The sequence below is a fragment of the Apodemus sylvaticus genome, chromosome 12 (genome assembly GCF_947179515.1).
Source record: "Apodemus sylvaticus chromosome 12, mApoSyl1.1, whole genome shotgun sequence".
NCBI classification, from domain to species: Eukaryota; Metazoa; Chordata; class Mammalia; order Rodentia; family Muridae; genus Apodemus; species Apodemus sylvaticus.
The window spans coordinates 21,873,992-21,946,080 of NC_067483.1; the positions used below are offsets into that span (position 1 = coordinate 21,873,992).

The following is a 72,089-nucleotide window of genomic DNA, read 5'->3' on the forward strand; positions in this document are numbered from 1 at the left end:
TCAGGTACAATGTTTCTCATGTAACAGATTCAAAGGATCAATTTACAGATGCCATCAAACTTCCTAATTATAATACAGAGTCACTTGTAGTTTACAGTAAACCTTCAAAGAGTTTGAAGTTTCTTATACCCCATGGGACTTAACAAGATTTAGTGTGGGGAGCAGGCATGGCGGCCAATCTAAAATGGTGCCTGTGTCGTCTCCCTTATTCGGCTGGATGGATTTGGTAGTGACAAGTGGCGGCCCGTACAGGGATCTCAGAACTCGTCGCAGTCAGGGCAGCTAGCTGGTAATTTCCCCGGTAAGTGGGACAAGTTGAAGTTCTCGGGTTAAGAGACAATAACGTTCCAGGTTTGGACTATAACTCATTATGGATAACATATCTTCTAATAGATCTTTGCTTGCAGCGCTTAAGAGCCTGTTAGAAACAAAAGGGTTAGAATTGAAAGAATCTACATTGCAGAAATTTCTTTGGGCTGTGGATGAAGTTGCTCCCTGGTTTGATGTCTCAGAACATTTGACTCTCCCTAGCTGGGATAAGTTGGGAAAGGATATAGATTTTGCTAGGGAGCAAGGAATTGTATATCCAGGTATGCAATTGATATGAAAGCTCGTTTGTTCTTGCCTTGTAGATCGAGAAGGGGAGTGTATAGCTGAGACTGAAAAAAAAAGTGCAGCTCTTGAGCGAGTCAAAGAGGAGTGTTCAGTAAAGTCAGAGAAGGGTGACAGCTCTGATAGTTCTGAGGATGATGAGCTGGAAAAGTTAGTGGAGGAAATGGAGTCCATGAAGCTGAAAGTCCAGCCCTCGGCCCCAGGATCACCTTGTCCTCCCCCGTATGCTCCTCAGCCACCTACAGCATCTGGAGGACGTAGTCTGTGCCCAGAAGTTTGGAAAGAGTTGAGCACCCAGGGTTGATTTCCTGTTTTCCAAGACTAGCAGGAAAACCGTCATCATGAGCCTTTAGATTGGAAGATCGATCATGCAGAGATTAGCAGAAGGGGTTCGTGCCTATGGCACTAGTGCTGCCTATGTTATTTCCATGCTTGAACATCTCCACCAATATTGCATGAACCCTCATGATTGGCAAAATTTGGCTTGTGCTTGCCTTTCCCCTGGGAAGAAGTCAAAATATCGCTATTTGCAGATGATATGATAGTATATTTAAGCATCCCAAAAAACTCCACCAAAGAACTCCTACAGGTGATAAAAACAACTTCAGCAAAGTGGCTGAATATAAAATTAACTCAAGAAAATCAGTAGCCTTCCTATACTCAAAGGCTACACAGGTTGAGAAAGAAATTAGGAAAATGACACCCTTCACAGTAGCCACAATTAATATAAAGTATCTTGGAGAGACTCTAACCAAACAAGTGAAAATCTGTATGACAGGAACTTCAAGTATCTAAGGAAAGAAATCAAAGACCTCAGAAAATGGAAAAATCTTCCATGCTCATGGATTGGCAGGATTAAAAATGGCCATTTTGCCAAAAAGCAATATACAGATTCAATGCAATCCCCATCAATATCCCAACTCAGTTCTGCATAGAGTTAGAAAGAGCAATTCTCAAATTCATCTGGAATAAAAAAACAAAACAAAACAAAACAAAACAAAACAGGATAGCTAAATCTATGTTCAACAGTAAAAGAACTTCTGTAGGCATCAGTATCTCATATCTCCAGGAGAACTACAGAGCAATAGTGTTAAAAACTGCATGGTATTGGTACGCTGAAAGGCAAGTAGATCAATGGAACTAAATTGAAGACACAAAAATTAACCCACACACCTATTGTCACTTGATCTTTGACAAAGGAGCTAAAACCATCCAATGGAAAAAAGATAGCCTTTTCAACAGATGGTGCTGGTTCAACTGGAGGTCAACATGCAGAAGTATGCAAATTGTTCCATTGTTTTCTCCATGTACTAAGCTCATGTCCAAGTTGATCAAGGACCTCCATTTAAAATCAGATACACTGAAACTAATAGATAACAAACGGGGAAAGAGCCTTGAGCACATGGGCACAGAGGAAAATTTTCTGAACAGAACAATGATAGCTTATGCTCTAAGATCAAGAATTGACAAATGGGACCTCATAAAATTACAAAGTTTCTGTAAGGCAAAGGACACTGTCAAAAAAAACCCAAAATGGCAACCAAGAAATTGGGAAAAGATCTTCACCAACCCTATATCTGACAGAGGGCTAATATCCAATATATACAAATAACTCAAGAAAGTAGACTCTAAAGAGCCAAATAACCCTATTAAAATGGGGTACAGAGATAAACAAAGAATTTTCTCCTGAAGGATTTTGAATGGCTGAGAAGCACCTTAAGAAATGTTCCACATCATTAATCATTAGGGAAATGCAAATCATAACAGCCCTGAGATTTCACCTCACACCAGTCAGAATAGCTAAGATTAAAAACTCAGGAGACAGTAGGTATTGGTGCAGATGTGGAGAAAGAGGAACACTCCTCCACTGCTGGTGGGATTTTAAGATGGTACAACCACTCTGGAAATATTACCAGAGGACCCAGCTATTTCAATCCTTGGCATATATGCAGAGGATTCCCCAGAATTTAATAAGGATACATGCTCCACTGTGTTCATAGCAGCCCTATTTATAATAGCCAGATGCTGAAAGGAACCCAGATGTCCCTCAGTGGAGGAATGGATACAGAAAGTGTGGTATAGTTACACAATTGAATACTAGTCAGCTATTAAAAACAATGAATTAATGAAATTATTAGGCAAATGGATAATGTCATCCTGAGTGAGATGACCCAATCACAAAAGAATACTCATGGTATGCATTCACTTATAAGCGGATATTAGCCCAGAAGCTCAGAATACCCAAGAAACAATTCACATCAAATGATGCCCAAGAAGAAGGAAGGAGATGCCCCTGATCATGGAAAGGCTTAGTGTAGCAGTATAGGGGAATACCAGGACAGGGAAATGAGAAGGAGTTGATTGGGGAACAGGAGGAGGGAAGAGGGCCTATGGAATTTTGGGGGAGGGGGAATTCAGGAAAGGAGAAATCATTTGAAATGTAAATAAAGAATATCAAATAAATAAAGAACCTTTAAAAATAAATAAAAAAAAGTTGGAATAAAACTCCCATGGTAGTAGATACAGAGACAAAGTGTGGAGTAGAGAGTGAAGGAAAGACCATCCATAGACGGCTCCATCTAGGGATTTATCCCATACACAGTCACCAAACCCAAACACTATTGTAGATGCCAACAAGTGCTTGCTGACAGGAGCCTGATATAGCTGTCTCCTGAGAGGCTTTTCCAATGCCTGACAAATACAGAGAGGGATTCTTTCAGCCATCCATTGCACTAAGCACTGCATGGAGAAACTAGAGAAAGGACTCAAGGGACTGAAGGGTTTTGCTGCCCCATAGGAGGAACAACAGTATGAACCAACCAGTACCCCCAGAGCTCCCAGGGACTAAACTACCATCCAAAGAGTCCATATAGAAGGTTCCATTGCTCCAGCCCTATATGTAGCAGTGGATAGCCTTGTTGGATATCAATGAGAGGAGAGGCCCTTGGTCCTGGGAAAGCTTGATGCCACTGTGTAGGGGAATTCCAGGACAGGGAAGCAGGAGTGGGTTGGTTGTTGAGCAGAGGTTTGGGGGGGGGGGAAGAATGTGTTCTGGGTATTTTGGAGGGGAAATGGAAAAAGGTGATAACATTTGAAATGTAAATAAAGAAAATATTTAATAAAAAGACAGAGTGAACTTTAGTAACTACACAAAAGAATTCACAACAGTTTTTTATTTTTTATTTTTTTTGAGACTTCCTATTATAAAGCAATGTGTATAAATCTCTCCATGTTAGCCTCAGGCAGACTCTTCAGACAAAGGCAAAAAGCAGGCATATTCATTGCCAAATTACCAGAAAAGCAGTCTCTAGGACATATACTGAAATTGGTCTCCATTGAAACCTCTTGGGCTAGGTCAGCAGAGTTCAAATCACCCAATGCAACAAAGTTTTCCATAAGGCCCACTTAATACATTCCAATACTTTTCAAATTCACAGTCCCAAAATCCACACTCTTCCAAACAAAAGCATAGTAAGACCTATCACAGAAATACCCTAGTGCCTGGTATCATCTTCTGTGTTAGTAATTAGGGTTTTCCTACAGTAAACAGGAAACATGACCAAGGCAACTCTTAGCAGTACAACATTTAATTGGATGGGGATGGCTTACATGTTCAGAGGTTCACTCCATTATCATCAAAGCATGAAGATGCCAACATCCAAGAAGGCATGGTACAGGAATGTTGAGTAAAATATTTTAAAAGGTAGACCCAGCATGTTCTCACTCTTGGAACTCTAAATCTCTGTCCTGGTGGCCAGGAAATGGAGATTCATGGATATTCACAGCCCTAGATTTTCTGTAACTTCTCCACACAGCTTGATAGATTCCAAGTGGCTAGTCACTACCATGCTAATCCCATGTTTCACATCCCCCCCCCCAGCCTTTGTGTAGCACCTCAGGCAAACACATGCTTGGCCGCCATACCGTTCTCTCTTGAACACAGATGAGCTGTGGCTTGAATTAAAAGGTAGTGCAAACTTAGTTCAGAAACAATGGTAACTCAATCTCTGGGCACAACAAATAAAACCAAATCTTGTAAGCCTTATTAAAATCTGATCCCTCCAGTGGCAGATCCTTGTGGATCCACCATGATACTAGGAAACTCTAGCAGTGATATCTTATTCCTCTACTGTCCTAGTTCCAATAGGAAGTAATCTTCTCCCATTTCCTCTCTTCCCCTGTCTATCCTAGAAGTCCCACTTACTTGCCCAGTGATTGGCTCCTTTATTCATTAGGGGACTGGTTCACAAGAACAGCACCAAGCCCATCCACAACACAGGAGGAGCTTGACAGTTCTACATCTTCATCTGAAGGCTCTTAACAGAATACTCGCTTATAGTCAGTTAGGATGAGGGTCTTATAGCCCACACCCATAGCACATCTACTTCAACAGGTCCACAGACTCTAATATTGCCAATTCCTAGGCTGAGCATATATCAACCATCATAGCTCTGTTTCCTTATTATAGTCCATTCCTCTACAATGATCTCTAAGCATTAGGAGGAGGCTCTGATATAGAGATCCTATTTAGGGACAAACACTCCCATACATCCTTGAGTCTTTGTGTTAATTACCATTTATTGAAAAAAAAGTAGAAGTTAAACAAAACAAAACAAAAAAAGGTCCTTCTTTAATGAGGTGTGGGAGATGCCCTAATATATAGATACAATTATCATTCTTTAGGAACCAAGTTAATACTTTTTAGAATCTTCAAAATAGTTGATCTTTGGCTTGTTGAAACACATGTTCTTTTCTCAGATAATCATGCCACATGTGAATTATATATCCTTGAGCAGACCTTAAAGGTAATCAGAAATTTATAATTATAGGCCACATTGTTCTAAACAGGGGGAATGGATATTTATTTGTTGGGTATTTTTTTCTCATGCTTTGTCTTAGTTTAGCTCCCAAAAGCCCTGCTTCCAAATGATGAGGGTCCCTGATCCCAGCTGTTGTTGATCAGTAATAAAGAATTGCCATACAACCAATCACTTGCCAGGGAGACTTTTAGAACAGACAGAAACACCATGGTGGGGAACCAGAAAGATCAGACTAAAAGGTCCACCAACATGTCAGAATCAGGGTAAGTAGCCACAGGATCCATTCCCCTGACTGTGTCTGTGGCATCAGAGATAAAATAGAGTTAGCAAATATTAATTCAAGAATACTGGAGAGAAGTGCATACTATCCATGGGGAGGTTGAGATGTGCCAAGCCATTGAGCTGGTTAGGCATATTAAAAATTAATCTGACACAAGTATGTCTTTTACTACCAAATATAGAGTGCCTGGGTCTGTGCAAAGGAGATGACCATGTCTTGCTGGAAGCCTATTAACTAATTCACCACTACAGTTACTTTCTTTCTCTGATTGTATGCATGGCATCTTTAAGCATTTTGAAAGGTAGACAGTAGAGAAGAAAGGTCAAGTCAGTATCATTGATTTCTCCATGTTTTAGTTCTCAAGAATGTATTGTCAGCATCAATAGGATCTTACCATCAATTTCTGCATAATAGTGAAAAGCAATGTGATATTTCTGGTTCAATGGAAATAATCAAGAACCTGAGTCTTAAGGAATTAATTACCTAAGTATTCTAAAAGGTATACCACTTTCCTGACAAATGGGATTTTATTTGCTAAACTTGTGATGTCTAATAGGAGCATTGTTACACAATTATTGTATAGCACCATTTAAGTACACACACACACACACACACACACACACACACACACACACGATTATATTTTGAGGAGTTTTTGCAATGGTAATTTTTCATAGGATGTTTTTCAGAATGATTTTAATGTTAGCTATTTCTCCTCATATTCCCCTCTCAGCCCTGACCTACCAACTAACCACCTATGCATTTAATCACATACTTAATTACATTTGTCTGTCTATACTTGTGTTTTCAACTACTGTTCCTGTTTATGTTCATGAACAAATGTAAAATGAATGTATAGATATTTCTAATTGACATTTTATTTTTCCATTATAACCTATAGGTACATGTCATTCTTTAATGGTTTAAAGGCATTTTTTCAATTGAACAATCATAAACCGATTTAAATTTGCATGTCTGTTCTAGAAATTTTCAATTATTTGAATATTTAATATATTCAACAATTCTATATTCTTTAACCACAATTCCCTCCCAATATATACACTCTCCTTTAATGTTAAGTGAGATAGAATTAAACTGCATACTCCTTCCTTATATTTCTTCAGATCCTTTTAGATGGCATCCCAAGAAGCCTTCCCGTACCTATCCACTTCCACTGTTTAACTTTTATTTTATTTGATACTAACATATGTGTATGTTGAATTTAAATTAATATATGTCTAGATTTATACACATACATATGTGCATCTGCTTTTGTTATATATATATATATATATTTAAGAGTAATTACTGTTACCTGATATTCTGTTTCTTAAATCTGATAACTCTTTCACAATGTTTTCTGAACCACAGAGACTGGAGCTGTGATATAGATGTATCTTTTGGGTCTGAGCTTGCCACGATCTCTTGATCTCTGCATTGTGTCCAGTTGTATGTTTGTTGTTGTTGTTATTTGCTTGTCTGTAGTGAATTTGTTTGTTTGTTTTTGATGTTCCTTATATGCAACAATGAGAAGCTTCACTAGTAAGGTGTGATACCTACTCTTATCTGTACAAGAATAAAATTTATACTGTATTAAGAAATTATGGTGATCTAACTAAGTCAATGATTAGACCATTTTCTAAGGACCATGTCTCCTGAAAACTCTCTTGGTTTTAGTATGAACCTTGATTTTCTTCATAATGAGTGGACCTAAAATCAAATTAGACAGCAGTTGGTTGTCACCAACATGTGGTTCAAGTTCTTCCATGTCTTACCCTACTGATCATTGTGGTTCAAAGGTGTCACTGAAGAAGAGTGATGCTAAAGATCTTCTGTCTCTTGGCAGCTTGCATATAGTTTCCAGAAAAATAGAACTATATACCACAGGAAAGAGGTTTTCAAGTCAGATGTATCTTGAATCTTCTGTGTTACAATTTTATTGTCTTTAGCAATTGTGGCTCAACTTCCATGCTTGAGAGAAAAAAAATTGTGACCAAGAGCTACATTAATAATCTATATTCTTTTGAGAGTTGCTTTGAATAACATGATGAATCTAACAAAAAGAGGTCTCCTTTGTTTGCTATTTTTTACATAGTTTATGGCTCTTGATGGATGCATTGTCAGACCAAGTATCTGAACATATAACTACATATGTATGTATTATGTATGTATGTATTTATGTGTTCATATTTCCTGAAGCTTTATCAAATAACGTTGGTGTTATTTGTCACTCCTTGCCCTTCTGTATTGTCCCCTCTCCATCCTTTCAATTGATGGCCTCTGATCTTTCTGGGTTCAATTTCATATCAACTGTGTCCTGCCAACCCAAAACCAATACTCCTCATCCCCTCATTGATATCATTAGGGTTCTCTGTTGTGATGGTATGATTGTGCATGGCCAAAAGTTTGACACTGCTAGGAGATATGGCCTTGTTGGAACAGGTGTTGAGTTGATGGAGGGAGTGTGTCATTGTGGATGTTGCTTTTAGTATCCTTTTTCTTGCTACTTGGAATCCAGTCTTCTAGAGGCCTTCAGATGAAGATGTACAACTCTCAGTTCCTCTTGCACCATACCTGTCTGGATGCTCCTATATTCCTGCCTTGATAAAAAGGGACTGAATATCTGAAACTGTAAGCGAGTCCCAATTAAATGATTTTCTTTTCAGAGTTGCCTTGGTCGTGATGTCTCTACACAGTAGTAAAACCCTAACTAAAACACCTGCTTTGTGTGGCTACTTTCTTATACACTTATATATAAATATTAGAGCTATGAGCCATAAATGAGAAAGCTCATATACACATATGCAAATATATATGTATACATATCTATGATCGATTTGTTTGTTGATGGACATTTAGATAATTTCTATTACTTAGCTACAACAAATAGGGTACTTTTAAAAATTACTGAGCAAGATCTATCTGGGTGATTGTATACCTCATATTTTAGATGCCACCAAGTGGAATATCTTAGTCATATAGCAAAATTAATTTTAGTTTTTGAAAGATTCTCCTTAGTGACTTCCAAAGTGGCTACATCACTTTGTGTCTTGTTCAAACTATTGCAAATATTGTTATTTCTAGCTTTTCTTTTGAAGATTTGATTGAATTTCTAATACCAATTATTGTTGTTTTTAGTACATTTTAGTGTCTCTTGTGATTTCATTATGTTTGCAATTTCTTTCACTCTACTTAAATGATTTTTCACTTTTAAAATTATAATTTTGTCTTTCCTTTTACTTTTTAAATATTCTTCTCATTAGTATCATGACATTTATTCAATAAAGATATAGATTTATATTAATAAATGTAATTTTCCTACATTGTTTATCCTAGAAAAGTATTTGCCTGAGACATACTAGAAAATGTGACTAAATTTCTCTATTATCTCAGTGTCTGATGTTTAGTCTTGGTGATGTTATTAAAAATCTGAATATTACTTATTATTTATGTTTCAATCATGAGTTTTGCTACTGTTTGAGTAACACTATTACTTCATTTAGTAAATGATCACTGTTAAGTTTAAGAAAAATAAAGAAATGATGTGCTGGAAATCAAAAATATATGAAAATCTACAAAAGTTCTGCTTAAGTTTTCCTCATGCTCAAATTTTGTACTTCCATTGAAATTATCAGGAATAATTATTGGAAGATAAAAGAAATGGTCCATGAAAAGGAACCAAATAACATTGGTTAAGCTGCAGTCAAGAGGCCAAAGTGTCTACTCAAAGAATAGCATATACACTAGGGCATCCTCTTCCACAACTCTTAGGGCTCATTGAAGAAGAAGGGAAAATATATATAAGGGTAAAAAGTGTGATGGTTTTACATGGTAAAAACCTACCTGGAAACATCTAGAAAGTGCCGGCAGTTGAACCTGTGAATTCATAATGTTGGCAATGCCTCATACCTGTGCAAGGCAAAGCCAGACCAAGCTGATCATAGAAAGGTGACTGGCGCACAATGCTATTCCTACCTAGGAAGAGAATGATAATTGGTAGCTGCTGGGGTAGAGAGAGACAGTGTTCTGTACTGCTGAATTCCTTCCTTAGTTAAACCTGCTGCAATGGAAGACCACTAAAATTTGGGAAAGAAACATTAGTTTTGAAGAAGTAAACAGCGGAAGTTCAAAATTGGAGGCTGGGGAAGATAATGTGAATTTGAGATAAGTTGAAGAAGAGGTGAAAATGATCAAATCACATTGTAGGAAACTCTTAAAGATTAAAAGAGGATATGGATAAATTTGTGACTTTTCCATACAGTATAAAAAGACAGAATGAAATGTAATAATATGAAGAGAAATAAAGATTTTATTCTAAAGAGATGACTTAGTAAAGTACCAATGAGTTTGATAGCCTACTTTCAGATTTATAACAGAGAGCTGGGCAGGAAATTGTATGTCTAGTTATAACTCCTGTGCTATGGAACAGTGAAACAGAAACAGGAGGAGCCCAGGAGATTGCCAGCCAGGACACTAACTACTCTGTACATAGAAAGTTTAGTTAGAAACACTGTCTCACTAAGTGTGGTTGAGAGCAAGAGAACAATATTTTTGGAGATGATCTCTTGCTTCAGTATTGTTGAGCCCACCACCCACGATTGCACATAAACATTACATAAGCACAAATATACACAAACAATAGAATTAATTGAAATTTAAATCATATGGGTCATGGTGCTGTGGTGGATAGAGACATGAGTCAGGCTGAAATATGATGGCAGATGGTGAAGGTATGAAGAAAAATGACTTTTTAGTTAATCTAGAATTAATGAAAACAATTAAAGAGATTTAAGAACTTGAAGTCCTGTTGAATATCAAAAATTATTAATTGTGAGTAATGTAGCATCTCAATAATCCTGACTTAGAATTATTATATAAAGAAAGCAATTTTTTGTTTTTAAAACAAGGGTTATCAGTATTGTATTGAGGCTTTGATAGTCAGACCCGTTTTTTTTTTTTAATATGTATTGCTTATACACATCAGAAATCTCCAGTCAACCTCATAGTGTCTAAATGAAGTCTCAAAATATAAAGTAAAGTATTTACACTTCAGTTTGCAGATTTTCATTTTGAAATAGCAAATAATGTAATTATGGTGATTGAGAACACACATAAAGTATCCTAAGAAGGGATTTTTACCCACCCTTCATCTTTGCTATTTCTATATTAATATTGAGTCTCCAGTTTCTATGAGACTAGTATAGAAATTTAAATATTTCTAAATATGTCTACCTGATAATGTGTTTCTGAGTGTTTGTTTGTTTGTGTGTGTGTGTGTGTGTGTGTGTGTGTGTGTGAGATCCCTTATGTGAAACTATCCTGAAGAAAAGATTGATTTTTGTCTCCTATAGTAGCAGTTCATGGGTTGATATGAGTTCAGTACATGAGACTATTTTCACTGTCCTCTGTCTACAGGGTTTTTCAGAAGCTCTATAGAAAGACAAAAATTCTTGATCACATGAAAACAGATGAAAGTTGTAGCTATAGAACTATATGGGGAGAGAGAAATAGAGCAGGTAGATATGCATTATTCATCTCAAATTTAAAACATTATTAGAGTCTTGCAGTGTAATAATATATTGACATTGAAATTGAGGTCCACAACAACTGAGACAATTCTCTTATTAACAATTAAGGTTCCCTTTACCATCAGGCTTAATTAGTTGATTCTGCATTACTGTGGATAGTCATCCAGTAGATTATCGCTGAGTTTTTACCATGACAGTTTCTTATTATGAGGATAATTATAAAAGAATATTTTATTTCATGAAGACAGTTTTAACCCATGTTATACAGCTAATGTAAATGGATCATTTTACTGCAATAAGAGTGTGATGAATTAGAAGTTTTGTCAAACATCTTGCTTCTTGTGACTGTAGAAATTTCCTGTTAGTGCATATAATAACTAAAAATCTCACAATTAAATATGTGGCTTCTTATGATTTCATTGCAACATATTAATATTTTTATTAGATGGGACTTACAAATAAAAGAGGGTAGGTGGTCAACAGAAGAAATAGTAAGGAGATGGATGGAGAGGTGAGAAAAGGGGATTAGAAAAAGAGGCGGTGAGGGGGAGATAGGAACTTTGGGTCCCAGAAAGATCATCCACAGGATAGAAAACATGACAGTTAAATGTAGGAAAATGAACTATGTATTTACTTATTTATTGATATTCCCATGTGTATGTGCACCTCAAAGAATGTCTACACATGTCAGAGGGCTCAAATAGTGATTGGTACATTAAAATCCCTGCATCCCTTGGAACTGGAAGTACATGGTGTATGTGAAGTGTTCGGTTTCTTATAAGGGAACTGTGATACAAACTCCTGTCCTCATTACTCTATTAGTCCTCTAAGGCATGTCCTCATCCCTCAGAAACTCTTTAAATCCTCAGTTATTAGATTGTTATCACTGTAATTTTGGAGAAGAAGTTGTTAATCAGAAGCAGGATATCAAACTGTATGTTGGGGCTTTTAAGACAAAAATAGTGTGAAAATGTAATACAGAGGATATCCAACTCAGAAAAAGAGTTTACAAAGTTTACAATTGTGGACACTACATTTTCTTACTCTGGCAACTTTTCCTGCTTTAACATTTTAACAAATCAAGTAAATTGCTGGACACCACAATTGCACAAGCTATTTTCCAAAAACACTTTTTATAAATCATTTGGGAAATGTGTAAATTATTTTAGACTATTTTGGCACTAAAGAAGACAGGTATATACTAGACCAATTGATTTACTATTGCAAGACATAGTACTCCCCTGTGATATGCTTCTGCAAACCAGAGCATTTCATGTGAAATGCTCAGTCATTAAGCACATGACAGTTAAGATCTATTGTCAAAAACTTTAGTGATGAGACTCTTTTTAAATATGTTTGTTTGTTCATTTTAAGCTTACTCAGCTATGTAGAGATCTTATACCCCAAAGCCTAAACCAATAAACATGTATCATGCAGAGACGATTGTATGCGAAAATTTTGTTACATCATATTTATAGATATTGAAACATAAAACTAATTTTTTTCTATGAGGAACTACAGTGGATGTAGAAGCAGAAAACTGTTCATGGTTTTACTATGCTGGATTTCATATAATTATTTATTTTGAAATTAATAGAAATGTAATGTTCAGAATTTTTGTCTGCTATATGACTAAGATATTCCACTTGGTGGTATTGAAGTATGATGTGAAAATACCTTCAGCCATTCTACAATGTATGGATGTTTCAAAATTATATGTTCTATATGTCAAAGATTTGCATGTCTTACCAATAAAGAAATTACTGGGGATGGAAAGCTGCTAATATCACTTAATATTCTTGTGGAAGACTGAGGCTCACTTCTTAGTACACAAGTTCGTATCCACACCCATGTGTCACTCCAGTGTCAGTATATCTAATACCTTTTTTCTGGGCTCTGTGTACTCCTGCATGCAAGAAGTGCACATAAAGCAAAATGGGAACATAATATACATATAAAGGCAATTTTGAAAAATCTTTAAAAGTAATGATTCATGACCACTATTTTCATTAATTGTTGTGAATTATTTATATACATATACATATATAGACTTAAGTACATTACAACAACTTGCCCAGTGTGTATAATGTTATTTAAATGTTTGTTTCCAGGACTGTCCATTTGAAATTGGATGATCTATTGTGTGTTCTTCCCTGATGAAGATGATTTCTCTTGCTGTCAGCATTCCTTACTTGTCTATAGTTCTTTGTGTAGGGTTGAGGGCTCCTGGGTTTTTGTCAGTTCACAATTACCATATGTATTGTTTTTAATCTATGTTTACATCATGAATTTTATTTTTTAAAAAAGTATCAGTATAAAGGAAGGTTTAAAAGTGGGAAAGGTAATAGGAAAATATTGTAATTGCCTGCATTCACTTTCTAATTTGTCTGAACAAGGGCCTCATTGTTGTGTGCTCCTGCTGGCAAGTGAACATCAGGCCTTTCTTTCCTTTCTTCTTATCCTATTTCACCACAAGATCACTGGGATGCAGATGTATGCTTTGATTCCACATCTTTTGGGGACCTATATATTGGGAATCAGGTACCTATGCTTACAAGGAAAGTGATTAACCCACTGAACCATGTCCTCAGGACCATAATTCAGTTTTAAAGAAGAAATAAAATTGTAATTATTTCCATAAATAATGGCAAACCAGTGAATTTTTCATGTGAATTATCTTGTGTGTACTGGAATTTTTCAAATTATATTCTAAATGATAATTAGGAATTTTATAATTAAAATTTATTGAAGTGCAGCTAGCATTGTGAACTGCAGTACTGCTGTTGCAATGTCATTTTTTCTTTTTTATTCGATATATAATTTATTTACATTTCAAATTATTTCCTCTTTCCTAGATCTCCCGCTCCAAAAGTCCCATAAGCCCTCTTCCACCCCCCTGCTTCCCAATCAACCCCCTCCTAATTCTCTGTCCTTGTATTTCCCTACACTGCTGCATTGAGCCTCTCCAGGACCAGGGGCCTCTCCTTCATGGCCATCATTTGATATCTGAATTGTTTCTTGGGTATTCTGAGCTTCTAGGCTAATATCTGCTTATCAGTGAGTGCATACCATGTGTGTGCTTTGTGATTGAGTCACCTCACTCAGGATAACATTCTCCATTTCCACCCACTTGCCTAATAATTTCATGAATTCATTGTTTTTAATAGCTGAGTAGTATTCCATAGAGTAAATATAACACATTTTCTGTATCCATTCCTCTGTTGAGGGACATCTGGGTTCTTTTCAGCTTCTGGCTATTATAAATAGGGCTGCTATGATGATAGTGTTATTTCAATAAAATTTTATTTATAAAAATTTCTATCAAGCTAAGTTGTCATATAGTTTTAGCTGCACCAGTATATTACATTTCACCACTACTTGTTGTCCTCCTCTTTCTCTTCCTCTTCTTTCTCCCCTTATCTGTCACCCTCCTTTAACTTTCCTTTTATTGCTTTCTGTATTAGTCACTTCCTTTTTCTTGTTTTGTAGTTAATAATATTTTAATTATGGTGAGAATAGCTAGACTAGCTTTGCAGTTTGATGGTAGGGTTTTAATAATCTGAACAATTCATACACGCTCTAGCATGGACAGCCTAGAAATGAATGTAAGAAATTGTATCATTTTACTTGTAGTAAAAGGTGTAGTTTAGTTTCTCTATTCTTGATTTTCTGGGTTATGAGAAGACAGGTGAGCAGGGGCCATAGCAAAAGGCTTTGAACTCTAGCCCAGAAATAGTCCTGGAAACCATTGATTGATTATTTAACTTAAAAAAAAAAATTCTAGGATCAAACTTCGCCTTTAAACAAAGCATATATTTTCACTTTGCATAGAATAAGTTACTTCAGGAACTCCTCATAGAAATTTATAAAATTATTAACTTAAAAGCCACATTTCTCAGCAAGAAATATTTCAGCAAGTTTTAAGCATGCATGGAAAATGCTGTAGAGTTTTTTATTCTTAATTTTATTTATTATTTGTGGTAAATTCTGTTTCCTTGTATATTTTTGCTGAAGTTGTCAAATCTTTAAATCTTTTCTTTATGAGGAATCTGTTATCTCTTTGTTGTAGAACACAAAGGGAATTCAAAAGCAATGTTTTATTCATTTTTCAAATTCAGAGTTCTTTGGAAACTCCAAGGTTTCTATTTTCTTCTTCTAACACTTAGTAACAATGGCACACTTGTGAGGCCCTCCTCCCTTTGCAATTCTCTCCTTATATCATTCATCCTCTATTCCTAACATTCTCCCTCAAACTGCTTTCTTTTGAGAGAATCTAACTTCCAAATGGGATTTCAAACTGACAGCAAGACAAAGGGAAAGAAATATTGCTTCAAGATGTTTTCCACTTCAAAGAGATCTTTAGTGACAACCTTACTTCTCTTAGAAAAAAAAAGGCAAAGGTAACAGGTCATTATTACACATTTAAAGGTATCAGATTCTTCTGGGGATAAATTTAACATGATCCAATTTTACTTTGTGATTGCTAGACCATACTGTGTAACACTTAGCCCTAGTGAATTCATTATCATATCAATAAGAACACAACTTATTTAGACAAAATGTACTTACATAAATCTGGACAAAAATAATATGAATTTTACTTAAATTACTATAAGCAGCGTCTTCTCAGAGTGCAGAATATTTCCAGGAAATAATATTCTACTAGTTTGTTATTTGATTCTGTTTACAGTAAAGAACACATCATTTTGTTTACATGATAAAGACACAGGACTGAGATGTTGAGTTCATGAAAAGAGAAAGAGGTTTAGAGAATGGTATACAGCAGTGTGGGGAAAGGGATGCCCCCAGGGGACCAATCAGACCAGACACACATAGACATTGTATACAATTTTTATTCAGGGCAGAGGATGGGAGTTACTGGGGTAGTGGAGGCAGAGAAAGTCAGAGAGAGAAAGAGTAGAGAAGTGGAGGCTGACCATGACCACTTGGAGAGAGGGTGAGGGAAGGAGAGCCCAAGAGGGGCAGAGAGGTGACAGTGCCAAGAGGCTAGAGAGGCAAGAGAGATAAGAGAGCCTCAAAAAATGGGAAAACCTCCCATGCTCATGGATCGGTAGAATCAATATAGTTAAAATGGCCATTTTGCCTAAAGCACTATACAGATTCAATGCAATACCCATCAAAATCCTAACTCAATTCTTCACAGAGTTAGAAAGAGCAATTATCAAATTCATCTGGAATAACAAAAAACCCAGGATAGCTAAAAGCTATTCTCAGCAACAAAAGAAAATCTGGGGGAATCAGTATCCCTGACCTCAAGCAATACTACAGAGCAATAGTGTTAAAAACTGCATGGTATTGGTACAGTGACAGGCAGGAGGATCAATGGAACAGGATTGAAGATCCAGAAATGAACCCACACACCTATGGCCACTTGATCCTCGACAAAGAGGCTGAAAACAACCAATGGAAAAAAGATAGCCTTTTCAACAAATGGTGCTGGTTCAACTGGAGGTCAGCATGCAGAAGAATGCGAATTGATCCATCCTTGTCTCCTTGTACTAAGCTCAAATCCAAATGGATCAAGGACCTCCACATAAAGCCAGACACTCTGAAGCTAATAGAAAAGAAACTGGGGAAGACCCTTGAGGACATCAGTACAGGGAGAAAGTTTCTGAACAGAACACCAATAGCTTATGCTCTAAGAGCAAGAATTGACAAATGGGACCTCATAAGGTTACAGAGTTTCTGTAAGGCAAAGGACACCATCAAGAGGACAGATCGGCAACCAACAAATTGGGAAAAGATCTTCACCAATCCTACATCAGATAGAGGGCTAATATCCAATATATATAAAGAACTCAAGAAGTTAGACTCCAGAAAACCGAACAACCCTATTAAAAATGGGGTACAGAGTTAAACAAAGAATTCTCACCTGAAGAACTTCGGATGGCGGAGAAGCATCTTAAAAAATGCTCAACTTCATTAGTCATTAGGGAAATGCAAATCAAAACAACCCTAAGATTTCATCTTACACCAGTCAGAATGGCTAAGATTAAAAATTCAGGAGACAGCAGGTGTTGGAGAGGGTGCGGAGAAAGAGGAACACTCCTCCACTTCTGGTGGGGTTGCAAATTGGTACAACCACTCTGGAAAGCAGTCTGGCGGTTCCTCCGAAAACTGGGCACCTCACTTCCAGAAGATCCTGCTATACCACTCCTGGGCATATACCCAGAGGATTCCCCACCATGTAATAAGGATACATGCTCTACTATGTTCATAGCAGCCCTATTTATAATTGCCAGATGCTGGAAAGAACCCAGGTATCCCTCAACAGAAGAGTGGATACAAAAAATGTGGTATATCTACACAATGGAGTACTATTCAGCCATTAGAAACAATGAATTCATGAAATTCTTAGGCAAATGGATGGAGCTAGAGAACATCATACTAAGTGAGGTAACCCAGACTCAAAAGGTGAATCATGGTATGCACTCACTAATAAGTGGTTATTAACCTAGAAAACTGGAATACCCAAAACATAATCCACACATCAAATGAGATACAAGAAGAAAGCAGGAGTGGTCCCTGGTTCTGGACAGACTCAGTGAAACAGTATTTGGCAAAACCAGAACGGGGAACTGGGAAGGGGTGGGAGGGAGGACAGGGGAAGAGAAGGGGGCTTACGGGACTTTCGGGGAGGGGGGGGGCTAGAAAAGGGGAAATCATTTGAAATGTAAATAAATTATATCGAATAAAAAAAAAGAGAGAGAGAGATAAAAGAGAGGCGGAGAGGCAAGCAGCCCCTTTTATAGTGGGCCAGGCCTACCTGTCTGTTGCCAGGCAACTTTGGGGAGGGGCATACCTGACTGTTGCCAGGTAATTGTGGATTGGAGGTTAGACATAATCCTAACATGAGAGATCTTCTATCTTCTTTTTTTATTTAGGAGAAATACTGTGGGGGAAAAAAGCCTAGCAATCACAGGAAGCCTAAAGAAATAGTGCGTAAGAAATACAAATATTAACAGTATCATATTTTACTTCTCTCTTCTCTCCTTTTGTCTGATCCCATGATTCATAGCCTAACTTCGGGTTTATTTGGAAGAACTGCAATTCATGAAATAACCACAAAGTGAATGAATTAGATGGCTCAAAACCTAGTGTCACACAATCATTTTATTGTATATTAATACTTATTTCCTATTGTAAATGTGTAGGCCCTTTTTCTTAACATTGGTTACTTCAAAGGTACTAACTTAAAATTCAGAACACTATAGTTTCAACACCTCTGATATACTATTGAGTTAAATGGAAAGTTATAGTCGGCAAAATGAAATGAAATTATTATTCTATTCCTTATTTTGCACTGTCAAACTTAAAAACTATAAAATTTAGCTGTCAGAGTAATTGCAAAATTGAACACCTTACAAAAAATCTCCCAACCATTTAACACACAAAAATAAACCATATGATTTTTATCAGTTGACATAATTTAATATATTAAATTTATGTCGTAATGTAAAAGAATTAAAAACTAAAAAGCAAAAATTAAATGTACCATTTGTTAATGTATATTTGGATAAATAAATAGTTTGAAGCTGATAAAATATTATTTTATATAACAAGATAGGGAGGACTAGAGAGGTGTCTCAGTAAATAAAGAACTTTAATTGTAGATTAGAGTTATAATGTTAGAGATGAAAATGGGGACTTCTTAAAGGACAGAAAATTCAGAAAATTGTAAGGACATATTATAAAATATATATAATAAAATATAAAATATAAAAATATAAAATATAAAAAAGGATCGATCTAGCATTGGAAGGGAATATAAGGAGAGAGAAAAAGGAGGGAGGTGATTGGAGAAGGGATGGAGAGAAGGTTTATGGGACAAATGGGGAGGGGGGATCCGGGAAAGGGGAGATCATTTGGAATGTAACAAAGAATATAGGAAATAAAAATATTAAAATATATATATATGTATTGCACCAAACTGAAGAGGCATAGAAATAGTAAAGTAAAAATAAGTTATGCTTATTTGCAGATGATATGATTTTATAGTTAAGTGACCCTAAAAACCCTACCAGAAAATGTTTGCCTCTGACAAGTGCTTTTAGGGAATTATCTGGATAACATACCAAATCAGTAGCTTTCTTATAACCATATCATAAACAAAGTAAGAATTCAGGGAAACAATACTGTTTGCAATAGATTTGACAAAATAAAATATCTTAGTGTCACTCTAAACAAACAACTAACAATCCAAAAAAATTCCAGAAATCCAAAAAACCAAGGATAGCCAAACAACCCATAATGATAGTAGAACTTCCAAACATATCATCATCCCAGCTTTCAAATTGTACTCAAAACTATAATAATATTTGCAAGGTCTTGGCCTAAAAGCAGACAGGTTCATTGATGGAATTAAATGAAAGACCAAGAAATAAGTCCACAGACCAATGGTGAACTATTTTTTTTTTTTTTTTTGCGATAAAGCAAAATACATACATTGAAAAAATAACATCTTTAATAAATGATGCTGGTCAAACTAAATGTCTACATATAGAAGAACAACCTGAATTTGATGGAAGAGAAGAATACTGAGCTTATTGAACTGAAAAGGATTCTTTAAATAGAACACTAATAGCAGAGGCATCAAAACCAGCAATTAATAAGTGGAACATGAAGAAAGTGAAACTTTTTTTTTGGCTAAGGACATGATTAGGCAGTAGGAGTATAGACTGAGATAAATTTATGTATTAATTACACATCTGATAGATGGTCATTATCTAAAATGTATAAACAACTAAAAGAAACTCTATGTCAAGAAAACACAACAAAATTTTGAGTTTGTGTGTGTGTGTGTGTGCGCGCACGTGTATGTGTCACTGGATGTGTTTTAGTATGTGAGTATACTGCTACTGTCCTCTAACACACTAGAAGAGGTCATCAGATCCCCATCCATCACAGATGTTTGTAAACCACCATATGGGTGCTAGAAATTGAATGTAAAACCTCTGGAAAAGCAGACAGTAATGTTAACCACTGAGATTTCTCTCCAGCCCTGGCATTTATTATTATGTTTTTAATATCACTATGCATTTGGTTATAAGTTACTGTTTCTGTTTTTATATTTTATGAGTTTTTCATTTTTGTTCATTTATATATTTTTGTTTTGCTTTTTTCATTCTTTTCTCAAAGATCAAGTTTGACTTTATATTTGTCTATTTTCAAAGGAGAGAAAAATATGTGGAGATGGATAGGGAGGAAAATGGAATAGAGAAAGGGAAAGGAAAACAATGATCAGAAGAAATTATATGAATGTTTAAATGAAAAACAATAAAAACTGTGATATACTTCTAAACAGAATTTTCAACAAAAGAACTGAAGCACTTAAAGAAAATGTTCAGCATGCTTAGTCATCAGTAAAATGTAAATCAAAACTACTTTGTGACTTCAGTCAGAATTGCTAAAATAGATAAAACAGTAACAGTTCATGGTAGAAAGGACATAGGTTAAGGAAAATACTAATTTATTGCTGGTGGGAGTACAACCTTTTACAGCCACAATGGAAACTAATATAGTGCTTCCTTAGGAACTTGGTACTAGATCTTTCCTAATATCTAACTACATCACTTTTTGGCATATAATCTAATGACTTTATACCCTAATACAGAAATGCTTGCTCATCTGCTTATTGTTGATTCAGTCATTATAGACAGGGATTTGAAACAGCCTAGATATCTATCAACAGAAGAATGGATAAAGTCTTGGGAGACTAGCTCTCCCCTGGCAGGACCTGTGCACAGAGGGTTGTGGGATAGTGCTATCACCTGGGAGCAGATGGTAACTGACTGGAAGGACTCTGTCCCAGCTGTTCAGCAGTTCCTGTGTCCTGTGCACTCCTGGTTCAACCCACCTTGGACAGTCACTGGAGCAAAAATGGTGATCTCATCTCCAAGCCTTGGAGTCAGATCCCTCCCTGGAGATTAGCTCTTCCCTGGCAGGACCTGTGTACAGAAGGATATGAGACAGGCCTAGCTCCCAGATGCAAATGGCAATAGGAATATACATTTTCCTTTATATTTATTATATTTGTATATTAGTTTTTAGGTCTTCAATAGACATAATACAACTCTTATAAGTACAAATGTTATATTCCATGTAAGAACTAAGGGGGGGGGGAGACGATCTTCAAAGTAATGGGAAATAGAATATATAGTTATAGAGAGATTGGGGCAGACTGATTTTGATAAATTAGATAGGAACATGGAGGAATGAAAGGAAAATGGCATTATCAGAGAGAACAACTAACAAAAAAGACTATTTAAGGGATCATTTTGAAGCTTTCTAAATTACACATACATACAGACAGACACACAAACATACACCACACACACACACACACACACACACACACACAGAGAGAGAGAGAGAGAGAGAGAGAGAGAGAGAGAGAGAGAGAGAGTCATCAAAAACTAGGGAACAATGTCCCAACTAAACATGTTTCATCACCAAGAGAAATATACACTTCCTGAAATTGGTATAATCTAATTGAGTAATTGGCCCAAGGGCACTAATGAAAACCCCTATGTCTCAGTCTCTTGCCAAGACTATACTCTCTGCAAACTGATGGTAAGTTCCAATTGCTGATGAAAACATACATCTCACAGAACACAGATGAATTTGATGCCTATAGAGTCTTCATAACTACTATATAGTGCTGATAGTACAATAAGTCTTCTGTTTACTATCTTAGGATAAAGGTAGCCATAATTCTAGCTAAAAAATATGATATCTAGATAGAAACCCACTATCAAGATATTTTGATGCATTAAACTAAAAATTGTGTGAATTATGAACCACATTCTGATTGTAGAAAGGCTCAAGAGGCAACGTATCTCAGTCTGCAAGTATCAGAGAGAAGGAAGCTAATGTTGCAAATCTTTGCATACACTAACCAATCTTTCATAAACACTAATGCTTGAAACAAAGAGAATGGCTATGCTATTTTTTTAAGCTTGGGATAAGATAGTAGACTTATCAAGTGGTATAATTGTTTCAATGCATACCTAGTACTACTTGTGAGCTATTAATAAAATAAAAATCTGAGAACATTATTGGATTCAAAGAAGTATTTAAGTCCATTTTTAGGCAAACATGAGTAATAACAGTATTGTTTGGTCAGACTCTTATACACAACACTCACTTTGTCTTTGATAGCTTACAGAGTTTGGAAAAAGAATTATCCCTATATGCCATATAGTTCAAATAAAGTATATCATAAATTATATATTTACGGATGAAACAAAGTCTGACACAGGTAGTCCAGCAGCATCCTGATCTAGAAGTGAGTGCCTGGAAGAGAAGATCTTTCCGAATGATGATGATTTCAGCATTAGACATCTTCAGTGTTATAGCTTTTTTGGATGTCATTCAATGAAACAGTCCTCTTTGATGATATTCAACAAACTACCTTGTGTACATATATTTAATTTTACAGTTTATCAAGGGATATATATATATATATGAGCCTTGGAGAGTGAAAAGAAATTCTTCTTAGGGTATAGTTTCATTGGATGAGGCATGAGGTTCTGGGGATACTTTATTTTCATTTAGAGGAATTCCAGGAAGTTGAACCTGTAATTTTGCCAAGGATTATGTGACATTCCATAGGTAGAAAACTGGGATTTTTGCCAAATCAGGCAAAGAAGAGGAACACCTGCTAAGAAAAGCCAGTCCTCCGTTTCCTCCGCAGCTCAGGAAACCTGATCAGATATGGTAGACCTTAGTAGTGAGGTACAACATCTCTACCATTTTATTTTTTGAGAAGTGTCATCAATAAGTCATCAGCCTTTATGTTGAGAACATTTTGGTATTGAACCACAGCCCAATTAGCAGCAATCTACTGTTTAAAAATAGGGTAAGGCATGGTAAAATCTTCAAAATAAAACAACAGAAACCATAGAGCTAATGAAGTGTGGGAGCCAGGAAGACAGGGGATTATTCAAGCAACTTAATTTTTAAATGATTAGGAATTTCAAGAGCAAGTTTTTACAGAGTTGCTTGCGGTATTAAAATTGGCCTTAACAACATTTGAATCATATAAATAGACTTAATATTTTTTCTATATTATGCAAGTCTCATGTTAAGTCTAGTGGTCTTCTGTTTTGGAACATAACCCTAGGAAAAGAGTTCATCTGACACTGGAAGGACTCAAGGCTGTCAACTGTAAATACTATCACCTCATTGGACTTGTCTCAAACATCTCCAGTCAAATGGTATGTCTGGACAAAAGCAGCTAGTGTAACATCAGCAGACCCATGGAAAATGGTGTGTTCTATTCTTTCCAGCAAAGGAACATCTCTTGTCTCTGTCTTGCCTGAAGCAGCAGTGCTGCCTTTCCTTTTCCTTAGAGACAAACATGTGAAATAGTCACAACAGAGGTGCACAACCATCACAGGGGATGTCTGCACAGCAGATCATTATGTCTTGCTTTACCCCAAAAGAAGAGAGAGGCAATGTATTTGTTATTTGTAACATTTTGACTGGGAGCGCATAAGAGGCCCGATGTTATAGGCCAAAGAGAAAGGCAATGGGATAGGTGTTAGAGGAATCTTAGTTCTGGTCTGGCATCCTTTACCTGCGACATTATCTGTATTTCAGTAAGGAAAGCAGAAGAAGGGCCGAAGATCATTTATCTCCTCTGCTTAAGGTAACTGAGACAGGAAATACCATGTTAATTATGTTTGTGGAATAGGCAGTAACAGCTTGTCTCTGAAAAATAATCTGGGTTAAGTAGATGGTTTTATTTTTATTAATTGACGATTAAAAATTATTTGTTGATATAGTTCATTTGACCTGTATGATGTGAATCCTAGATGATTCTCTGAAGCTTAAATGAATATTTAAAGGCAATAGGCACTTATCTTTATGTCAAAGTAGAGGCTGGGGGAATACTCATTGGATAAAAGCATGATTGGATAAATAACATTCTCCTAGTTATTTTAGTTATTAGGAAAAACTTTTAAAGAAACTTCCGATAAAGAGGTTTGGGGTTTCTAGTTTTGGGCAGACTGGATCATCTCAAACTGTAGCAATGAACCTTCGCCCATCATTCAGCTATTTGTTGGGTAGCATATGAAGTCTACCCAAGTGTGTGCTTCTGGTCGAGCCAACCATCTGGCAACTCTTTTCCACTTAGAGACCTGGACTGGGGGAGGGGCCTGCTTTGCAACCGCTAGCTGAGCATTCCAACTGTCAGCCCAATCCTGGCTGCTCAGCAGATTTCGCTTCTCCCTATATGTGCTCTGGTTGTGTGTCATTCCTTAGAAGTGTACTGCAATAGTTCTGCATATGGCAAGAGAAGGTACGCAGCTATCCTGGAAAATAAAGGGATAGGGAGACATGCATAAGCACCAGGTAGCACCCTACCAGTGATGCCTGGGGATGGGACCAGAATCTGTTTCACGTCCAAAGCTGTCAGAGTGATTGGCTATAATATCTTGCATGCTAAGCTATGGATTGATTGGTATTTTCTCCATTTTGGGCTGTCTGAAGGAATCCTAGAGATTAGGAGTTATCTCCTCATTTTTTCTTGTAAGGTTCTGAAGGGTGGAGCTTTACCATACCAGTAAGAGGAAACAGAAGAAGGAAGTGCTCTATCAGCTTCTACTGAGGTAGGGAGAATTGGAAAAGCAATGAGCTGGCATGTTAATTCACATTCTTTTGTAATGGGGTCCTGTGGCATGTAGGCAAGGGTAAGAGGAGTTGGGAGGGCAGCAGGTGGGTCTGAAGGACCATGTTGCTTTCTAGTGAGTTTTATTAAGAGATGGTCAGTATTTTGTATGTTTTTCTCTTAATGTGATGAAGCACTTTCCATAATGACAGGAAAGGAAACTCTACATCCAGAGAACAGTGTCGGAAATGTTAAGAATGCCTTATCTCAAAGTGTGGAGGCTTGGAACTCTGGGCTGACACCATGGAGCAGGGGCACTTACCCTTTTTATTTCCTCATGTTGGGTGCCATCTATGGTTTCATTTTTTGATTATTCCCGTGGGGTGTCCAGGTACTGCTGCACACTAGGTGTGTATGAATGAAACTAAGTACCTGTGTTCTAGTATTGCTTTTTTTCTCACTCCTGCATGACAATATAAACTAGCCAGAAACTCATTGTTGGGTGTCACAGGCCACAAAAGAAGAACTTACTATTATTATTTTGCTAATCAGGTATAGTATCTCACAATCTTTTAAATAATTTGCTTTAAGCTAATATAAAAATTCCAAATTCATCAAAAGCTGCACTGTGTAATGAACAAGGTTATTAAATATAACCACAAATTGATCAAAATGAATTATGTAACTGTCTGTGTGGTGTGTCTCCAAATGAGATATCTATAATACAATCTAAACACGAGAATCTCAGGAAATATTGGGGAATATGGTACAGAATAGCTTTTAAACAGGAAATCATGAGGACTGCTGCAAAATATGTGTCTGTGAAATAGAATAGTGAAAATATTACACTCATAAACTTCAATAGGAGAGTTTTCTGACTCATAACTGCATAAGTCCATACTCATCAATGTTCTAGTGTTAGTATGGGTATGGATCAAAAATCCCTTCCTCTACTTGAGGAATCACAGGCAGATCAAACCTAATGAGGAAAGGGAACCAATTTCTTCAGGATCACAGCTTTTGATGACTCAGCAGTGGATATCCATACACCTGTATCCATATGGGCATTAAATGGACTTCGTAAGAAGTACTTATCTGAGTATTTGTGTATAAATATATATTTGCATATGTATATACTAGAATACATGAATTAGAGAAGTGTGTGGGCCTGGAAGGGAGCAGGTAGAATGACAGGAAGAGGCAAATATAATCAAATGCCTTATACTCATTTATGACATTTTCATATTCATATAAAATATTTTTACATGTTATCAAACACTTGCCATTAATAAGCAAGCATCCAATGACATGATATTGTGATTTTTTACTTTGAGTTTGTTTATATAGTGGATTACATTGATGCATTTCCATATATTGAACCAACCTTGCATTATTGTGATGAAACTTACTTGATCTTGTTGAGTGATCCTTTTGATGTGTTCTTGTATTCAGTTCAATAGAATTTTATGGAGTATTTTTGCATCAATATTCATAAGGGAAATTGATTTGTAGTTCTTTTTCTTTGTTGTATTTTTGTGATTTATGTATCAGTGTAACTGTGGCTTCATAGAAGGATTTAGGTAGTGTTTCTTCTGTTTCTATGTTGTGGAATAGTATGAGAAGTAATGATATTAGGTCTTCTTTGAAGGTCCAAGAGAATTACGCACTAAAACCATCTCTCCCTAAGCTTTATTTGATTTGGAGAGTTTTAATGACTGCTTCTATTTCCTTAGTGGTTATGGGAATATTTAGATGGTTTATCTGATCTTGATTTAAATTTAGTACTTGGTATCTGTCTAGAAAATCATCTATTTCATTTAGATTTTTCAGTTTTGTTTGATATAGACTTTTTCTTTCTTTTTATTAGATATTTTATTTATTTATATTTCAAATGTTATCTTTTTTCCTCATTTCTCTTCAAAAAACCCCATATCATATCCCCATTCCTCCTGCTCCCTAACTCACCCACCCCTCTTCCCTGTTCAGGCATTCTAGTACACTGGGGTAACAATCCTTCACAGAGGCCTGTTTTACTGGGGCAAAGGCCTCTCTTCTCATTGATGCCCAACAAGGCCATCCTCTGCTATGTATGGAACTGGAGCCATGAGATCCTCCATGTGTATTCTTTGATTAGTGGTTTAGCCCCTGGGAGCTCTGGGAGCACTGGTTGGTTCATACTGTGATTTCTCCTATGGGGCTACAAACCCCTTTAGCTCCTTGCATTCTTTCTATAGCTCCTTCATTGAGGACTCTGTGCTCAGTCCAACTATTAACTGAGAGCATCCCTGTCTGTATTTGTCAGACGCTGGCAGAGCATCTCAGGAGAAAACTATATCTGACTCCTGTCAGCAACCACTTGTTGGCATGCAAATTAGTATCTGGTTTTGGTAACTGTCTATAGGATGGGTCACCAGGCGGGGCAATCTCTGGATGGCCTTTCCTTCAGTCCCTGCTCCAAATTTTGTCACTGTATCTCCTCCCATGAGTATTTTGTTCCCTCTTTTAAGAAGGACTGAAGTATCCACACTTTTTTTGTCCTTCTTCTTGAACTTCATGTAGTCTGTGAATTATATCCTGGGTATTCCTAGCTTCCGGGTTAATGTCGTCTTATCAGTGAGTGGATACTATGTGTGATCTTTTGTTATTGGGTTACCTCACTCAAGATATTTTTTAGTTCTATCTATTTGCCTAAGAATGTCATGAATTCATTGCTTTTAATAGCTGAGTATTACTCCATTGTGCAATGTACCACATTTTCTGTATTCAATTGTGTTCTTTCCAGCTTCTAGCTATTATAAACATAGTGGACCATGTGTCCTTATTACATGCTGGAGCATTTTCTTACTATATGCCCAGGAGTGGTATGCTGGTTCCTCAGGTAGTACTATGTTAAATTTTCTGAGGAACTACCAAACTAACTTCCTGAGTGGTTGTAACAGCTTGCAAGGTTACCAGCAATGAAGATGGAGGAGTGTTCCTTTTTCACCATATCCTCTCCAACATTTGCTGTCACCTGAGTTTTTGATCTTAGCCATTCTGACTATTGTGAGGTGGAATCTCAGGGTTGTTTTGATTTATATTTCCCCGATTATGAAGGATGCTGTACAGCTCTTTTGGTGTCCCTTAATCATAATATATGAACTGATCATTTTTTTTCAATGTCCTTAGTTTCTTTTGTTACATTTCCCTTTTCATTCCTGATTTTTTTTATTTGGATACTGTTTCTATGTCCTCTAGTTAGAATAGGTAAGGTTATAGCTGTCTTGTTGATCTCAAAGAACTAGCTCTTAGTTTTGTTAATTCTTTGTCTAGTTCACTTTGTTTCTGCTTGGTTTATTTCAGCCCGGAGTTTTATTATTTCCTGTCCTCTTGGGTATATTTGCTTTTCTTTTTTGAGAGCTTTCAGATGTGCTGTCAAGCTGCCAGCATATGCTCTCTCCAGTTTTTTTAAGGAGGCACTCAGAGATATGAGTTTTCCTCTTAGCACTGCTTTCATTGTGTCCCCAAAGTCTGGATATGTCACACATTTGTTTTCACCAAATTCTAAAAACTCTTTTATTTCTTTTATTATTTCTTCCTTGACTAAGTTATCATTAAGGAAATACTTGTTCAACTTTCACACATTTGTGTGTTTTCTCTTGTTTTTGTTGTTTTTAACTCCAGCCTTATTACATGATGGTCTGATAGAATACAGGGGATTAATTCAATGTCCTTGTATCTGTTGAGGTTTGCTTTGTGTCTGATTATTTTGATAATTTTTGAGAAGGTACTATGATGTGATGAAAAGGTATATTCATTTGTTTTAGGGTGAAGTGTTCTGTTGATACATATTAAATCTATTTGGTTTATAATTTGATTTTTACTTTCACTGTGTCACTGTTTTATTTCTGTTTCTGTTTCCATGATCTGTCCATTGGTGAGAGTAGTGTGCTGACATCTCCTACTATTATTGTTTGAGGTTCAGTGTGTGCTTTGAGCTTCAGTAACATTTCTTTTACAAATATGTGTGCCTTTGCATTTGTGGCATAGATGTTCAGAATTGAGAATTCATCTTGGTAGACTTTTTGATGAGTATTTAGTGCTCTTCCCCATCTTTTTTGAGAGCTTTTGCTGAAAGTCTATTTTATGGGACATTAGAATGGCTACTCCAGCGTGTTTCTTGGGACCGTTTGCTTGGAAATTTATTTCCCAGACTTTTACTCTGAGTTGGTGTCTGTCTTTTCATCAAACTGTGTTTCCTGTATGCAGGAAAATACTGGGTCTTGTTTATATATCCAGCCTGTCAGCCTTTGCCTTTTTATTCAGGAATTGAGTCCATTGATATGAAGAGATATTAAGGAGTAGTGATTGCTGCTTCCTGTTAGTTTTGTTGTTATAAGTGGAATTATGTTTGTGTGTTTTCTTCTTTTCAGTTTGTTGTGAAAAGTTTAATTTCTTGCTTTTCCTTGGGTGGAATTTCCCACGTTGTGTTGGACTAATGCTTCTATTATCCTCTGTAAGGCTGGATTAGTGGAAGGATATTGTTTAAATTTGATTTTGTCTTGGAATTCCTAGTATTCTCCATCTATGGTAATTGAGAGTTTTGCTGGGTATAGTAGCCTGTTCTGGCATTTGTGTTCTCTTAAGGTCTGTATGACATCTGCCCAGGGTCTTCTACTTTTCATAATCTCTGCTATAATTCCAATAGGTCTGCCTTTATATGTTACTTGACTTTTTTGCCTTGCCTCTTTCAATATTCTTTCTTTGTTCTGTGCATTTGGTGTTTTAATTATTATGTGCCTGGAGGAATTTCTTTTCTGGCCTAATCTGTTTCATGTTCTATAGGCTTCTTGTGTGTTTATGGGTATCTCTTTCTTTAGGTTAGGGAAGATTTTTTTCTATAATTTTGTTGAAGATATGTGCTGGCTCTTTGAGTTGGGAATCTCCACTCTGTTCTTATTATTCTTAGATTCAATGTTTTCATTGTGTCCTGGATTACTTGAATGTTTTGAGTTTTTGTTTTTTTTTTTATATTCCTTTACCACTGTGTTGATTTTTCATGGTATTTTCTATATCTGAGATTCTCTCTTCTCTCTTTTATATTCTGTTGGTGATGCTTTCATTTGTGACTCCTGCTCTGTTTCCTAGGTTTTCCATCTCCAGGGTTGTCTATTTTTGTGTTTTCTTTAATGTTTCAATTTCTATTTATAGATCCTGGATGATTTTGTTCAATTCATTTATCTTTTTTTATTTTGTTTTCCTGCATTTCTTTTTTAAGTGATTTATGTGTTCCTCTTTAAGGACTTGTACTTGTTTTTATGTGTTCTTTACTTATTTAAGTGAGTTTTTGTATGTTCTTCTTAAAGTCTAGTATCATCTTAATGAGATGAGAAATTAGAACTGAATTGTAATTTGCAGGTGTGTTACAAGTGTACAGGACTTGCTGTGGTGGGAGAACTGGGTACTGATGTTGTTACATAGTATTGGATTCTGTTGATTATGTTCTTACACTTGACTCTAGCCATCTGGTTACCTCTAGTGTTAACTTCATTTACTGTCTTTGCCTGTAGCATTTCTCCCATCTGTGAGCCTGTGAGCCTGTTATCTTGGATGTGTCGGAACCCCTTGGGTGTGGAGTTGCAACTTATATGTGGTATAAGTAGGTGGGGGGTCCAGAATAAAGGCTCGGATCATGTACAGTTAAAACCAGGAAGAAGCATGGGTCTGTGGCTGGGGGAGGTATCTGTGTCCTGTTACCCCAGGGTTCCTGGTTAAGCCAGGTGCTTGGGTGGGCGCTTGGGGTCTCACCTGTGATCCTGGATGGGTCACAATATCTAGAGAGCCAATCTGCAACTGGCATGTGTGCTAAGAGAATGGGGATTCTTAGGAGAGGAGAGGCTCCCACATACGTGCAAATCAGAACTAGTGCAGGTCAGGCAATAGGTAGGGTAACAGCTTTTAATATTTAAAATCTTATTGTATGACCACATTAATATAACAACCAGTTGTCTGTAGAAAAGTTCAAATTGGCTACTTACATTTTAAATAGTTATAGTTTTTATCTCTTCCATTTCTGTATAATTTTACATTAAAATAATAAACTTCATTATCTATACAATATAATTTTAGAAACATTTTAAACAAAATTATAAAAGTTCCTTGAGAAATAAATAATAGAAAAAAGTTATTAAAAGACTGTGTTTTGAGGCTATAAAAATACAACACAAATACATCTTTAAAAGTTTAGAATTTGAAAAGTATATCATGATTCAGTGATGTCCTTTAACTATGGAAATTATTTCCGCTTAAAAGAATAGAACTTGTATGTTTATTTTTACACTTTATCTCAGATTCAGCACTTTCAAGCTAGCAGATGTCATGAATCCTGAACATTAAGCTGCCTTCACTTCATATCTATGCAAAAGATGTTTAAAAAAATTTCAGAAGTCACTATGATAGTCGAAGAAGAATGATCTCAATCATAAAATAGTACTGAATCACAGTTGTGAGTTGAGGGAGATAAAAAGTAGCTAATAATCTGTAATTCTATAGAATATCATTTCATATTCAGCACATCTGTGGAAAGTACAAACAAGTTCAATCTTAAGTTCTTAGAATGTGCTATGGCAAGAGCTACTAAACAGATTAGAAAAAATAAATTATCAATAGTTAAACAAAAAAAATCAATCATACATTGGTCAGTATATTTCTGATATTTATTAATTACATTATTTATATCTTGGAAATAATCCCAAAAATTTATCAACACAATTAAGTTCTGATAGAGAAAATTTATAAGACATTTATAGACCCAAATTATTGGTAATAAAATTATTGGGGTGCACATGACAATCCTCAGAATTATTTTCCTTCAAGAAAATCTATTATGAATACTATTAACTTTTTAAAAATCATATGAAAAAATATTTTAGAGATATTAAAGACACATAAACTAAATGAATTTCATGTAGCTATTATACTGTTTATTGAGACAGTCAAGTTTCATTGATTTCATTAGTAATAATCATTAGTTTGACAAAAATGAATGACCTAAAACTTCTAAATATATAATGAAGATTTTTCTCAATGCAAAGATTAGTCATATATTCTATTTATATTCATTTTGTGGGCACCTAGTTTATTAAATTCATAGATCTAATAGTGTTGTTCATATATTCCTCACAGCACAGATAAAATATCATATCCAGCTAAGATATCTCTTTATTACCTCTGTTGTAAAACAGAAAGATTAAAGAAGCAGCATAAATCTATCAGATTTGTTCTTTTGTTTAGAAAGGGTAAAATAAATCTTTTCTATTCTTATTGATAAAATTGCAGAGTACCTATAAGAAAGATCATGAGTGATTTAAGCCTAATTCACCCTGACAATGATAAACTTCATAGAATTGGCTGATATCTTCTCTGTGAAATTCCTCTGAAAGAAAGGGAATTGTGAATCTGATAAAACCGTAAACAGAAACTTTGTCCTCAAGGATATGACAAATGCTGTGAAGTCCTACTAATGGGGAAATCATTTGAAATGTAAATAAATTATATCGAATAAAAATAAAAAAGAAAAGTTGTCGCTTTGGATTGAAAGTAGTCTTCATCAACATCCCTATACACATTTGTCTAAGATGTAGTGTTCAATATCTCACAGTTTTGAAGTGGGTAAAAAAGTGCAAAGAAATATCTTAGGGATTCAGGATTGTATCCAACTCTGCTTTTGTTATATGTTCACTTTTCCTCACATAGCTATTGATCTTCTTTGCATTCTGCATTTCTATCTCTCTGCATGAGAATCCAGATAAGTCTTAGTCAGGGTTTGTAATCCTCCACAAAATATTATCACCAAGGAGCTATTTAGGGAGGAAATGGCTTATTTATCTAATACTTCCACATTTCTGTTCATGACCAAAGGATGTCAGGAAATACAGTAAAAACCAAAAGCTTTAACACAGATAAATATTTAGTGTCTCAGAATGCTAAGTAACAGCACTGAAGAGTCTCCTTTCAATGCTGTCTAGCTTTGTTAGTGGGCAGCAAGAACCTCAGTAGAAGAAGAATATGTTAATGTTGGGCTATGTGATGTAGAAATTTCTCCTCTATTCCTTAAAATCCCAACAGAAAAGCACAGGATTGTGTATTTTGTATTTGTGTATATACTGAAGTTTGTTTCTAAAGTTTGGAGAAACAGATGGTCTGGACTAGCCTTAGAAATTTGAGATAAGAGTGAACAATGAGCATCAGTGGATTTTGGACCTATTTGGCAGTCAAATGTCAGATATCCTGTATATCACATAATTACATTATAATTCATAAGAGCAGTAAAATTATGATTTGAGGGTAATCTAATTTAAAATTTTTCCTGTGTAGCTTACAAATGAATTAGACTCAGGTTGTTGTTATTTTATTTGGCTTTCACAATTACTGGGGTTAACCCCTAATGTACTTTTCTAACTAAGAGACTGACTACTCTCCCAGAATTGTACCCTGAAAAATTGCTGCTTCTCCTGGTTATGTGCTCATGGTCCATTTCCTCCCATGGAGGCATACCTTCAATTTCTCATCCTTCTTTCCTCTCTCTGCAACACCCAGGCAGGTAACTCAAAACCAATCTAGGTCTACCAGTAATTGGCTGTAGATATTTTATATAACCTCATTTTAAACTAATGAACAAGATTTGCACAACAAAAGGAGTTGAAACTGAAAATTCACATATAGAGAACAAAATCTTCAGGTATAATTTAGCATTACAATACATTGCAACAGACCAAACATAGACAATATATATTATGATTGAGGATTACTACAACATGAGGAATGGTACTGAAAGTTTCCTGGATTAGGATGATTGGGAACTACTGCTTAATATTATGTGATACTAAAATTTTATATTATTCACTGTAATTAATATAGAAGGTTTCAGGAGTTAGTTTACTGAAATAAATCCACACAACAGATGAAAGGCAGAGGATGAGTATGCTTATAGGCATATCAGGAAAAATTAATTTTTAGAATTCAATGAGGAAAAAAACCCATCTTCTTTTGTAATAGTAAGTCCACATGCTATTAATAGAAAAATGCTAAAGAAAAATCATAGAATTTCATTTTCAATATGCAAAGGATAACTTTGAAGTTCTAACAAAATTTTAGAATGAAGACACGTATGGTAATATGACATTTTACATAAAAATTGAAACATACATCAACTATAATTATAGGATGATTAAACGGGACTCCTCAAAATGAAAACCTTATGTGTACTGAAATGTAACATTAAGTGAAGGTAAATGCCAACTGAAGACTAAAAAAAAAAAAAAAAATAGGAAAAAGTATGTTTACCAAAGTCTCACATGCATAATAAAAATCATGCACAGGTAAGGCTACTGATGATTAGCAAAAGATGGGAAAATAGTCTTTAAAAATATCAACATCAATTCTTGATCTTAGAACATAAGCTATTGGTGTTTTGTTCAGGAACTTACCCCCTATACCGATGTCCTCAAGGGTCTTCCCCAATTTCTTTTCTATTAGATTTAGAGTGTCTGGCTTTATGTGGAAGTCCTTGATCCATTTGGAGTTGAGCTTTGTACAGGAGATAAAGATGGATCAATTTGCATTCTTCTGCATGCTGACCTCCAGTTCAACCAGCACCATTTGTTGAAAAGGCTAATTTTTCCAGAATTGCTCTTTCTGACTCAATGAAGAACTGAGTTGGGATTTTGATGGGTATTGCATTAAATCTTTATATTGCTTTTGGCAAAATGGCCATTTAACTATATTAATCTTGCTGATCCATGAGCATGGGATATTTTTCCATTTTTTGAGGTCTTCTTCCAATTCCTTCTTCAGAATCTTGAAGTTCTTGTCATACAGATCTTTCACATGTTTGGTAAGAGTCACCCCAAGTACTTTATATGGTTTGTGACTATTGTGAAAGGTGTCAGTTCCCTAATTTCTTTCTCAGTCTGCTTATCCTTTGAGTATAGGAAGGCTACTGATTTGCTTGAGTTTATTTTATAACCTGCCACTTTGTTGAAGCTGTTTATCAGCAATAGGAGTTCTCTAGTGGAGTTTTTTGGGTCACTTAGGTAGACTATCATATCATCTGCAAATAATGATAGTTTGACTTCTTCCTTTCCAATTTGTATCCCTTTGACCTCCTTATGTTGTCTAATTGCTCGAGCTACTATCTCAAGTACAATATTGAAAAGATAAGGAGAAAGGGGGCAGCCCTGTCTAGTCCCTGATTTTAGTGGGATTGCTTCAAGTTTCTCTCCATTTAGTTTGATGCTGGCTACCGGTTTGCTGTATATTGCTTTTACTATGTTTAGGTATGGGCCTTGAATTCCTGTTCTTTCCAAGACTTTAAGCATGAAAGGATGTTGAATTTTGTCAAATGCTTTTTTAGCATCCAATGAAATGACCATGTGTTTTTTTCTTTGAGTTTGTTTATGTAATGGTTGAATTGACAAATGGGACCTCATAAAATTACAAAGTTTCTGTAAGGCAAAGGACACCATCAAAAGGACAAATTGGTAACCAACAAATTGTTAAAAGATCTTCACCAACCCTACATTAGATAGAGGGCTAATATCCAATATATACCAAGAACTCAAGAAGTTAGACCCCAGAAAAGCAAATAACCCTATTAAAAATGGGGTACAGAGCTAAACAAAGAATTTTCACCTGAAGAACTTCAGATAGCTAAGAAGCATCTTAAAAAATGCTCAACTTCATTAGTCTTTAGGGAAATCCAAATCAAAACAACCCTGAGATTTCACCTTACACCAGTCAGAATGGCTAAGATTAAAAATTCAGGAGACAGCAGGTTTTGGCGAGGATGTGGAGAAAGAGGAATACTCCTCCACTGCTGGTGGGGTTGCAAATTAGTACAACCACTCTAGAAATCAGTCTGGTGGTTCCTCAGAAAACTGGGCATGTCACTTCCAGAGGATCCTGCCATACCACTCTTGGGCATATACCCAGAGGATTCCCCAGCATGTAATAAGGATACGTGCTCCACTATGTTCATAGCAGCCCTATTTATAATAACCAGAAGCTGGAAAGAACCCTGGTATCCCTCAACAGAAGAATGGATGTAAAAATTGTGGTATATATACACAATGGAGTACTATTCAGCCATTAGAAACAATGAATTCATGAAACTCTTAGACAAATGGAGCTGGAGAATATCATACTAAGTGAGGTAACCCAGTCTCAAAAGATCAATCATGGTATACACTCACTAATAAGTGAATATTGGCCTAGATAATTGGAAAACCCAAAACATAATCCACACATCAAATGAGATACAAGAAGAACAGAGGAGTGGCCCCTGGTTCTGGAAAGACACAGTGTAGCAGTATAGGACAAAACGAAAACAGGGAAGTGAGAAGGGGTGGATGGGAGAACAGGGGGAAGGAAGGGGGCTTATGTGACTTTCGGGAAGTGGGGGGCCAGAAAAGGAGAAATCATTTGAAATGTAAATAAAAAATATATCGAATAAAAATAATATCAACATCAACACAGGTAAATACGAATGAAATGTCACATTTAGTATATGCACTATGTAACATCTGTAAATCACATTAAAAAATAAATCCAATAATAAAAAAGAATCTTTAATGTCTTTCTCTGTCAAACTGAAATATCTAAATGTCTAAAACAAATCCATAGTATATAAAAATTGTACTGTTCCTTTATTGAATACAGAATTTTTCATGCACCATATTCTGCTTACAATTTTCCCTCTCTCATCTCATCTGAAATCTTCCCCCTTTCCTCTACATCCCTTTTGTACTTAGAAAACTTATAGGTATCTAAAGAATAATCTTAAAATAAAGTAAAGTAAAACAAATAAGCAAAAAAAAAAAAAAAACAAGAATAAGATAAACCAAAACCAAAACCAAAACAAAAACAAAAACAAAAAAAGAAGAAGTAGAGATAAAGAAAATAAGAATGAAATGCATAAAGTTGAGACATACATGATCATATGTACAGGATTCCAATAAAGTCATAAAAAATGAAAAGTGTGTGTATGTAGAAATAGTTCATAATAAATAAAATCCAGCAGAAATTTCACTACTGCCTCAATAGTTTACTGTTCCCAAATGCAAATGAAAGACACACACACACACACACACACACACACACACAGAGAGAGAGAGAGAGAGAGAGAGAGAGAGAGAGAGAGAGAGAGAGAGAATGAGAGAGAATGAGAGAGAGAAGAGACAGAGACAGAGAGAGAGACAGAGACAGACAGACTTTATATTTTAATATTCGTTAAACAGTATATGACCTGGGTCACTGCCTAACCTCCATGCAGTTAGTCTTAAATTATTAATTACTTCTAGGGTCTATCTTGGCTGCTGTGTACCCAGTTGGCCAGTCTCCTGGCCCCATTTCTCCAGCTCCTTCATTTGGGGTCTATGGCTGTCTGTCCTGCACTAACCTCAGACATGGTATATCTACTCTTCTCCACAATCTCCAGTAATGGCACATCTCAGAACTCTCTCTTCTCCAGCTTCTGGTTCTAAGCCCAGGAAATCCTAAACTTGGGCTTCTGTCTGTCCTCTCCAGCTGATGGCTGTTGGCATCTTTATTACCAATCAAAACCAACTGGAGGCAGGTTCTCAAAAGCTACATGCAGATGCTCTCATCTAAACAGTTTTTTGGGGGGAACATAAATAACATTCAATGTGTGTGTGTTCATGTTCATGTGTGTGTGTGTTTGTGTGTGTGTGTATGTGTGTGTGGTGAGAGAGAGAGAGACAGACACACACACACACACACACACAGAGAGAGAGAGAGAGAGAGAGAGAATCTAAAGTTAAATATAAAATTTATAGAAACCCAAAGATTCTATTTTCTATTCCTTTTTGGGTTTGTCAGCTATTACATGGTATGGAGACAGCCCTTAAGAGGGATGCCCTTAAGATTGGTTTGTATACTCAGTGATACTCAGTTAGAAAAATGTAAATTTTAATTTGAAACTGGTTAGCAATTGAAGATTGACTGTGGTTTAGGAATTGTTACTTGAAATTTTTTAATTACAATCTTTTCTGCATTTTGTTAATTTAGCTCAAGGATTTTTTATTATCTTGATTTTGTTAAAGAACCAAAAGTGTTTCGACGATTTTAGTTTTTATTTTATTTATTGCTTTTCATTCCAATGTTTTATTATTTCTTGTCATATACACCTTTTGGTTGTGATTTCTTCATCAAACAAAATGAAGGATATTATTTTAATTTTCTAGAGTCTGTTTAGACTTCATTTGAGTGTAAGTGATCAAATTTTTGAAATTTCATGACATAATATTATATATAAAATTGTCAAGATTTCACTGTATTGTTTTTATCTTAATGATCATTCTGTTGGTTCACAAAGTATTGAAATTACCCACCAGCATGGTATGTGGGCCAATATGGAATTCAACTTTTAACAGCAGTTTTATTCATTTGTTCTGTTTTAGTATATATGATGGTTTGTTTAATAAACTTTGGAAACTTTGATTTTGTACATAGGTATATAAAATTAAAATATATTTTAATGTATTTTTGCCTTAATCTCTATATAGTATTCTTCATTACCAACAAGGCCTTCCTCTGCCACATTTTTGGCTGGAACCATGTGTACCCCTTGGTCGATAGTTCAGTCCCTGGGAGTGTCAGGGCATCTGGGTGGCCAAAATCATTGTTCTTCCCATGGGGCTGTAAACCCCTTCAGCTACTCCAGACTACCCTCCAGCTCCTTCATTGGGGACCTCACTCCAAGTACAATAGTTGGTTGCTAGCTTCTGCCTCTGTATTTGTAAGGTTCTTGCAGGGCCCCTCCAGAGACAACCATGGAATGTTCCTTTTGGTATACATTTCTTATTGTAGTATCAGGTTTGGTGACTGTTTATAGGATGAATCCTCACATAGGGCAGTCTCTGGGTGGCCTTTACTTCAGTCTCTCCTCCACACTTTGTCTACCTTATTGCTCCTGTGAGTATTTTGTTCTCTTTCTTGGAGGAACCAAGCACCCTCACTAAGTCCTCCTTCTTGAGCTTCCTGTGCTGGATGAATTGTAACTTGTTTATTTTGAGCTTTTTGGCTAGCATCAGCTTATTAGAGTGAGTGCATACCATGTGTGTTCTTTTGTGATTTGGTGACCTTATTCAGGATGACACTTTCTAGTTCCATACATTTGCCCAAAATTTTCATGAATTCATTGTTTTTAATAGCTGAATAGTACTCCATTGTGTATATAAACCACAGTTTCTGTATCCATTCCTCTGTTGAGGGAAATCTGGGTTCTTTCCAGTTTCTGGCTATTATAAATATGGCAGCTATAAACATAGTGCAGCATGTGTCCTTATTACATATAGGAGCATCTTCTGGGTATATGTCCAGGAGTGGTATAGCTGGGTCCGCAGGTAGTATTGTGTCCAGTTTTCTGAGGAATTGCCAAACTGATTTCCAGAGTGGTTTTACCAGCTTGCACCATCAATGGAGAAGTGTTCTTTTTTCCCTACATCCTCTCCAGCATCTGCTGTCCCCTGATTTTTTAATCTCAGCCATTCAAACTGGTGTAAGGCAGAATCTCAGTGTTGTTTTGATTTGCTTTTCCCTGATGACTAAGGATGTTAAACATTTCTTTAGGTGCTTAGATCCATTCGCGTTTCTTTGGTTGAGAATTCCCTGTTTAGTTCTGTACCCCATATTTTAATAGGGTTATTTGACTCTGGAGACTAACTTCTTGTGTTCTTTGTATACATTGGATATTAGCTCCCTATAAGACGTAGGATTAGTAAAGATCTTATCCCAATTTGTTGGTTGCCATTTTGTCATATTGACCATGTCCTTTGCCTTAGAGAAGATTTGGAATTTTATGAGGTCCCATTCGTTAATTCTAGTTCTTAGAGCATAAGCCATTGGTGTCCTGTTCAGGAACTTTTCCCCTGTGCCCATGTGTTCAAGATTTGTCCCCAATTTCTTGTCTATAAGCTTCAGTGTTTCTAGTTTTATGTGTAGGTCCTTGATCCACTTAGACTTGAGCTTTGTACAAGGAGATAAGAATGGGTCTATTTGCGTTTTTCTGCATGCAGATCTCCAGATGATCCAGCACCATTTGTTAAAAATGCTGTCTTTTTCCCACTGGATGTTTTTAGCTCCTTTGTCAAATACCAAGTGACCATATGTATGTGGGTTCTTTTCTGGGTCTTCAATTCTATTTCACGGATATTCCTGCCTGTCTGCATACCATTACCAAGAACTTTTTATCTCTATTGCTCTGTAGTAGAGCTTGAGGTCAGGGATAGTGATTTCCCCAGTAGATCTTTGGTGTGAAAAATAGTTTTGGCTATCCTGGGTTTTTTTGATATTCCACATGAATTTGAGAATTGATCTTTCTAGATCTATGAAGAACTGATTTGAGATTTTGATGGGGATTACATTGAATCTGTATATTGCTTTCAGCAAGATGGCCACTTTTACTATATTGATTCTAATAATCCATGAACAAGGGAGATCTTTCTACCTTCTAAGACTTTCTTCGATTTCTTTCTTCAGAGACTAAACGTTTTTGTCATATAAATCTTTCACTTGCTTCCTTAGGGTCACACCTAGGTATGACATATTATTTGGGACTGTTGTAAAGGGTATCATTTCCCTAATTTCTTTCTCTTCTTGTATATCCTTTGAGTAAAGGAAGGCTACTGATTTGCTTGAGATAATTTTGTATCCAGACACTTCCCTGAAGTTGTTTATCAGCTGTAGGAGTTCTCTGATGGAAGTCTTGGGGTTCCTTAAGTATACTATCATATCATCTGCAAATAGTGATAGTTTGACTTCTTCCTTTCCAATTCGTATGCCTTTGACCTCCTTTTGAATTTTGGATTCAGTTGGACAGGATTTTGTTCAGTATTTTTGCATCAATGTTCATGAGGGAGATTGGTCTGAAGTTCTCTTTTCTTGTTTGGTCTTTATTTGGTTTAGGCATAAGCGTTATTGTGACTACATAGAATGAGTTGGGTTGTGTTCCTTGAGTTTCTATTTCATGGAAATTTTTGAAGAGTATAGGTATTAACTCTTCTTTGAAGATCTGAGAGAATTCCCTGCTAAACCCATCTACTCCTGGGCCTTTTTTATTTATTTATTTATTTATTTATTTATTTATTTATTTATTTATTTATTTTTGATGGGAGACTATTAATGACTGTTTCTATTTCCTCAGGACTTTTGGGACTATTTAAATGGTTTATCTGATCCGGTTTTAGTGTTAGCACCTGGTATTTGTCTAGGATGTTGCCCATTTCATCCAGGTTATCAATCTTTGTTGAGTATGAACTCTAGTAGTAGGATGTGATGATTTTTTTGAATGTTCACTGATTCTGTTGCTATGTTTCTCTTCACATTTCTGATTTTATTAATTTGCATACTATCTCTGTGTCCTCTGTTGAGTGTGGCTAAGGGTTTATCTATGTAGTTGATTTTTTCAAAAAGCCAGCTCGTTGGTTGATTCTTGGTATAGTTCTTTTTGTTTCTGTTTGGTTGATTTTGGCCCTAAGTTTGATTATTTCCTGCCTTTTACTCCTCTTGGGGGATATTTGCTTCCTTTTGTTCTAGAGCTTTCACGTGCACTGTCAAGCTCTTTGTACAAGCTCTCTCCATTTTCTTTTTGGAGGCACTCAGAGCTATGTGTTTTCCTTTTAGCACTGCTTTCATTGTATCCCATTTTGGTATGATGTATCTTCGTTTTCATTAAATTCTAAAACGACTTTAATTTCTTTCTTTGTTTCTTCCTTGACCAAGCTATCGTTGAGAAGAGCATTATTCAAAGTCCATGTGTATGTGTGTTTTACATGGCTTTTGTTTGAGCTGAAGACCAGTCTTAGGCTGTGGTGGCCTGATAAGATAAATGGAATAATTTCAATGTTTCTGTAACTGTTGAGGCCTATTTTGTGACCAATTATATGGTCAATTTTGGAGAAGGTATTATGAGGTGCAGAGAAGAAGGTATATTCTTTTGCTTTGGGGTGGAATATTCTATAAATATCTATTAGATCCACTGGGTCCATACTTCTATATGGGTCTATAGTTTCACTGTATCTCTGTTTAGTTTCTGATTCTATAATTTGTCCATTTTGGAGAGTGGGGTGTTGAACTCTCCCACTATTTTTTTATTATTCGATATAATTTTTATTTACATTTCAAATGATTTCCCCTTTCCTGTCTCCCCACTCCCTGAAAGTCCCATAAGCCCTCTTCCATCCCCCTGTTCCCCCATCCACCCCTTCCCACTTCCCTGTTCTAGTACTACCCTACACTGCTGCACTGAGACTTTCTAGAACCAGGGGCTCCATTCTTCTTGGACATCATTTGATATGTGGATTATGACTTGGGTATTCCAAGTTTCCATTCTAATATCTGCTTATCAGTAAGTACATACCATGATTGATTTTTTGAGACTGGGTTACCTAACTTAGGATGAAGTTCTCCAGCTCCATTCATTTGTCTAAGAATTTCATGAATTCATTGTTTCTAATGGTTGAATTGTGCTCAGTTGTTTATATATATATATATATATATATATATATCACATTTTTTGTATCCGTTCCTCCGCTGAGGGACATCTGGGTTTTTTCCAGCTTCTGGCTATTATAAATAGGGCTGCTATGAAAATAGTGGAGCATGTATTCTTACTACATACTGGGGAATCCTCTGGGTATATGACCAGGAGTGGTATAGCAGGGTCGTACAGAAGTGAAGTGCTGAGTTTTCTGAGGAACCACCAGACTAATTTGTAGAGTGCTTGTACCAGCTTGCAACAACATCAGCAGTGGAGAAGTGTTCCTCTTTCTCCACATCCTCGCCGAAACCTGCTCTCTCCTGAGTTTTTAATCTTAGCTATTCTGATTGGTGTGAGGTGAAATCTCAGGGTTATTTTGATTTGCATTTCCTTAATGACTAATGATGCTGAACATTTTTTTAAGATGCTTCTCAGCGATCCAAAGTTTTTCAGGTGAAACTTCTTTGTTTAGCTCTGTAGCCTGTTTTTAATAGGGTTATTAGGTTTTCTTGGGTCTAGCTTCTTGAGTTCTTTGTATATATCGGATATTAGCCCTCTGTCAGATGTACTGTCGATGAAGATCTTTTCTCAATTTGTTGTTGCTGATTTGTTCTTTTCGTGGTTTTCTTTGCCTTACAGAAACTTTGTAATTTTATGAGTTCCCCTTTGTCAATTCTTGATCTTAGAGCATAAGCTATTGGTGTTCTGTTCAGGAACTTTCCCCCTGTAACGATGTCCTCAAGGGTCTTCCCCAATTTCTTTTCTATTAGTTTCAGTGTGTCTCTATTTATGTGGAGGTCCTTGATCCACTTGGAGTTGAGCTTAGAACAAGGAGAAAAGACTGGATCAATTTGTATTCTTCTGCATGCTGACCTCCAATTGAACCAGCACCATTTGTTGAAAAGACTTTTTTCCACTGGATGTTTTCAGCTCCTTTGTTGAAGATCAAAGGGCCATAGCTGTGTTGGTTCATTTCTGGATCTTCAATCCTATTCCACTGCCTGCCTGTCACTGTACCAATACCATTCAATTTTTAACACTATTGCTCTGTAGTATTGCTTGATAGGATAGTACTGATTCCCCCCAGAAGTTGTTTTACTGTTGAGAATAGTTTTAACTGTTCTGGGTTTTTTGTTATTCCAGATGAATTTGAGAATTGCTCTTTATAACTCTATGAAGAAATGAGTTGGGCTTTTGATCAGTATTGCACTGAATCTCTATATTACTTTTGGGAAAATGGCCATTTTAACTATATCAATCCTGCCAAGCCATGAGCATGGCATACTTTTCCATTTTCTGAGGTCTTTTTCCATTTCCTTCTTCAGAGACTTGACGTTATTTTCATACAGATCTTTCACTTGTTTGGTCAGAGTCATACCAAGATACTTTATATTGTTTTTGGCTATTGTGAAGGGTGTTATTTCCCTAATTTCTTTCTCAGCCTGCTTATCCTTTGTGTATAGGAAGGCTACTGATTTGTTTGAGTTGATTTTATATCCACCCACTTTGCTGAAGTTGTTTATCAGCTATAGGAGTTCTCTGGTGGAGTTTTTTTTGGGGGGGGGGTCACTTAAGTATACTATCATATCATCTGCAAATAGTGATAGCTTAACTTCTTCCTTTCTGATTTGTATGCCTTTGACCTCCTTATGTTGTCATTTGCTCTAGCTAGAATCTCATGTACTATATTTAAAAGATATGGAGAGAGGGGACAGCCTTATCAAAACACTGATTTTAATGGTATTACTTCAAGTTTCTCTATATTTAGTTTGATGTTGGCTACCAGTTTGCTGTATATTGCTTTTACTATGTTTAGGTATGGGCGTTGAATTCCTGATTTTTCCAAGACTTTTAGCATGAAAGGTTGCTAAATTTTGTCAAATGCTTTTTTAGCATCCAATGAAATGACCATGTGATTTTTTTTCTTTGAGTTTGTTTATTTAGTAGATTGCATTGATGAATTTCCATATATTGAACCATCCCGGCATGCCTGGGATGAAACCTACTTGATCATGGTGAATGATCATTTTGATGTGTTCTTGGATTCAGTTGACCAGAATTTTATTGAATATTTTTGCATCGATGTTCATAAGGGAGTTTGGTCTGAAGTTCTCTTTCTTTGTTGGATCTTTGTATGGTTATGGTATCAGTGTAATTGTAGTTTTGTAGAAGGAGTTGGGTAGTGTTCCTTCTGTTTCTATTTTGTAGAATAGTTTGAAGAGTATTGGCATTAGGTCTTCTTTGAAAGTCTGATAGAATTCTGCACTAAAACCATCTGGTCCTATGATTTTTTTCATTGGAAGACCTTCTATTTCTTTAGGGTTATGGCACTGTTTAGATGATCTATTTGATCCTGATTTAATTTTGGTACTTGGTATCTGTCTAGGAAATTGTCCATCTCCTCCAGATTCTCCAGTTGTGTTGAGTATAGGCTTTTGTAGTAGGATCTGATGATTTTTTTTAATTTCCTCAGTTTCTGTTGTTATATCCCCCTTTTCATTTCTAATTTTGTTAATTTGGATACTGTCTCTGTGCCCTTTGGTTAGTCTGGGTAAGGCTTTATCTATCTTGTTGATTTTCTCAAAGAGCCAGCTCCTGTTTTTTTTTTTTTTTTTTTTTTTGTTTTGTTTTGTTTTGTTTTGTTTTTGTTGTTGTTGTTGTTTTTGGGTTTTTTTTGTTTGTTTTTTGATTCTTTGTATGGTTCTCTTTGTTTCCACTTGATTGATTTCAGCCCTGAGTTTGATTATTTCCTGTCTTTTACTCCTCCTGGTGAATTAGTTTCTTTTTGTTCTAGAGCTTTTACATGTGCTATTAAGCTGCTTTTGTATGCTCTCTCTCATTTGTTTTTGGCGGCACTCATGGCTATGAATTTTCCTCTCAGCACTGCTTTCATTGTGTCCCATAGATTTGGGTATGTTGTGCCTTCATTTTCATTAAATTCTAAAAAGTCATTGATTCTTTCTTTATTTCTTCTTTGGCCAAGGTATCATTGAGTGGAGTATTGTTCAGTTTCCACATGTATGTGGGCTTTCTGTTGTTTTTGTTGCTATTGAAGGCCACTCTTACACCACAATGATCTGATAGGAGCCATGGTATTATTTCGATCTTCTTATATTTGTTGAGATCTGTTTTGTGACCAATTATATGGTAGATTTTTGAGAACATACCATGAGGTGCTGAGAAAAAGGTATATTCTTTTTTTTCAGGATGAAATATTCTATATATATCTGTTAAATCCAATTGGTTCAATGCTTCAATTATTTTCACTGTGTCCCTATTTAGTGTGTTTTCCTTATCAGACCATTGAGGAGAGTGGAGTGTTGAAGTCACCCACAATTATTGTGTTATGTGCAATGTGTGCTTTGAGGTTTAGTAAAGTTTTTTTTTTTTTATGCATGAGGTTGCCCTTGCATTTGGAGCATGGATGTTCAGAATTGAGAGTTCTTCTTGCTCTATTTTTCCTTTGACCAGCAAGAAGTGTTTTTCTTTGTCTCTTTGGATGACTTTAGGTTGAAAGTCAATTTTATCTGATATTAGAATGGCTACTCCAGCTCTGTTTCCTGGGACCGTTTGCTTGTAAAATTGTCTTCCAGTCTTTTACTCTAAGGTAGTGTTTATCTTTGACACTAAGGTGTGTTTCCTGTATGCAGCAAAATGTAGGGTCCTGTTTTCTTATCCAGTCTGCTAGTCTATGTCTTTTTATTGGGGAATTGAGCCCATTGATGTTAAGAAATATTAAGGAATAGTGATTATTACTTCCTGTCCTTTTGGATGTTATTTTTATATTTGAGTGGTTATTTTTTTTTGCGGGGGGGGGGGATTGATGAAAGAAGGGTACTACCTTTATCCAGGGTATAGTTTCCCTCCTTGTCTTGGAGTTTTCCTCCTATTATTCTTTGGGTTTGTGGAAAGATATTGTATAAATTTGGTTTTTTTCATGGAATATCTTGGTTTCTCCATCTATGGTGATTGAAAGTTTTCCTGGGTATAGTAGTCTTGGGTAACATTTGTGTTCTCTTATGGTCTTTATGACATCTTCCCAGGATGTTCTAGCTTTCATAGTTTCTGGTGAGAAGTCTGGTGTGATTCTGATAGGTCTTCCTTTATATGTTACTTAACCTTTTTCTCTCACTGCTTTTGATATTCTTTCTTTGTTTACTGCATTTGGTGTTTTGATTATTATGTGTCACGACGAATTTCTTTACTGGTCTAATCTTTTTGGAGTTCTGTAGGCTTCTAGTATGTTCATGGGCATCTCTATTTTTAGGTCATGGAAGTTTTCATCTATAATTTTGTTCAAGATATTTACTGGCCCTTTGAGATGTAAATTCTTGCTTTCTTCTATTCATATAATCCTTAGGTTTGGTCATCTCATTGTATATTGCATTTCCTGGATGTTTTGGTTTAGAACCTTTTTACATTTTGCATTTTCTTTGACCTTTGAGTCAATGTTTTCCATGGAATCCTAAGCATCTGAGATTCTTTCTCCTATCTCTTGTATTCTCCTATTGATGCTTGCATCTATGACTCATAAATTCTTTCCAAGGTTTTCTATCTTCAGAGAAGTCTCACTTTGCGATTTCTTTATTGATTCTATTTCCAGTTTTAGATTCTGGATAGTTTTGTTCAGTCCCCTCACCTGTTTGTTTGTTTGTTTGTTTGTTCCTGAAATTCTTTAAGGCATTTTTGTATTTCCTCTTTAGGAACTTCGTCCTATTGACCCATGATCTCCTGTGTTTCTTTTAGGGATTATTGTAATTCTTCTTTAAGGGCTTCTGCATGTTGACCCATGTTCTCCCATAATTCCCTATGGGATTTTTGTATTGCCTCTCCAAGGGCTTCTACCTATTGATCCATGTTCTCTGGTATTTCGTTAAGAAATATTTGTGTTTCCTATTTAAGGGCTTCTACCTTTTGATCCATATTCTCTTGTAGTTTTTTAAGGGATTTTTGTGCTTCTATCTGTTGACCCATGTATTCTGTATTTCTTTAAGTGAGTTATTTATGTCTTTCTTGAAGTCCTCCATCAGCAATATGAGCTGTGATTTTGAATCTAGTTTTTTGCTTTTCTGATGTGATAGAGTATGGAAGATTTCCTCTTGTCAGAGAACTGGGTTCTGATGGTGCCATGTTGCCTTGGTTTCTGTTGGTAGTGATCTTGTGTTTGCCTTTGGCCATCTCATTATCTCTGGTGTTAGCTGGTGTTGCTGTCTCTATCTTCTCTGTCCTGTAGGCCTGTGCTTCTGTATTCCTGGGATTCTCTTTCTCTCCAATGCCCTGAAAATTGCTGATTCTCCAGGAAGTATCAGATGATGGGGTCTCCCCTCTGGCAGACTTGGCAAGAGTTGAATGCCCTGCAGTCGACTAGTTCTCAAATGATCTGCTGCCAATGGATTTCAGATACCCTGTTAATGCTGGTTCTCAAATGTCCTGCTTCTGCCTGTTCGAATGACCTGGTGTTGCCAGTTCTCAAATGACCTGCTCCTGCCAATTCTTGAATGCCTTTCTCCTGTCAGTTCTTGAATGTCCTGCTCCTATCAGTTCTCTAGAGAATATCAGGAAGTAAGGCACCCTCAGTGCCAGGTGTGGCACAGGTCTACCACATCCTATGGAAAGGGGTGGTAATGGTTGAGGAGGAAGGGTTAGAAGGAGTGGAAGGGGAGAGTTGATCTGATGGTTGCTGGTTAATGAGTCCCAAAGTAGAGCAGCTCTGGGCTTCTAGGGGTGGGCAATGATTCTTAAGTAATGCCCTGCTCCTGTTGGTTCTCTAGAGAGTATCAGGAAGGAGGGCCCTCTCCATGCCAGTTGTGGTGCAGGTCTAACACATCTGAGGGAAAGGGACAGTGACAGGGGACTTCATTACCATTCTTATGGTCCATGATTAGTTTTATAAAAATGGCCATCCTACCAAAGAGAATCTACAGATTCAATGCAACCCCCATCAAAATCCTAAGAGAATTCTTCAAAGACATCCAAAGAGAAATTCTCAAATTCATCTGGAAAAGCAAAAAACCCAGAATAATGAAACAATTCTTAACAATCAAAGAAATTCTGGGGGGATTACCATCCCTGATCTCAAGCTATACTACAGAGCAATAGTGATAATTACTGCATGTTATTGGTAGAGAGTCAGATACATTGATCAGTGGAATAGAATATAAAAACCCAAAATAAAAGTACACACTTATTCCCACTTGATTTGTGACAAAGAAACCAAAAATATAACTTGAAAAAAGAAAGTGTCCTTAATAAATGGTGCTGGACAAACTGGATGTCTGTATATAGAAAAATGAAAATAGATCCATATTTCTCAACTTGCACAATGCTCAAATCCGATTGGATCAAGGACCTCAGCATAAAATCAGATACACTGAATCTAATAGAAGAGAAAGAGGGAAAATGTCTTAAATTCATTGGCACAGTGGGAAATTCTCTAAACAAAATTACAGTGTCTCGTGAAATTACAAAGTTCCTGTAAAGCAAAGTACATAGTCAATAGGTCAAATCAGCAACCTAGTGATTGGGGGAAAATATCTTCTTCAACCGCTCTAGTTCTTTTTCTAAAATATATAAGGAAGTCAAGGAGCTAAGTACCAAGAAACCAAACAACCCAATCAAAAATGGGGTTTAGAAATAAATAGAGAAATCAAAGCAGAGGAATCTCATTTGGTTGAGAAGCACTTAAAGAAATGTTCAAAGTCCTTAGTCATCAGAGAAATACAAATCAAAAGGATCCAGAGATTCCACCTTTCATCATTCAGAATGGTTAAGATTAAAACTTCAGATTAAAACTGAAAATTGGAAGTAGATTTAACAGAGGATCCAGCTATATTACTCTTGGGCATATACCCAAAAAGATGCAACCCCATGCCATAGGGGTACATGTTCCACTATGTTTATAGCAGCTTTGTTTGTGATAGCCAGAGCTGAAAACAACCCAGATGTCCCATAACAGAAGAATGGATATAGAAAATGTTGTTCATTTACACAATGATATACTACTCAGCTATTAAGAATGATGACATCCTAGGATTTGCATGCAAATGGATAGAACTAGAAAATATCATCCTGAGTGACGTAACTGAGACCCAAATGGTCATGTATGGTGGATACTAACAACAACAACAATAAAAAAATGTATAGAATACCCAGTACACAATAGACAGAACTCAAAAAGCTTAACAAGGTAAAAGTCCTAAGTGAAGATGCTTCAATCCCACTTGTGATGGAGAAGAAAGCAATCATGGGAGGGGGAAGGGAGGGTGGGACCTGGGTGGAAATGGGGACAGGGCAGGGAAGAAATGAACATGATTTAGTATTGGATGGGGAAACAGGAATGAAACTCTGAGGGCCAGCAGAAAGTAGAGAAACAGGCAATCTCAGGAAGAGAATGGGAGGCCATCCAAATTATACCAGAGACCTGGGGATAGAGATACACTCAGCACTCAAAGTGAAAGACCTTAGATGAAATACCCTACATTGGGGAGAAAGAACTTGTAGAGTCTGTCTCCAGCAAAATGACAGGGCATCAAGTGAGGGATGGGGTTGCCATCTCATAGTCAAAAACTCTGACCCAGAATTGTTCCTGTCTGAAACATCTGTGGGGACAAAAATGGAGACTGAGGGTAAAAAAGTCCTGTAATAGGTGAAAATTCAGAGCCACATTATGGGGAGGCCCCAAAGCCTGACTCTATTACTGAGACTATGGAGTGCTCATCTGAAAGGGGTCTCTTATGACTGCCCTCCAAAAACCAAGCAGCTGAAATAGTCAGATACAGATATTTACACCCAACCAAAGGACTGAAGCTTCTGATCCCTGTGGTTAAATTAGGGAAAAGCTGAAAGGATCTGAGGAGGAGGGTGACCCTGTAAAAGGACCAATAGTCTCAATTAACCTGGATCATCAAGATCTCAGACACTTGACCACAAACCAGCCAGCATACACCAGCTGATATTAGACTCCCAATACATATTTAGCAGAGGATTTCCAGGTCTGAGTTCATTCAGAGAAGATGCAGCTAACTCTGAAGGGATTGATGGCCCCAGGGAGTGGTGAGTCTGGTGGGTTAAGGACTGTGGTGGTTGGGACATCCTCATGGTGATGGGGAAGGAGGTATGGGATATGGAACAGGCAGAAGGTAGACTAAGAGGGGCACAAAATCTGGATTGTAAAGAATGATTAAATATTTAAAAATAAAACAGATCACATTCTCCCAACAGGAGATATATATTATAGGATATATATTACCTTTCCATGACAACATAGTGAGAAAATACTGGACTAATGCAAAACAGCATCCAGATAGGCAAAATATCAACTATATTTTCAGCTCTATTGACTGCACATATGTTATTTTATTTTCTTGGGCCTTGTTTAGAAGTGCAATCTCACACCAGGAGCAACTGATTCCTAAACAGCCCTATTAAAATGTCATAAAAAAATACAGATGAAGCTAGTAATAGTAATGCATTTACCTTGTTTTTTTATGTCTATTGTTATTTGGTGATTTTCTCTGCATGTTTTACAAATCTATTTTTTGGTGAGGTTTAAGCATACTTCATTTCCCCTGTCCTCCCACCCACCCCTTCCCACTTCCCCGTTCTGGTTTTGCTGAATACTGTTTCACTGAGTAATTGTTATTTCAAATACTAGGTATAAAGAACAACTTTGCTGTAGATCATTCTCAAAATAGGTAGATTTTTGTTTCAGATGCTATTTTTATATTCATTCTCCTGAGTGTGTGTATTTTATACACATTGTCACAAATAACTTATTTTGAACACATCAAAATATATATATATATATATATATATATATATATATATATATATATATATATATATATATATATATATTTCATCAAAAGTAAGTCAGAACTTTAACAATAATAATAATAAGTGGGGTATTTTCCTCTACTATGGATTCTTTTTCTCAATTTTGGAATCTTTTATTTTCTGCATACTAGATATTTTCATGACTTCCACTATAGAGCTTGATGTTAACTCACTATTAATGGAGTTATATAACAGACCAGAACATTCAAAGGATGGTTTAAGTTCAGAGATACAGGCAAGCTGAGGTTGCTTGTCAGAGTTTCATCTCACCTACTCAAAATTTCTGAGTTTGTGAAATTGAGAGTATTCTAAAAGAAAATGGGATCCTTATATCAAGATTTAATCTTCCTACAAGCAGCCAGTCCTAGGAAGTACTGTGGCAACAGCTGTTCTTGTAGAATATTAGCATCTCTGCTATGGCCTCAGCTGCTTCTCAGAAGTGCAAGGAACTGCAAATGTGAGAAACGATCATTTTTATCATAAATTTGATTTTCAAAATCAGGGACATTCATTACTCTTAAAGTAGTGGATGCATATTTTTGGTACATATTTTATTCCTAAAGCAGTGTTTGATGCATTCTCAGACTCAGAGACCATACCCATTAGCTGTAGAAAGGTGCATTTCCATAATCTTTAGCTATTCTTCATAGTATGGATATGGTCGTTGATGGGATGTGAGATAAAATACAACACATTGCTCATCTCTGAGTATTTCCATATTTGTTTGTATATATTTATATTCATATCCACTATTGATAATAAAATTTATGAAAGATAAAATCTTTTATAATATTTTAAGTAATTGTTTTTTTTTTTACATTTTTTTATTCGATATGATTTATTTACATTTCAAATGATTTCCCCTTTTCTAGCCCCCCCACTCCCCAAAAGTCCCGTAAGCCCCCTTCTCTTCCCCTGTCCTCCCACCCACCCCTTCCCACTTCCCCGTTCTGGTTTTGCTGAATACTGTTTCACTGAGTAATTGTTATTTCAAATACTAGGTATAAAGAACAACTTTGCTGTAGATCATTCTCAAAATAGGTAGATTTTTGTTTCAGATGCTATTTTTATATTCATTCTCCTGAGTGTGTGTATTTTATACACATTGTCACAAATAACTTATTTTGAACACATCAAAATATATTAATAGAGAGAAAACCTTGGTGAGGTGTTCTAAATGATATGACCTAGAACAGGTGGAAGGAACATAAAGGACTATTCTAAGTAATGGATCTCTCTCTCTTTTTTTTTTTTATATATATTCTTTGTTTACATTCTAAATGATTTCTCCTTTCCCTGTTTCCCCTCTTCCTATAAGCCCCATAAGTCCTCTTCCCTCAGCCCATTCTCCAATCAACCCTCTCCCATTTCTCTGTCCTGGTAATCCCCTACATTGCTGCATCAAGCCTTTCCAGGACCAGGGCCCTCTCCTTCCTTCTTCTTGGGAATCATTTAATACGTTAATTGTGTCTTGGGTATTCAGAGCTTTTGGGCTAATATACATTTATCAGTGACTGCATTCCATGTGTGTTCTTTTGTGGTTGGGTTACCTCACTTAGGATGATATTTTCCAGTTCCAACCATTTGCCTTAGAATTTCATGGATTCGTTGTTTTTACTTGCTGAGTAGTATTCTTTTGTGTAAATATACCACATTTTCTGTATCCTTTCCTACATAGAGGAACATCTGGGTTCTTTCCAGCTTCTGGCTATTATAAATATGGCTGCTATGAACATAGTATAGCATGTGTCCTTATTGCATGCCAGGAAATCCTCTAGTATTAAGGCACCAAGCTACTGCTAGACCAAGGTCTGACTGTGGCCATCAACTTGCTGGCTGGAGCATTGCATTGATTGTTGTTCTGGGAGTGGCAGCTGACTGGTGGACCTAGTGGTCCAGTGGCTGAAGTGAGAAACTGGCACTGCTGCTGCCTCTGAAGCAAGTACTGGTGTGCATGCTGGTCATCTTGTGCTTGCTTCCCTGGCCGTGGCCTGACGTAACCTGCAGCTCCTTCTGCACTGAGTGGAGAGCCTGTAATTGCTAGTTAGCTGTTCAGTATCCTGCTCTTTGTCATGGGCTTCATCGTGGTCTACTTCCCCTGATGCTGGGGTTACATTGTGATTAATGTGGAACATCTTCATGCTAGGCATGGGGCTCCTGGTGCTGGGCTTCCTCCATGGAACCTATATCACTCATATGATCTACAAGTGGCTTCCAGGATCCAAAGCAGCTACAAACTGAGTGCCATCATTGACATCACAGAAGGAGGAAATTGTCTGAAGGTAGTGGTGCTGGCATGGCTTATTCCTATACCTTTGGGGCTTTATAACACAGTGTTTTTGATTACTGATATTTCTTGCCCAACAATCTTTTGGCATCTTAACTTGAACTGCTTCTGACTCAGCTACTGACTTCATTATTGGGTAACACACTGAGAAGAATGGAAGATGTCATTAAGTAACAGTGTTAGTGGGTATTTTGTCTTCTGTTTACAGATTGTTAGGAGCATAGGCCTCATGTTTGATGTAGTTTATCACACTCAAGTAGAATTGAATCCAACTATCATAGTTTGTGAGATGGAACTGAATAGCTCTGGTTAAAGGCACTCAACAAAATTCCAGTGGTTTTTCTACAACAAGATGACCCTCACATTTTCTGGAGGTGGAATCAATATTGTATGATTCTTACAAACTGTGATTTTTGAGAGCCTAGTTTGCTGGCCAGGCCTAGATGTCAGTGATCTAGCAGCAGGGACAAGGATTGTTATATTATGGCACAAACAAAACTCAATAGTTTTTAAATTGCCACTCTTCTAAAAGCAAGAGTCATTTTCTGGATATGTAAATGTAAATGCAGCTTTGGATGCTCCTTGTTATATCTATAATGTGTGTTTTCAAATTATCTTATTGCTGAGACTTATGAATGGAGAAATAAAAGAAATGTTCTTCTTTTTAGAATCTTTATTTATAAAGTCCATGAATATCTGTGTGAATCTGTCTTAAAAGATGAGTAAAAGTATGCAGTCCTCAATGGATTATTGTTGGTTGGTCTTTGCTGAGGAGAAACTCAGACCCGGTCTGTCCAGAAGGGGTAAACCCTATTGCTTTGTTTATTGTTCACTTGTTTGTTTTAAGCAGAAAACGTACCATTATTTTTCTTGCTTGTAAGAAATAGATATACTTTGGTTGAATGTATGTTATCAAGCATTATGTCACTGTTGGCCATTTACAGCTTTCTGCATCTTCAATCCTCCATTGTGGGACTGAAGTGCTCTTAAGACTCGTTCTATTTTCACTGAGTAATATGCAAAGTGAAAGGGAAATTGGTTAGCAGGTGGCTCACAAGGAGAGCTCACATTCTTCTTTGATGTTTAGTTTCACCTTTTAGACCACATCAAAGGGCTACACAATAGCACACTTACCAAACCATTTCCGTTTTTCATATTAATAATTAGGTTTTGAAAAAATGGTAGTCGGTGGCTCAGTCCTAAACAAGAGATTTATATCATTCCCTCTGAGGGTCAGGGAATATTACAAGAAGAGAACAGAGAGAATGTAAGAGCATAAACTTAGGAAGGACTGAAAAATGCCATATTCTTGGCAGTAAAACAGCCATTCTAATCATGAACTCACTACAACCACGAATGATTGCCCTGAATCTACATAAGCATGGACCCATCAACTGTCATGTGTAGAGGTGAGAGTGGTTTATGGGTCCCCATCCCTCACAACTAAACTGTTTTTGGTACTGGAAGAAGCAAGGAGGGGACAAGAAATGAAGCCAGGCGGTGGTGGTGCACGCCTTTGATCCCAGCATTTGGGAGGCAGAGGCAGGCAGATTTCTGATTTTGAAGACAGCCTGGTCTACAGAGTGAGTTCCAGGACAGCCAGGGATATACAGAGAAACCCTGTCTTGAAAAAACAAAAAGAAAAACAAAAAAAGTTGTTCAGTTCCATGGATATGTGGGCTTATTATTATTGAATGTTTTTATTATTGAAATCTAGACCTTGTCTATGGAGATATGATTTCAATCTTTTTGTATCTGTTGATTGTGACCAATTATATGGTCAATTTTGGAAAAGTTACAATGACATACTGAGAAGAAAGTGTATTCTTTTGTTTTAGAGTGAAATGTTCTGTATATATCTGTTAATGCCATATGGTTTATAACTTCTATTAGTTTCTCTGTTTAGTTTCTGTTTCAATGACATGTCCATTGTTGAAACTGGGGAGTTGAGGTATCCCCCTATTACTGTGAGGTGTTCAATGTTTGTATTGAGCCGAAGCAAAGTTTTTGTTTGTTTGTTTGTTTGTGTTAATGAATGTGGGCTCCCTTGCATTTGGGTATAGATATTCAAATTGAATATTTCTCTTGGTGGATTTTTTCTATAATGAATATGAAGTGTCCTTCCCTACAACCTTTGATAGCTTTTGGTTGAAAGTATTTTATTGGCTATTAGGATGGCAACTCCAGTTTGTTTTTGAGACCATTTGCTTTGGCAACCTTTTTGCGGGCTTTACTCTGAAGTAGTACCTTTATGTTATTGAGTTGTGTTTCTTCCATGCACTAGAATGCATACAAGAAACATTTGCATATCCTGTTGGTTAGCTAATGTCATTGTATAGGTGATTTGAGTTCACTGATACTGAGAGGTAAAAGAGAGATGATTGATAATTCCTGTTATGTTTGCTCTTCCAGGTGGTATTACAGGTATGTGATTTTCTCCTTTGGTATTGTTGTCAGATGATTAGTATCTTGTTTCTCTTCTTTCTTGGAGGTATCCTCCTTGTGTTGGAGTTTTACTTCTAGAATGCTCTGTAGAGCTGGTTCGGTAGATAAATATTGTTTAAATTTGGTTTGGTAATGGAACATTTGGTTTCTTCTTCTATGATGATTGAGAGGTTTGCAAGGTAAAATAGCCTGAGTTGGCATTTGTCCTCTCGTATGGTATTCATGATCTCTGTCTAGGCTTTTCTGGCATTTAGGGTCTCTATTGAAAAGTCTGGTATAATTCAGATAGGTATGCCTTTATATTTTGTCTTTTTTCCCTTATAGCATTTATCATTCTTTCTTTGTTGTGTGCATTTAGTGTTTTGACAGTTATGTGGAAAGAATATTTTCTTTTGTGGGCCAATCTATTTGGTGTTCTACAGGCTTCTTGGACATTTGTGGCCATCTCTTTCTTTAGGTTGGGGAAGTTTTCTTCTATGATTTTTTGAAGACATTTTAGGGTCCTTGGAGCTGGGAATCTCTTTCTTCTATTCTTATTATTCTTAGGTTTGGTCTTTCCATTGTGTCCTGGATTTCCTAGGACACAATGGAGGTTTTTTGTTTGTTTTTGTTTTTGTTATTGCTGTTGTTGTTATTTTGAACTTTCTTTGCCTGTTGTGTCAATATCTTCTAATCTTTAATGCCTGAGATTCTCTCTTCAATCTCTTGTATTTTGTTGTTGATGTTTGCATGTTTAGTTCCTGACCTCTTTACTAGGTTTCCCATTTCCAGGGTTGTCTCCATTTGTGTTTACTTTATAGATTCTCCTTCCTTTTTTAGGTCTTGGACTGCTTTGCTCAATTTCTTCACCTATTGATTATGTTTTCCTCTATTTCTTTAAGGGATTTATTTGTTTCTTCTTTAACAGGTTTTTATCTGTTTATCATTTTTTCCTTTATTTATTTCAGTGAGTTATTTATATCCTCCTTTAAAAAAAACTCTATTATCTTCATAAGATAGGATTTTAGGTCAACATCCTGGTTTTCAGTTTTGTTGGTGTATTCAGGGCTTGCTTTTGTGGGAGAATTGGATTGTGATGGTGCAAGAATATATTGGCTTCTTTGTTTATGATCTTGTGATTGCCTCTTGCCATGTGGTTTTCTCTGTTGCTAACTGGCCTGAGTTTCTCTGACTGGAGTCTGTCTCTTGTGTCCCTTGGTTGCTGAAGGTCTTCTCATAGGACTGTGACTGGCTGTGGCAGACCTCCTGGGATGCCTTCATACTATAAGGTCTGTGGTTCTAGATGTAGCAGACTTCCTGTGGGACCTTCAGAGGAGCAGACATTCTGATCATCTGCCCATGCAAAATGCAAAGTCCAGAAAGTGGGTAGAGTTCACACACAGGGTTCCCAGCTGCTGTGGTTATTTGGCAGAGTCCTGTACTTGAGGCCATATCTGTAACTGACGTCCTGGGGGACTTTCAGACAGAGGTTTCTTCAGAAGAGCAGATAGGCTGATGGTTTGCCAAGGAGGAAGGCACAGTCCAGAAAGCTATATAATGTCAGAAGCCATAATGGGACAAGCTAATAATTAGCAGGTGATCTGCCTGAGATATCCTGCTTCGATTATTATATATTCTGTGACAGGTTCATCCTTAGAATAAAATGCTGTAAGGGAATTCAGTTTAGGAAGGATTTCTGTTATTAATATGCTTTTCCTGTTATTATTAATCATACATAGCAGTCACAAAGTAATAGCACACCCCTTTGGAGCATATCTCTGTAGATCCATGAAGAAAATTTACTGTCTTGTACTGATGCTATATAGACAAATAGATGAATTCTTAAGTCTTAATGATGATAATATAAGTATTCCTAAAATTATATCTGTAATTAATATGCTCTTTTATACTGGGACAATTAGGTTCTTTTCTGGTAGTCAAAATTGCAATGAGAACTCGGCCAGTCTCCCAAGTGTCACCACTTAATTACTTTTAGATAGTAACCAGACTTTCTCTTATTCAAAAGGTTGTAAAACAATTAACCAAATATCATTTAACTGGAACTAGCGATTTATTATAGGTGCTAGGATAGATGATAAAATATTGACTGGGTTTATCTATACAAAACTTCACTAATAAGTTAGTTATGGTTTTAAAACTTCAGGGAACCTGTGGAGTTTAGACATGTGATGGATGTTTATCTAGATAATTACTCCTAAAAGATATGCAAGTAAACATTCTCTGTTGTTAACGTCTATTTCAATTTATGATTTTATTTTTTGTGCGAACTTGTGATGAACTTTGTAACATGTGATCATGAATTCTGGAAGATTTATAAGTACTGAGGACAAAGAGAAGAGAGAGAAAAAAATTCCCTTTTCCCTGCCTAGAAGTTTTTTCCTTTCTAGAATGTTTTCCTATTCCCCACTTAGGAACTTTCTGCTGTACCCCTTAGAGAGCTTTCACAGGAAAATTTTTATACCTTAGTAATAAATTCTGTAATCACTTTCTGGTTTTGATTTTTTGTTAGATATTTTCTTTATTTACCTTTCAAATGTTATCTCCTTTCCTAGTTTCCCCTCCCAAAACTCCCATTCCATCTTCCCTCCCCCATCTCATCATCCCACCCCTGTGAGACCCCAAAAACCGAGGGTGCCCCAGCACCCCACATCCCAGAAGCCAACACCCAAATCACTCGGTGAGAAACGGTCTTGATGCAATAGCATAAGGATTTCTTTATTTCCAGAATTCTGGGTTCCATAGCCGTGCACCACTCAGGGTTAGAGGACTATGGGCCCTGAGTGCTGAATTGCGACAGCTTTTATAAGTTTACGACAAAGCCCACTAATCACAAACCAATCATTTCTGAGCATGGAGAGCCTGCAAAATGCGAGCCAATTGATTTGTACCACTCCATAGTTTTTAGGCCAATCAGTTTAAATTATCGGAGCCCGCACTCACTGGACCAATTAGTTTCCTATAATGTCTACAGCTTCATGAACTCCTGCTTAGGGGTAATGGCGTAAGTTTTACAGAAGATAAGCTTAGCCCATTTCCAATTACCCTATGGGGCCAGGATCACCTATTCAAGGCCTTTCTGCTAGGTCTAAACAAAGGGCGGGCTCTGGAATGTGACCTTTTACCTAGTTTCTAACAAAGCGAGATAGCATTTTAAACTCCTGATTTCTTGGGGTCATTAGAGTTAGGCTGTATTATTTTCTATCCTTTCACCCCCTCTTGCTTCCTTGTTTTGTTTTTTTTTTTTGTTTGTTTGTTTTGTTTTTTTTCCTGTGACTTCCTATTTGACTAGCAGGTTGAAAGTTAGAGTCGTGGAGCTCTTGCTGAGATAGAACAAAGACCACATTACTTAATAACCTGATGTTAGGCTATAGGTGTCAGTTGCCTAAACTGGCAGCTTTTTTTACCCTCAGAAAAAGCAAGACTCTTTTTAGGACTTTTACAAGTTATCATCAGCATTTCCATACCATCAGAGAGCTAGAACATCGTGGGACCCTCAGACTTTAAAGCCATCACCAAAGTCCTACCTATACTGTGTCACTCTCTAACCCCCATTACCCTCTCCAGGTCTGGAAGCTCTAACTAAACTGAATACTTACTGATAACTTCTAAAGGATTCTAAAAACTTTCTGGCTTATTATAAAAACATTATAAATAAAGCAAATTTCTAATAAATTTTTTTTTAAAAAATTAAAAAATGCTGGCTTCTTTTCTCTCTAACTCTGATTTATTAAACATTATCTCTCTGAACTTTATTTAACTCTGTTTAAATAAGAGCTAGGGAAACTTAACTCTTTCTTACTGTTCTGTGATTCATTAAGTGCAATAAGCTAAACTATTTCTTAGTGTTCTGAGCTTCATTAAGCACTAGAAACTTAGCTCTTTATTACTTGTGCGTTCATAGGTGCTAATATTTGGTTATGAATACATACTGTTTAGTATCAGGGAATTTGTTAGAGGATTTAATACTAGTACTCCTTTCTTTAGTGGGTCAGTCACAAGCCTCTCTGGTTAAGTTGCTTAACTCTTTGTGAATCAGAGAGGAAGGAAAGAAAAAGAACTAAGATGATTTATGCTGTCCAATATACATTCAAACATTCAGTTTTTTGCTTGCCTTTATTTGCTTTCTTGCTTTTTTAATTTTTTATTTATTTACATTCTAGCCGTTGCCTTCCCAATTCCCAATCACCTCTTCTATAGTTCCTCATCCCTTTCTTCCTCCTCATTGCCTCTGAGAAAAAGTTCTTCCCTGCCAGACCTCCCCCTTTCCTGGGACCTCAAATGTCTCAATTATTAAACTCACCTTCTCCCACTGAGACCAAATCAGGGAATCCTCTACTATATATTTGTCAGGGGGTTGTGACGAGAGTATATCCATATCCTGCATGGTTGGTGGCTTAATCTCTGGGGTCTCCCTGGAGCCCTGGTTAGTTGAAACTTTTAGCCCTTCCCTTCAGCGTCAATTCTACCCCTAATTCAACCACAGGGGTCCTTGACTTTAGTCCAATGGTTGGGAGTAGGTATTTGCATCTCTCTCTGTTAGCTACTGGTAGGTCTTTTCAGTAGTTAACCATGCCAGGCTCCTGTCTGTAAGCATGTCATAGCATCAGTAATAATGTCAGACCTTGGTGCCACTCCTTAAGCTGGATTCCAAGTTGGGCAGGCCATTGGACAGCCTTTCCTTCAGTCTCTTCTCCATTTTCTTCCCCGCAGTTCTTTTAGGCAGGAAAAATTCTGGGACAGAAATTTTGACAGTTAATGAGTAATCCTGTTCTTCCACTTGTGGCCCTGTCTATCTACTAGACATAGATTCTTTGAGTTCTTTCTTGTTGCTGCCCACAGCTGCAATGAACTCAGTCCCTGGAAGAGAAGCTGGGGATAGATAGGGGACTGCAAGAAAAAAAAATGATATCAGGACAACAATTGCTGTTTGAGGTGTAAAGTTTATATTGCACTTTGACAATATATGGGCTATGGGGTGAATCTCTTGAGATTGGCTCAGCGTGTGCTGGCTCCACCATCAGCAGGTGGCCTGCTTGATTCAGGGAACTGTAAATCTGGCAGATCAGTGAACTTCAGCAGTCCACCCCAGGCTAGCTCCAGGTGCTGGCTAACCATGGCTCCCAGGTGATAAACAGGAAGCTGTACTGTTCTATAGAGAAGAAAGAGCTAGGAACTTCAAGGGCTGAGAAATAGTGACTAGCACAAAAAACCAGCTCAAAAGCTGGGGGAGGATACACTCTCTCCCCATTGTTGGGCATCCCCATTGAGGATCCTAAGGGAAAACACCCCAACCTCCCTCCCACAGAGCCTGCATATTCCCATTTATTCTCCTCTTTGGCCATCTTCCTTCTCTCCTATCTGCCATGCCCCATACCTTATTTCATTCCTCTTTTCCCCTCCCCTATCCTCTCTCCCACCAGGATTCTCCATCATTCTGTCTCCCATGATTAATTTCTTCCCCCTTCTTAGTGGGATTGAAACACCCCCACTTCCTCCTTTGTGTTTGTTACACTTCTTATGGTCTGTGTGTTATATCCTAGGTTTTCTGTATTTTCTGGGTATTGTTTACTTATTAGTGAGTACATGCCAGGCATGATTTTTTAGGTCTTGCTTACCTCACTCAGGTTTATATTTTATAGTTTCATTCATTTGCTTGAAAAATTCACGAGATCCTCATTTTTAAAAGTTGAATAGTATTCCAATGTGTGAATGAATCACATTTTCTTTATCCATATTTTGGTTGAGCAATATCTGGGTTATTTCTAGCTTTTAGCTATTACAAATAAACCTTCTTTCAACATTGTAGGGGGAATATCCTTGTATAGCATGTTGAGGCATAATTTGAGTATATGCCTAAGAGTGGTATATCTGGTTTCTCAGGTAAAACTATTTCCAATTTTATAGGGAACTGCCAGATTGATTTCCAGAGGGTTTGTATCAGTTTACAATCATGGCAGCAATGGAGGAGTGTTCCTCTTTCCCCATATTCTCTTTCCTGAAGTTGGTGGATGAGACACAGGAATGAACATCACAGAAATAACTGAAGACTGAACCTGTTGAGGGTTAAAGAGTAAAAGAGGTCTGCAGTTGGATAGTCTCCCTGATCTTCTGATAGGTGTAGCCTGGGGTTAGATTGGAGCATATCGACCCAATGTATTAAAGAGTGGGGACAGTCCACAGGAGGTTCTTTACCTGATCTTCTGATAGGTGTGGCCTATCGTTGGTCAGGGAATGTTAGACCAATGAAATTAAGAGTGGGGAAGTTATGCTAGCAGGTGTCTACCTGGTCTTCTGGCAGGCCTGGTGTGGTCTCTGTTTGGGAATGGTATGGATTATTTTTCCTTTAAAAATTATATACATAATGTAAAAGCTATTTTTCAATTTCAAATACTTTAAAAATCAGTGGTTTTCAAAATTCAAAGTCTCTTTTAAAACTTAAAATCTCATTAAAAATTTAGTCTCTCAACTAAAATCAGGAATTAATTAAATTCGTTGTTACTTTAAGAGGGAAAATCCATGGCAGAATTCATCACTGTCTGAGCAAAGCAAAAAAACAGCCCCCAGTAGTGTAAATGAATCAAAGTCCAATAATTGAGATTTAATCAGGATCTCCTAGGATCCTCCAGTAGGCTTGGGTTACTTCTTTTCTCCCATCTGATGCACATAGTTTGTCTTCTAAGTTCGTGTTTTATGGTTTAATGTTGACATATTAGGATAAACAAGAAAAGAATGGTTATAGCTAAATAGTGATGTGATTATGTGTCTGTTTGACAAGGGGTCAATTGTGCTGGGTAATTTTGTGTCAACTTGGCATGAACTAAAGTCCTTTGAGAGGAAGGAATTTCAGAAAATATGGTTCCATAAAATCAAGCTATAGGTAAGCCTATAGGGCATTTTCTTAATTATTGACTTATAGGGGAGGCCCTGGCCATTTTAGGTCATGCTGTCTCTGAGCTGGCATCCCAGGGTTATATAAAAAAATTAAGCAGAGCAAGTCATGAGAGGCAAACCAGTAAGCTACACTCCTCCATGTTCTCTGCATCCTCCATGTTATTACACTGTTTGAGTTCCTGTCCTGACTTCTTTCAATGATGAACATCAATATGGAAGTGGAAGCTAAATAAACCCTTTTCTCCAAAAAAGAGATAAGAGGGAGACATATTATTCTGTATCTAGTTAACTAATTACTTTAGATACATAATAGGGCAAATCCAGTGAAGTCTGTCACATGGTACAAATGTCAAAACATTTACCAATATTAATTTTGTTATCCTGGACTTTCTGATTTAATTTTGGGTGTACTTCATGACATTTCATAGACAGAAACAATAGCTCTGTCAACAATAGTTTCTTTTATTTGACTACAATTTTTGTTAAAATACCATATGCATATCCACAACAAATTTCTAAATAAAACACTGGAGCTTGTTCTTTTTGTATTGAAATCATTTTTCTTACATGCTTTTAAAGATCTGTTACATCTTGAGTGTTGTTTTTGTTTGTGTGTTTTAGTGTATGTGTATTGAATTTTAGGTTACAGTAGCCTACACTGCTGATGAATTCTCTATGTACCCCAGCATGACCTTGAATAACTAATACTCATGACTCAGCCATGTAAGTACTAGGATTAAAAAAATTGAAGAGTCATAAATAGCTGTCCAGTTCTCTATTTCTATAAAAGAGGTATAAAAACATAAATGATTTTATAGTTTTTTGTGATTCTTGAAGCTTTGAACAGTATAACATATAACCCCAAGCTTATATTTCAAAAATGCCCTTCATGTTTCACTCAATGAGATATATGAACTTGATGACCTGTCTTTCTTGTAGTGTTGGATCCTGCACGTTCAATCTACCCAATGTTGGGCATTTCATGTACATTCCCCCTTTGAGTCTTGAGATTTTCTCACTTTCTAGGTTGCTGGTGCATACTAGAGTACCCTCATAGGCTCCCACCTCCCAAGTTTGTATATTTCTATTCCTTCTGCTGGTCCTCCAGGCTTCACTCCTGGTTGCTCACCTACGACATGGCGTCAAGGCAAGGGAAGGGGCTGCCATCCCACAGTCAAAAACTCTGATCTACAATTGTTTTTTATCTAAAAGAACTGCAGGGACAAAAATGGAGAAAAGACGGAGGGAAAAGAAGTCCAGAGATTGGCCCAAATTGGGACCCATCTCAAGGGGAAGCTCCAAAGCCTGACAATTTTATTGATGCTATGATGTATTTACAGAAAGGAGCCTAGCATGACTGCCCTCCCAGAGGCTGAACCAGTACTCAAGTGAGAAAGACACAGATACTTTTACCCAACCAATGGTCTGAAGTTGGGGGCCCCAGTGGTTGAATAAAAGAAAGGCTGAAAGAAGTTGAGGAGGATAGCAACCCCATAGGAAAACCAGGAGTCTCATCAAACCTGGGCCACTGAATTCTCTCAAACACTGAACCACCAACCAGACAGCATACACTAGCTAGTCTGAGGCCCCTAATACACATACAACAGAGGGCTTACTGGTATGACCTCAGTAAGAGAAGATGCACCTAATCCTTTAGAGACTTGATGCCCTGTTTAGGTATGCATTTATGTACATATATAAAATATTTCCTGACCTATTGAATTTAGGTGACATTGCTAGCATGAACTTGGGATACCTAGCAGTGGTTCTACCAATGAAGAAAATAAGTCTCCCTCTCCCAACCATCATGGATCCTTACTGAGAATGTGTCCCATTAAACCTTCTTCTATCCAGAAAGCAATGCTGCTGAACACAGTCATGTATAGTTCTTGTGCAGTTAACCACAGCTGTCCTAACTTTATAACTTCAGTGACTATATTATGTACAGAAGACTGTTTTAAAACACTCCTTCCAAAATTCTTATTCTTATCTTCTTTCAGTCCTCTCTTGCATGATTTCTCTGGAATGTTTGGAGGGTTGAGAAAGCCTGAGAGTATCTAGTGTATAATTTTATTTTTTAATCACACAACCTAGGAGGGTTAATTTACTCTGTAGTTACTAGTAAAAGGTGTTCATGAAATAACACATTTGTATTAGTTATTTGCATATAAATTTACATATAGCCAAATGTCATATAGTACCATAAAGTTAAAAAGAGTAGGTAGAAGGAAATACAGTACTGAGAGGCAAAGAGCTGAGGAATGAATGGAGAAACAGAAAGGGAACCACAGAGAGATAGAGAACATAGGCAATACTCATTTCAGGTTTTAAGATTATAAAGATCCATTATAAGTCTACAGGAACCATAAGGTAGACAGGTTGGTATTAGAATCTGATCTGAAGTACTAAGCAAAAATATTTTTGAATATTTATGCAGTGAGAAAAAATCTTATCCAAAGATAAGACATAAGAAAATTCAGAAAAATAGAGACAAAGAAGTTAGTTTGGCTTGATAGTTAAAGTTTAAAATAAAGCAGTAAGGTATAATATAAAAAAATTTGCAATCCAGATGGTAGAAGGTCATGAACATCAGACTAAGAAGTTAATCCTTGATTCACATGGCACAAGGGAGCCATTACTAGAGCTTAAAGAAGAACTTTTCTCAATAGAGTGGGAAAATTGTCACTGGATGCTCAAAATCATTTTAAATTTCTATACAGTGATTAGAACAGGAAAGGCCTAGGGCTGAACCTGATGTAGATTTGCCAACAGACTATTCAATATGAACCTATGGTTTATAAATTTGATTTTACTGTTAAGCAAGAAATAATTCGTTGCAGTGGTCACAGGTGGTACCTGCTTCATTTAATTCACCTATGGGAAATTGGGAATTGCCTTAACCCTCATGCCTCATCTGTCTTTCTGTGCTTTCTCTGCCTGCTGACACACCTTCACTATGTCACTCTTCTGATGCTCTTGCATAGAAAATAAAGCAAAAAATTAGAACATCAACTGCAGTACAGGTGCATAAATTGGAAATCATGATGAACTACAGCAAGCTCTGGGTCCTATGCAGCTTGCTGTAATTACTGTATTTATCCTAATTCTAAACCAAAGAAAGAACATTGCTTTCAAGGATTCAAGGATGTTACCATGCAATATTTTTCCATTGTAAAAAAAAAAATCTGTTGGCACAATCTATTTTAACTGATAATTTGCAAGGTTTGTTTTAATGGAAAACTTATCACAGAACAAGAAAGGATGATATTCTCTACTAGATGATGTCCCCAGTATGAAGCATATCTTACATATTCAGATGTCTGTTTTATCAGTATCCACAAATGAATATAGTCAAATAATTTATTACTTGATTATTCTGAATGGTCTAAACCATAGTTTAATCCATACATTTATTTTTAGCACCCACAAGAGAAATCATTTTTTCATTGTCTTGGTTTCTTTCTGTTTCTTCTAACAGAAAAAAAATCTAAGAAAAATGTACATTAATTAAGAGAGAGGTATACTTTGAGTAGAGAGTAACATTTCATTACTAAGGGAAAGAGAAAAAAAATAGGATAGATGAATTTGAATTAAATATGGTGTGTGTGTATGTGTGTGTTGTTAAAGGTACATGTGCATATATGTCCAAGTGCACACACTCATGTCATCATTTGGAGGTTAGTACAGGACAGATTTTGCCTTTCACTAACACTTTCTACCTTATACCTTACTATTATGAGATAGGATGTCTCACTTAAAAAAAATACACACACACACACAAACCTCATATGTTAAGTTAGCCTGGATTATTTAGCTATCTCTGGGTATCCACTTGCCTCTTTCTACCTCATAAATATTAGAGTAGCAGACATGAAGAGAGACATTGGTGCCTCATTGGTTCTACAAAATCTTCTATAGATTGGAATAGAGTGTACATGCTTGCATATGTGCACTGTTTCCCCATGAGCCACTTCCACAGCCAACAAATGTCATTTTTATGCAATCATATGGAAGGTTTTACTTTTGACACTTTTATGATATAAATAATATTTTAATACTTTTTTTTAAAACTTCTAACTTTTTGTATATGCATGCATACACATGTGTTTATATGCTAGTAATTTTTTCTCTTTAGATCTAGCATATGTTATATATCCAATAAGATATGGACTGTAAACTTCAACATATTTTCTTAGTGAAGATTAACAATTACATACTTTCTTATATACATATGATGTAATTGGCAATAGAAAAATTTCAAATAATGTAGCCATTTCATCAATCTGCATTTGGGATGTAAATTAATTAATTGATTAATTAATTAAAAACATTGTGGCTTTGTGATTCACAAAGTAAATTTTTGTTGGTATTCTTTTTTTTTTTTTTTTTTTTAGCTGCCAAACAAGAAACAAATTTTATTTTATGTAAAACAGCATGTAAGTCACAAGGAGATCCTTACCATTCCAGGAGCACATACAGCATTCCAGGCATCAAAGGAGCTATAAGTCTTTTTTTTTTTTTTTGAGCCATTGAAATGGAAATGGTCTTAAGGAGCTTTTCTAACAAGAATATTTTTCTCTGAGCTGAAACATCTATGAAAGTCTATTAAAAATTCTCATAGCAATTAAAGATATTTTGAATTATTATAAATATCAGAGCCATTATACTTTGAAATGCTGGATGGTTAAATTCTTGTAAGATGATTATCAGAGTCTTGCTATTACTGAATATTTTTTTTTCTTTTTTTTTTTATTTGATATAATTTATTTACATTTCAAATGATTTCCCCTTTTCTAGCCCCCCCCCACTCCCCGAAAGTCCCGTAAGCCCCCTTCTCTTCCCCTGTCCTCCCTCCCACCCCTTCCCAGTTCCCCGTTCTGGTTTTGCCAAATACTGTTTCACTGAGTCTTTCCAGAACCAGGGACCACTCCTGCTTTCTTCTTGTATCTCATTTGATGTGTGGATTATGTTTTGGGTATTCCAGTTTTCTAGGTTAATAACCACTTATTAGTGAGTGCATACCATGATTCACCTTTTGAGTCTGGGTTACCTCACTTAGTATGATGTTCTCTAGCTCCATCCATTTGCCTAAGAATTATATGAATTCATTGTTTCTAATGGCTGAATAGTACTCCATTGTGTAGATATACCACATTTTTTGTATCCACTCTTCTGTTGAGGGATACCTGGGTTCTTTCCAGCATCTGGCAATTATAAATAGGACTGCTATGAACATAGTAGAGCATGTATCCTTATTACATGGTGGGGAATCCTCTGGGTATATGCCCAGGAGTGGTATAGCAGGATCTTCTGGAAGTGAGGTGCCCAGTTTTCGGAGGAACCGCCAGACTGCTTTCCAGAGTGGTTGTACCAATTTGCAACCCCACCAGCAGTGGAGGAGTGTTCCTCTTTCTCCGCACCCTCTCCAACACCTGCTGTCTCCTGAATTTTTAATCTTAGCCATTCTGACTGGTGTAAGATGAAATCTTAGGGTTGTTTTGATTTGCATTTCCCTAATGACTAATGAAGTGGAGCATTTTTTAAGATGCTTCTCCGCCATCCGAAGTTCTTCAGGTGAGAATTCTTTGTTTAACTCTGTACCCCATTTTTTAATAGGGTTGTTCGGTTTTCTGGAGTCTAACTTCTTGAGTTCTTTATATATATTGGATATTAGCCCTCTATCTGATGTAGGATTGGTGAAGATCTTTTCCCAATTTGTTGGTTGCCGATCTGTCCTCTTGATGGTGTCCTTTGCCTTACAGAAACTCTGTAACCTTATGAGGTCCCATTTGTCAATTCTTGCTCTTAGAGCATACGCTATTGGTGTTCTGTTCAGAAACTTTCTCCCTGTACCGATGTCCTCAAGGGTCTTCCCCAGTTTCTTTTCTATTAGCTTCAGAGTGTCTGGCTTTATGTGGAGGTCCTTGATCCATTTGGATTTGAGCTTAGTACAAGGAGACAAGGATGGATCAATTCGCATTCTTCTGCATGCTGACCTCCAGTTGAACCAGCACCATTTGTTGAAAAGGCTATCTTTTTTCCATTGGATGTTTTCAGCCTCTTTGTCGAGGATCAAGTGGCCATAGGTGTGTGGGTTCATTTCTGGATCTTCAATCCTGTTCCATTGATCCTCCTGCCTGTCACTGTACCAATACCATGCAGTTTTTAACACTATTGCTCTGTAGTATTGCTTGAGGTCAGGGATACTGATTCCCCCAGATTTTCTTTTGTTGCTGAGAATAGTTTTAGCTATCCTGGGTTTTTTGTTGTTCCAGATGAATTTGATAATTGCTCTTTCTAACTCTGTGAAGAATTGAGTTGGGATTTTGATGGGTATTGCATTGAATCTGTATAGTGCTTTAGGCAAAATGGCCATTTTAACTATATTGATTCTACCGATCCATGAGCATGGGAGGTTTTCCCATTTTTTGAGGTCTTCTTCCATTTCCTTCTTCAGAGTCTTGAAGTTCTTGCCATACAGATCTTTCGCATGTTTGGTAAGAGTCACCCCAAGATACTTTATACTGTTTGTGGCTATTGTGAAGGGGGTCATTTCCCTAATTTCTTTCTCAGCCTGCTTATCCTTTGAGTATAGGAAGGCCACTGATTTGCTTGAGTTGATTTTGTAACCTGCCACTTTGCTGAAGTTGTTTATCAGCTGTAGGAGCTCTCTAGTGGAGTTCTTTGGGTCACTTAGGTAGACGATCATGTCGTCTGCAAATAATGATAGTTTGACTTCCTCCTTTCCAATTTGTATCCCTTTGACCTCCTTATGTTGTCGAATTGCCCGAGCTAGTACCTCAAGTACAATATTGAAAAGATAAGGAGAAAGGGGGCAGCCTTGTCTGGTCCCTGATTTCAGTGGGATTGCTTCAAGTTTCTCTCCGTTTAGTTTGATGCTGGCTACCGGTTTGCTGTATATTGCTTTTACTATGTTTAGGTATGGGCCTTGAATTCCTGTTCTCTCCAAGACTTTAAGCATGAAAGGATGCTGAATTTTGTCAAATGCTTTTTCAGCATCCAATGAAATGACCATGTGGTTTTGTTCTTTGAGTTTGTTTATGTAGTGGATTGTATTGATGGATTTCCGTATATTGAACCAACCCTGCATTCCCGGGATAAAGCCTACTTGATCATGGTGGATGATCGTTTTGATGTGTTCTTGGATTCGGTTGGCAAGAATTTTGTTGAGTATTTTTGCATCGATGTTCATAAGGGAAATTGGTCTGAAGTTCTCTTTCTTTGTTGGATCTTTGTGTGGCTTTGGTATCAGCGTAATTGTGGCTTCGTAGAAGGAATTGGGTAGTGTTCCTTCTGTTTCTATTTTGTGGAATAGTTTGAAGAGTATTGGTGTTAACTCTTCTTTGAAGGTCTGGTAGAATTCTGCACTGAAACCATCTGGTCCTGTGCTTTTTTTGGTTGGAAGACTTTCTATGACTCCTTCTATTTCTTTAGGCTTTATGGGACTGTTTAGATGGTCTAGTTGGTCCTGATTTAATTTTGGTATTTGGTATCTGTCAAGGAAATTGTCCATTTCCTCCAGATTCTCCAGTTGTGTTGAGTACAGGCTCTTGTAGTAGGATCTGATGATTTTTTGGATTTCCTCAGTTTCCGTTGTTATGTCTCCCTTTTCATTTCTAAGTTTGTTAATTTGGATACTTTCTCTGTGCCCTTTGGTCAGTCTGGCTAAGGGTTTATCTATCTTGTTGATTTTCTCAAAGAACCAGCTCCTAGTTTTGTTGATTTTTTGTATGGTTCTCTTTGTTTCTACTTGATTGATTTCGGCCCTGAGTTTGATGATTTCCTGCCTTCTACTCCTCCTGGGTGAAATAGCTTCTTTTTGTTCTAGGGCTTTCAGGTGTGTCATTAAGTTGGTAATGTATGCTCTCTCCATTTTCCTTTTGGAGGCACTCAGGGCTATGAGTTTTCCTCTTAGCACTGCTTTCATTGTGTCCCATAGATTTGGGTATGTTGTGTTTTCATTTTCATTGTGTTCTAAAAAGTCTTTAATTTCTTTCTTTATTTCTTCCTTGACCAAGGTGTCATTGAGTAGAGTATTGTTCAATTTCCACGTGTATGTGGGTTTTCTGTTGTTTCTGTTGCTATTGAAGACCACTTTTATTCCATAGTGATCAGATAGGAGGCATGGGATTAGTTCTATCTTTTTATATTTGTTGAGGTCTGTCTTGTGACCAATTATATGGTCGATTTTGGAGAAGGTACCATGAGGTGCTGAAAAAAAGGTATATTCTTTTGTTTTAGGATAGAATGTTCTATATATATCAGTTAAGTCTAATTGGTCCAAAGCTTCAATTAGTTTCATTGTGTCCTTGTTAATTTCTGTTTTCCTGATCGGTCCCTTGAGGAAAGTGCAGTGTTGAAGTCACCCACAATTATTGTGTTAGGTGTAATGTGTGCTTTGAGTTTTAATAAAGTTTCTTTTATGAAAGAGGGTGCCCTTGCATTTGGAGCATAGATGTTCAGAATTGAGAGTTCTTCTTGTTGTATTTTTTCTTTGACCAGCAAGAAGTGTCCCTCAGAGTCTCTTTTGATGACTTTGGGTTGAAAGTCAATTTTATCTGATATTAAAATGGCTACTCCAGCTTGTTTCCTGAGACCATTTGCTTGTAAAATTGTCTTCCAGCCTTTTACTCTAAGGTAGTGTTTGTCTTTGACCCTGAGGTGTGTTTCCTGTAAGCAGCAAAATGTAGGGTCCTGTTTACGTATCCAGTCAGTTAGTCTGTGTCTTTTTATTGGGGCATTGAGTCCATTGATGTTAAGAGATATTAAGGAATAGTGATTGTTACTTCCTATCATTTTTGACGTTATTTTTTAAATTTGATTGTTTAACTTCTTTTGGGTTTGATGAAAGGTTACTATCTTGCTTTTTTCAGGGTGGAGTTTCCCTCCTTGTATTGGTGTTGTCCTCCTATTATCCTTTTTAGGGCTGGGTTTGTGGATAGATATTGGGTGAACTTGGTTTTGTCGTGAAATATCTTAGTTTCTCCATCTATGGTGATTGAGAGTTTTGCTGGATATAGTAGTTTTGGTTGGCATTTGTGTTCTCTTAGAGTCTGCATGAGATCTGCCCAGGACCTTCTAGCCTTCATAGTCTCAGGTGAAAAGTCTGCTGTGATTCTGATAGGTCTTCCTTTATATGTTACTTGGCCTTTTTCTCTTACTGCCTTTAGTATTCTTTCTTTGTTTAGAACATTTGGT

At 36.7% G+C, this 72,089-nt stretch overlaps 1 pseudogene; it reads left to right on the forward strand.

The window, feature by feature from the left end:
- The first annotated feature begins 980 nt into the window (after nucleotides 1-980).
- Nucleotides 981-53,928, forward strand: LOC127697763 (transmembrane protein 64-like; annotated as a pseudogene).
- Nucleotides 53,929-72,089: the final 18,161 nt, after the last annotated feature.